The 72,089-nt window shown below is 36.4% G+C and overlaps 2 protein-coding genes across 2 annotated transcripts; both read right to left on the bottom strand.

Annotated features, from left to right (window-relative positions):
• Positions 1-55,006: 55,006 nt before the first annotated feature.
• On the bottom strand, positions 55,007-55,904 carry LOC128864672 (uncharacterized). The gene is made up of 2 exons (XM_054104426.1): positions 55,802-55,904; positions 55,007-55,698 (listed from the first exon to the last, which is right to left on the bottom strand). The coding sequence occupies exons 1-2, from the start codon at positions 55,902-55,904 to the stop codon at positions 55,007-55,009; spliced, it is 795 nt and encodes a 264-aa protein (XP_053960401.1).
• Positions 55,905-60,418: 4,514 nt separating this feature from the next.
• On the bottom strand, positions 60,419-61,103 carry LOC128863235 (uncharacterized). The gene is made up of 2 exons (XM_054102286.1): positions 60,975-61,103; positions 60,419-60,870 (listed from the first exon to the last, which is right to left on the bottom strand). The coding sequence occupies exons 1-2, from the start codon at positions 61,091-61,093 to the stop codon at positions 60,621-60,623; spliced, it is 369 nt and encodes a 122-aa protein (XP_053958261.1). The 5' UTR covers positions 61,094-61,103; the 3' UTR covers positions 60,419-60,620.
• Positions 61,104-72,089: the final 10,986 nt, after the last annotated feature.

Genomic DNA, 72,089 nt, shown 5'->3' with positions numbered 1-72,089 from the left:
GTTTGGAATTGGGTGATGTTCCCGATAATAATGTAGCTCATGGTTCGGGCGGATATTGTATGTCTGGTAAACGAACTTTTCCTGCAGCGCAACACATGCCTGGTGTTTCAGTTTTGAATTTCAATGCTTGACAAAATCCGCAAATTTTATCCATTCTTCCAATGACAACGTATTTGTGAGATGAATAATCAAGTTGTGGATTATATTGAAATGCTGCACCATTCAAATTTACAGAATTGATGTTTATTGGCCGATTTTGAGAACGTGGCCTAGTACGATCTCTTTGTTGACTTAATCTATCAGCATGATTTTCCTCACTTTCATTTTGTCTGTGATTTTGCACATTTCTATTGTGACGTGTATTACGTCCGATGTTAGCATATCTTCTACCTCTCGGCATTTCTTTTACCGAATCAAAGTGGTCTTCTTTATGCCACTCTGGGCTCTTGATTGGTACTTTTCTTGTTTTTAAACTGGAATTCAAATTAACATACTGTTAGCGCCATCTTTTGAAAATATAATTGAACTGTGAGCACGCGTTGAAATGAAAATTACACAGAACAGAAATGGGAAATGATCAGCAAAAATAATATTATATATATTTTTGAAATTTTTCTTGAAAATATCTACTAGTGTGAAAACAATCTCTTTTCTTAAATATCTTAAGTAAAAACTTCGAAAATATTAATTATTTTTGCCGATTTCTGTTGCGTGTATTTTTCACACCATTTATTCACTGTTTCACTTGTTATCAATCATTTGCAAAATTAATATATAAGTTAAGTTGTTATATTAAAACACCTTTTTATAATATATTTTTTACATAACTTTATTTAGACCAGTTAAGTTCTTATATTAAAACACTTCTTTATAATATATTTTTTACATAACTTTATTTAGACCAGTTAAGTTGTTATATTAAAACACCTTTTTATAATATATTTTTTACATAACTTTATTTAGACCAGTTAAGTTCTTATATTAAAACACTTCTTTATAATATATTTTTTAAATAACTTTATTTAGTCCAGTTAAGTTCTTATATTAAAACACTTCTTTATAATATATTTTTTACATAACTTTATTTAGTCCAGTTAAGTTTTAAAACACCTTTTTTTATAATATATTTTTTACATAACTTTATTTAGTCTAGTTAAGTTTTAAAACACCTTTTTTAGGACTTTATTTACTCCCGTCCACGACTTGTCGTCGTCAACCCATAAATCAAATAACTGCCTTCCTACCCTACGCTGCCCTTTGTCTGTCTATGTTGTTGTTAGCGAACGCCACTGTTAAGTTGCTGTTAAGCAATGCTCTTAGTCTGGGTACCTGGGTACCGTAAAGGGATTTGCTGTTTTTCATTGTTGCACTTGTTTGTGAAAAACAAGATCACACCGCTAAGCTATTGTTAAGCAATGCTCTTAGTCTGGGTACCTGGGTACCGTAAAGGGATTTGCTGTTTTTCATTGTTGCACTTGTTTGTGAAAAACAAGATCACACCGCTAAGCTATTGTTAAGTAATGCTCTTAGTCTGGGTACCTGGGTACCGTAAAGGGATTTGCTGTTTTTCATTGTTGCACTTGTTTATGAAAAACAAGATCAAAGCAATGCTAACTGCTGGGTCAAATATTAGGGCAGGCATGATATGATAACTTATATTTTGTAAATTTTTTGTGAAAATATCGTTGGAAAATGTGAAAACAATCTCTTCTCTTAAATATTTCTGACGCACTTTTTTATCTCTTTGGTTAATGCCGGGAAACTGCTTCACTTAAACACTTTACCAAATAAAACACTTTCTTGTTAGTTTTAACACTTACTTTCACTATGCACTATTACTGATAACCTTTGGTAATCTTCTAAGAAAACGGCCTTGCTTAAGTACTTTTTTAGCGACGATCTGTTCAGGTTCGTTGAGCTAATGGTTTTGCTTCGGTTATCCCGAAGTGTGGGTGTAAAGAAGAAGTATTAAAGCAAAGTGTTAAGTTAGTCACAGCAGCATTGTGTTACGATTAATTATTGCAGGCGGTCAGCTACAGCAGCATTGTGTTACGATTAATTATTGCAGACGGTCAGCTACAGATGTGCCTGCTAATTTGTATGTTTCTATTCTATGCGAATGCAGGCGTGCAGCCCTTGCTGTATGAATATATGTATGTATATGTATGTATGTTTGCATTCCATTGAAATGTATGTAATGAAATGAAAATTTAGGCATAAATACTGTTGCGTTAACTTGTACATATGTGAGTAAAATGTACGCTCCATGCAACCGTTTATAATAACAACCACACGCGTAAAAAGAACGCTGCCTCGTGTATACTGTGTGTTCACGAAGAAGTAAAGGAGATTTTAATCAAACATAGTTACAAACCTTCTCCACATGTGTCTCTTCATTGTGGTAAAGTTTGGTTAAAATCGGTTGAGCCATTCTCCGTAAAGTTCATCACAACGCGAAAAACGGCTGAATTTTTATATATATAGATATATATTATATATATTTTTATTTTTTTATTTTTTTTATTTTTTATTTTTTTTTGTAGTTAGCAGTTTATAGTTTTTACTTTCTCACTATATCAAATGTAACAACACCAAAGTGCAAATGTAAATCTACTGAGAGTGTAAGCTAAACAATGATTTTGTTGTTACTAAGCATTGCATTCGGCACAACACGTATTTTCGTTTCTTACGCTCTTAGTTGTACAAAATTTTTTCTTTTAGTAACTGCGGCCAAGATCAATTGAAAGTCACTCGAAGTCAACTAAATTTACACCAACCAAAGTAAACTCAAGTACCAAATGTTGTTTTTTTTTTTTGTTTTTTTTGTAACTTTTGTTATCAATGTATCACTACTTACTGCTCTTTCTAACTAATTGCTTATTGATGAAGTTACTCTTGAATCTCACTTTTTACTTTTACACACGTCGCTCTTCTAAGCATCCATTCAGAATCAGAACTTTTCTCGTCACTATTTGTTGAAGTGGAGAAATGCGCGAAACGTCAATTCAAAGTCACACCAAAGCCTATTATCTAAAGCAAATGTGCATTGAAGGTTAAATGAAGGCCGATTCCGATGCGATCGTAAGTTTTCCTAATTAAGTCTTTTTTTTTTGTTTGGTTTGTTTTGGTATTTCAATTTTTAAACATTATATGAATGCACCATGTACCTTTTTCATTCGTTTTTCCTTTTAGCTTTTCAATATTCAATATTTGGTTTTGATTCTTAAGGCCGGCGGACCAATTAGATGTCCTAAATTCAGTAGTTTTCGCGAAGCGTTGTAGGATGAGAAAAAAAACAATTAGCCAAATGAAGTTTTGGGGATAGTTAATATATATTTGAACTAAAAAAAAAAATTTGTACAATCTCCAACAATATATTGTAAGCCGAGTTATCAATAGATTCCCAGAGCGCCTTGCCACTGAATTATCCTTCTGCACAAGATACAACTTGCAATTTTCATCTGAAAACAAAAAAAAAAAGATTATTAATTTTGATGTAATTATCTTCGATGTGAACTAAGAAAATTGGGAGAAACACGTAAAACGCACGCATTTTATTGAACACACATTTTTTTTTTTTTTGTTGCCTGTTTGTTAGCGTGTTTGCTTTCAATTTTCTTCAGAACGGATATTTAAAAATAAAAATAATAATTTACACTTCTTCGCAAGGAATATGTATTTACGTAGAATCGTTTTTTATTAGGATCTTTTTCACAGATCCTACCGACTGCGCCAGAAAGATTTAAACAAAAGTTTTGGTTTAAATATTGACTTTATTTCACTTTGACTGTTTAATCAATAATAATAACTTAATACTATTTTTCTAACTTCATTACCCACACTTCGGGCTCCTATCTCTGAGTATGAGAGACGAAATGTGAGAGACTTTTGGGAGTGGAGTCATGTATGTAGTCGACATATATGTATAAAGTATATATGTCACTTATATGTATATATGATTATATATTATATGATTGGTTTGACTTACTTATGTATGTACTTGTATTTGAATTAGTTATTTCTTGGTATGAAATTCTTTGAAACAGTTCTTTGTGGATGAATTATATAATGGAATATCGCATTTTTCACAATAAGATTGCGTATGCGATATACAAGGTTTATTTTTACAATGCAATTTTGCAGACCGATCTCGAAATTGACACCAGTGACCAACGTTATCAAAACGTACATCTGATATTGGCATATAACCTTTTTTTTTACCGACAACAAAACTTTCCACTTTGCTTGAGTTTGTTGGCCTTCCTCTGCTTTTGACTGAATCCTGGCCTATTTTAGTGAGAGCTTCTGCCACTTCACATCGAAATTCAGCCAGAGTCAAGCGTTCGTGTTGCAATGAATTAATACGATTGTAAAGAATATACGCATTAACTAATGTCATGTCTAACAAATGATAAAAAACACGGGTCGTCCACTTCTGGGTCTTTATGCGTATCTTATATCGGCCAATCAGGCTATCCATCAGGTGGACACCGCCCATGTGTTTATTATAGTCTTGGACAATTTGTGGGCAATGAATGTATTCGTAAGATTTTTGTCGTCGATTCCATCGACGAGAGTTTTGCAAACATGTATCTGTACTGGATCCGTGTGGTTGTATACCCACGTAAGTTGAAGTAAAACGGACGCTTCTGTTATCATTCCACAATACCGTTGATATATCGATTCCATAAGCTCGCCCAACAAATTCTTCAGAATAACCACGCTCGCGCTTATTTTGCTTCAAATCAGAGTCAGGAGCCAGTTTACAATTCATGATACGATTGGCGCGAATTGTTCCTAAGCTATGGATAACCCTGCTTTCCAGATAAAGCAAGTCAAAATAAAGTATGTGGTTTGCAAATTCGGGGATGTTTTTTGATAACCTTACAACCACATTCGATGAGGCGCCTACATCTGGAACTTCTTCCTCCATTTTATTATCGCCAGCGCCGGAATATAATTCAAACTGATATGAAAACCCACTAATATCACATAAAACAAATAGTTTAAACCCCCCATTTATGTGGATTATTAGGCATATATTGCCTAATGCTTGTTTTCGTCATTCTGGTTGCGCACATTTGTTCGTCAACGCATAATCTTTGAGGCATTGGAATAGAAGAACACTTTATATTGAAGTGATCAACGATCCTTCTCACGTTATAATCCTCGGAGCTTTTTTTCGGTCGTTGTGCATTATCAGCGAAGTGTATGAATCTATTTATCTCCTCGAAACGGTTTACAGGCATTGTTGTACGTATAGCCTCAAAACCATGTCGGCCCCAATACGACGAACACTTGCATATTTTTAAACTGACATAAAAATAGGTATTCCCATATAGCGCCGAATATCATTAGCCGTACATACAATAGATGTATCTATCTGTTTCTGCCTCGCGTATAAGTTCGTTTCATTTCATGTTCATCAGCAAAGTAGCAAAAACACTTATATGGAGTAGTTAATTGTACGAAACCAGACATATCCGGGATAACCAAAGTTAAATTTAGATCTGATACACTTATGCCCAGTTCGCCACAGCCAAAACCGAATTTGTCAACCAAGTTGATAACGTCATCTATATCTTCATCATCCGTTGAGACCACGTCATCACTGCCTTCCTCATCTATAACATCAATAGTGTTCAGAAACTCCTCAATTTCTTTTTCAGTCAAACTTGAAACCTTCTTTTGCATTTTTTCTTTCCAACCATTCATTTTAACTTTAAAATTTTCAAATTTCACTGCAAAGCATCATAAAATTTATGAGTATCGGCAACACGCTGTAGCGTATTATCATGTGCCCGTAACACTATGTCTCGTGGAGAGCACGGGTCGCCAGTGACCAAAAAAGCAGCTTCATTGACCATCGGCGCATTATAACGCCTCTCATGTTCACCACGTGGAGTTCGATCAGCATGAATGACAACTTTATAATTATCTGAAGGCCAGTTGTCTATCGCACTTTTGAAGATCTTCACGAAATTATTGTGACTGTGTAACATTTGTTGAATTTTCAATACCGTTTCTCTTCCTACTCCTTCAATATATTGGCAACGACGGTTGACTCTTCTGGTTCACCAAGTACTGGAAGTGAAACTTTACCACTGGAACAACACATTCCAGCAGTTTCATCTTTCCACTTGAAAGCATCGCAATACTGACATTTTTTATCCATTGTATTGTGAAATCCAGTACCTTTAAATACAGACCAATCCTTACTTATAAAATTTCTACGGCGCGTGCTCTGCATTTCTGCATTATGAATTCTTCTCACCTGCGATTGCTCTGGGGTTTCTATTGCTCTTCTAGCTTCCTGCAGCTCAGCTTGTCTTTCTGAGCGAACTTGTGTTTGAAAAGGCGTTTCAGTTGCTCTCAAAATCCTTTGTTCCTGTGCTTGTTGTTGTTTTCTCAGCTCTGTGTGAATCGAAGACTCTTGATTTCGTGCAACTTTTGCCGCACGGAGCCGCGACGAATTTTTTGATAGTACAGATTTCCGTTTCCGAGGCATTTTTAAAGAAGAACAGAGTAAGAATTAAAATCAGTGGTAAGATTTAAAATAATCAAGTGACATCTAACCACAATAATGACACCAAACCTCAAAAATCAAAATTTTTATATATTTTATATAAAAATATATGTATATTAAAAATGACAGAAGAATACCAAATATCAGATCAATCTGTCATCAAAAAAAGGGTAAAATTAAAAAAAGCAATAAATATAAATAGAAAAATTTCAAACTGCTGAATTTTGAGATTTTTTGACAAACAATTTTTTTATCATTAAAAAAAAAAAAGTGAGAGAAAATCATCTATCGAATCAGATCTCATCCATTCAAGCCTTCCGTGACCAGCCATTACCATGGCCAATGGGTCACCAACAAATACACCATCCGACACGTATTCTGCTATTCGTGCGGGATCTGGCGCTGCAATACAAGTCTCATTCACACCTTCCGGACTGTTGCGAACTATGCTTGTAAAATAATTGCCAGCCGTCAATCTGCCAAATCTCAACGCTTGTGTTTTCTTCGGTACAAACACTTGGCCGTCATGCTCAAAGTAGCCGATTTGCTCTAAATACACATTCAACATTTTGGGGAGCACACCAAAGCGCTTCTCTACCCTGTTGGTATATTCGACTTCTTGCGTATCAACTAACTTTCCGTTATTCCGGCGAGCAAGATGGATCTTCGTAATCGCCTGTGCTTGAACAACTTTGCGGAGATTTCCAACATCAACATTACGATTTTCCGTTGATGGAGTGACCTTACCAACGACATATAGGTAGTCGACAGTTTCTTCACACAATTCAGTGAGTGAGGGAGTATCGATGTTTACAGTGAACTCCCGGACTGGCTGCTGTACAGTACTACGCCGACAACTTTCTAGTACTGCGGCTAGGTCTTCATCCGTTATGTAACGCTTGGCATCAAGTTGCTTCTTAAGACGTCCGTCTACCGTCTTTTTATTTAAGAAGCTTTGATGGGCTTCTTTCTTCTGCTTCCTTACCGCTTTGCTTAGAAGCTTGGCTTTAGACGAGGGGGCCAGTGGAGCTTTTGCTCCTGGAACTTCTGTTTTCTCAACATCATCTAGCATTGCTTCGATTGGATTCATAAACATGTTTGAGATATTAAATTGAAAAGAAAATTTATGTTAAATTTAATCGAGTTTGAGAGGGGTACAGTGATTTTTTTTAATAAGTTAATATGTTACTTCTAACACCTCCAAAAACATGTGTACAAAGTTTCATAATAATCGGTTAGGTAGTTTTGGCGTGAAAGCGTAACAAACAAACTTACATTCACATTTATAATATTAGTAGGGATTATAGTCTTACAATAATCTCAGCTGCGTTCGGGTGCCGGCAAGTGTGCTTGATCCTGTTTTCCGTGGGTACTGAGGGGCTCTAGGCTTGCTCCTTGCTGATGATGAAGTTGTTGTCCGGGCTGGCTTTGTCTGGCTTGTCGTTGGGGCGTCAGGGAAGTTCCACGTTCCCTTTCACGCCTCTTTATGTTGATTTTTCTTTCTTTGACAGTTCTTTGTGACTTAGTGCTTCAAAGTTTTCGTGGCACTTTTATTTGTGACTTAGAGCTTCAAAGCTTTCGTGGCACTTTTATTTCTTAGCTTTTTACTTCACTTTATTTTTGTAGCTTAGTACTTCAAAGTTTTTTGTGGCACTTTATTTTTGTAGCTTAGTACTTCAAAGTTTTTTGTAGCACTTTATTTCTTATCTTAGTACTTCACTTTATTTTTGTGGCACTTTGTTACTAACGACTTTCGCGAGACGCTGCCAAGCTTATTTGACTCGGGCGCCAATTATCGTTCGAAAAATTGGACGATGGAAAAAAATGAATTTTTATTGGTCGAAAGACCTTTATTCGATAAATTCCAACTTACAACTCAATGCTTAGTTACTAAATCTCTCCTTAATATAACTTATTTCTACCTGTGTCAGTATTTTTGACTACTGATTTACATCGGCGCATGCCGGATGTTTATTGCTTAAACTAATTTTGCTGATCGAGGTGTCAGCAGATTTGGCTATTGGTTTAAATCGGCGCATGCCGGATGTTATTCCCAATATTATTGGGTTTGCTTATTCAGCGTCTGGGTCATGTCTCAATTGCATTATTGGTTATAGCTTAATTGGTGCTAACTGACATACAAACTTTAGTACAATACTTAAAATGAAATTCAGAAAAAACAAAAAGTTAATGATAAATAATTTATGATAACGATCAGTTAATGATAACTTGCAATTATTGTTTAGTTATTGGTCAGTTTTATTTGCGTTGCTATCATCGAGAACTTCTTGAAGTTTTTTGAGGACCATCTTCTTCTTTCTTTCCAGCCGCCCACCATCCCAATCACCGCATTGCTTTAGTACTGATGAAACACTTTCATCAATTAAATTGTTCGTCATTAGATTTTGAAAATTGTTTTAGAAGTATTCCTGTAATAGAAAAATAATTATTAATTTAATTAATTTAAATGTAAATCGTCCATTAATTTCATTACGGCAATCTTCAAAATACCTTTTATAACTTTATAAAACTGAGTATCGATAAAATTTTTTTTTTTTCTTTATGTTTTTTTAACCCTATAACACACACCCGGACCATTGGTTCAGGAGCTACAGCCTTCCAAACACATTATATACGTAAACACACACCCGGGATACGTTTGTACCCCAATAGTAAAAATCCTCATAATAATAAAAAAAAAACATTTTTTATATTGTATTATTTTTTTATTTGAAAAATTAAAAATATTCATTTCACACATTATATTATTGACTTTTATTATAAAAATTATAAAAATGCATCTTATATATAAGGAAAATCATGGCAAATAGAGCAATTTGTTGATGTGACCGAATGTTCAAGACACATTGGCTTCTTACATTTGGCGCACAGCTTTCTGGTTTTTCTACGGCGTTTTTCCTCTTGTGTGTAACATAAATAGCAAGATCCGGACACAGGTTTTGGCGTGCGCACTGCGGCAGATGTTGATGCTGCTGTTGACACCATTGATTCCAGCGGTCGGTTGAAATATGCTTCAATAGCAATTTTAGTCGAAAAATTTCGCGTCACTTGACGATTTATGGCTCTGGCTTCAATAATGGGCATACACAATGCTTCAGCCAAGCTGCGCAGGATCTGCTTACGCTTGTTGTTTGTTCTCCAAGGCAACATAGGGTTATTCAAATCGTAGACAATGTAGGCTGCAAGAGCTGTAATGTCCAACATGTTGAAGAACATCGCTAGTGGCCATCGTTTTGTTTGTATTTGTGTTGGATATTCCGCAAACATTTGGTCCATTCGATCAACACCACCTTTGGTACGATTATAATATTCAATTATTTAAGGTTTCCCACTGTCAGCTATTTCAGCATCATTATGCATGGTCGAAAGCAAAATTACTACTTTATTTTTTTTGGGAACATAAGATCACATTGTCACATTATTTTTGAAGCCAAATGTTTTTGTTCTGCTTCATTTCTTGAGGAATATATGATTTGTTTTTGCGCAAAGTTCCAACGATCGTGAGTTTCCAGGTGAGAAGCAGTTTTGCAACTGGTAAGGTCGTAAAAAAATTGTCCATTGTAATGTTTCGGCCACTACCTTGGTATTTGGCAGACAAATCCTTCACCACTCGTTCGCCTTGGTTCGTTTCCCTACCAGTTTCTGCTTGGCCAGTAAATATTTGTCTATGCAGTGGATATGCATTTGTGGCATCGCAAATCCACCAAACCTTGACACCATATTTAGCAGGTTTTGACGGTATGTACTTGTTCATCAATCGTCAAGCATGAGCTGGGCTTGTAATGTGCAGCAAGATTATTATTCATCATCGTCCACAACTCACTGATCGGTGCTGCTTTATCAGTTAGTAAGCGTGTTGCACGAGTGTTTTTATCGTCAAATCTTAGGAACCGCAATATCGAACAGAAACGGTTGACTCCCATTGTGGCGCGATATAAAGGATAGTTTTTGACGCTCCATAAATCTCGAACATGTTCTCCATTGCTATGGTTCGCGCCAGTCATAATAAGTATGCCAAAAAATGCATACAGCTCTGTTATTGACACAGGCGTCCATGACTTAGGAGTTGTGTTTTGATGCGCATTGTTGTAAGCATTATAAGTTTCTTTTGCTAACTTATTTGTGTGGCGCATAATTATATCAGCAATTTCAACGTTCATGAAACATTTGAATGTTTGCTCTATTGACAACATTTCAGTGCATCTAGCTGGTCCAGAACGTTCTCTTATAATATTTTGTCTGAGTACCTGACGACTTACATTTGGTTCTTTCATCCACTCAGTACCATCACGTGCAACAAATTTTTCGCCACTAGCAGGTAATTCATTATTTTCTTCTACTTCTTCTTCATCATCCTCATAGTCCGCATAATCAGGTAATACTTCTGCGGCACTTTGCGAAACTTCAGCATCGTCATCAGCAATTTCAATGTCATTGAATTGAATTTCTTCTTCATCTTCTGAGTCAAAGTCATAGGGAGCGTCATCGACACAAATTTCATCAAATAAAAATTGTATATATGATTCTCGCTGTTCCTCAGTTAGCCTGCATAATAAAAAAAATTAGTATATGTTTACATTGTTGCTTATTTTACATTTTTTACCTTCTATATGCTGCACTTGATAAATATTCGTTTCTTCTTGAAGTCATTTCGTATCCAGTTATTTATAGTTTCAGTTATATTTATTTTCACTTATATTTTCACTTCTTACACTTTTGAGCACCAAAACAATAATGAAAATATCAACAGGCAGCATTTATAACAACACCTCGTGTGAAAACAACCCTTGCAGCTGCATATAAAATACAAAAACCAGTTATACCAGTGTATTTGCTACCTACGTACCCATACCTTGCGCGACCTTTTTGCACATATCTTTTGAACCAGGTAGAATATTTCAATGAAATAAAAACCAAAATGTGTATTCGTTGTTACTCTACAAGTATATTATTATAAATTATATTATTTTGTTTTGCATTTATCAGGACAACAACAAAAACAAAAATCCACTGTTGCATGCCCTGACTTTATTTGCCCATATCGCTGGAACCAGTAGGAATATTCGAATGAAACAAAAGACAAAATACTTGTTATATATTAAAATATACATTTCAAAAAAAAAAAATCATAGAAATCGGTTGAATAAGCATTAAAAAAACCGCAAAATAAGGTCCCGGGTACAAACGTATCCCGGGTGTGTGTTTACGTGGTATTTTCTGGGTGTGTGTTCTAGGGTTAAATTGTACAGAAGAGCCACGTCACGTGACATTGCCAAACGCATCATTGATACAGTACTTTTAATCATAGCTTGACTAATGACGTAAGTTTGCGCACCTGCAAAAACGGGATTATAAGTTGAATTCGCAATGATAAATAATCAGGAAATAAAAAATATTTACAATTTTGTTTTGATAATTTTCATTCGACTTTAACTGTTCATTAAAGTTATCGAAATCAGTAATTTCTGAGCACGGCAGTACAATTGTTTCATCTTCTGAATCAATGTTAATGGTTGAACATGTCGAAGCAGTATTTAATTTATCGGCGTTTTTTATTTCAATTGTATTGCCTTTAATGTCATTTAAAGTTTTACTGATAGAATGAAAAGTAGTCTTCAAACTCGCTACGTCCTTGAAAAGCGGATCCAATACTTTTTGTATAACTTTTGCTAGGAGCGCTGCAATAAAATTTAAATATTAGAAATTAATATAAAGTTGCTATCTAATATTAAAATTGGTTAAAGATTATAAATATTAAAAAGTATGATTTAAAAATTTTTTGTATATAATAATCAAAATTATATCATTTATATGTTAATGAAAAAAATGCATTATATATTACTATGCTAAAATAATCACTATTTATTGCATTACCAGCATCAACGGAAAATTTTGGATTTAGCAAATTATCGTCAGAAGTAGAGAGACTTTTCTCAGTTATATTGTTATGAAATGATTCCTTTAATGCATCATTGCTATTTGAGTTGTTTTTCCTGTTTGGTTTCTTCAATTTTCTCGAGGTTACAGTTTCTTCATTCTTTGAATTTAAGTGAGAGCTTTCACTTTCTTTTGCAGCAGATCGTATTCTTGATCTTTTACGTACTATCCGGTCCGATAAATTTGATTCTGTTGATTCGATATGAAATATAAAAAATTTATTTATTTAAAATTAAAGTAATGTATAATCAGCATTTTAAAGCGGTTTACTTTTTTTTTTAGTTTGGATATTAAATTTTATTGATTAGTAAATTCTTTATTTTTTTTTACTGTAAACTAGATTTGACTTATTATTTGAATTCTCAATCATTAATCATTTTACTTTAGTAATAAAATAGTTGATCATTTTATAAGTAATAAAAAATTGTAATAGTAAAAAAATTATATAAAATTTCCTGAATTTTTATAAAACTTTTTTTTTTTAATTTCATGAAAAAATTTTTTTCCCAGTCTTACCAAACTGATTTTCTTGATCAGAATCTAAACTGATAGCCGCAGAACATAGCATATTGTTGGCATCAGTAATCGACAATTTTGTTGTCTTGTAGGCTGCTTCATCGTTTTCGGCTTTTTTTTTGCGGCGTTTTTTTTTTTTTTTCTACAAAACAATTGATTAAGAATATTCTACACACAAATCTTTAAAATCGAAATATTGAATTATTAATTGAATATTTGCTTGTTTTAATATTATTTGAATAATAAAACTTACTTGCTCGTCCACGAATTTGTACTGTGTAAGATGGCCAATCAGTACAAGGCTCAGTACAACGCCTAACCATGTCGGTAAACATTTTCAAATTCTTGGAATTATACATCGTTTCAGGCAACAATTTAGATTTTAGTTCATCACATTTTTCATCGTAATAAATCGACGCGCTGGGTACAAAGTCGATCGCTTCTTTTTCATCTTCTTTACCAGAGTTTGAAAAAACCACTAACCGATATTTTTGATCGCCTTTTCCTAATTGCCACATTTTTTAGAAGAATCACAAATTTATTTAGAATAATAATATCAATACAATTTATTTATGTCGTAGACAATGTAATTAAATTATAAGTTGCAATGTTCGCTGAATAAATGAAAAGAGTAATAATTATATTAATGACAAAAATAAATAGTTAAAATTTAAGTTGCACACGTCAAAAATTTAAAAACTTTAACACGTTAATTTTGCATTTTTTCAATTTCAGCAATAATTTGTCTTTAAAAAAATAAACCAAACCAATTTTAAAATAATTTTCACTTCAATATCACACATATAATTTTTGTTGTATCATTTATATCAAATAGTAAAAACAAAACTTTCAAATTTTTATTAGCTCTGTTTTAAGCCAAAATTAATTGTTACCTAAAATAAATTAAGCAAAAATACTGAGCACTATTCAGATATGTAACAATGGCATTAAATATATTTTTTCAAAATTATCATCGCTCAAGTCCATGCATACCATATTTTCGCAATTTGAGCAATTCCATACGTGCCAATTGTTTGGTTTTTTGGACTCGCATGCCACATTTCCATTTTCTCTGAGTCACAGGGATACGTGAAGAGTGGCTTTATTTTTTTCAATAATTTTCCATGAATCAGTTAGGGATTCCAATTTATGCCTAAGTGAGTCACTGCCACAGATTTTTGTGATCACACGCAAATATGGTATTGGTCTGGCATGCCAGTCTTTGCCTTGCCTAACGTGGGCCTGGTAAGGTAATAGTGAGGCGTGCCTCACTAAGGCCTGTCTAATTCGGGCCTAATTGATTCTTCTTGTCTCACTGTAATTCTAGTCGGGAGCTCGGCCTTTCCTGACATTTCGTCCTGCATGGACGAATTATCGTCGTCGTCGATACCATCAAGTTCAGGAATAATGCACACCACGGTTTTATGTGAGTTGTGCTTTGAGTCTGGTAGATCTTCGATAATGTATCTGTTTTAGTTAAGTACTTTCGTAACAATATATGGTCCTTTTAATGCGGGATCCAGCTTATGAGGGAGATCTGTTGCATGATCAATGATCTTTAAGTCGCCAACATCATACTTCTTTGGAGTTTGATGTCTTTTGTCATAACGCTCTTTCCACTTATTTCTCGCTGCCATGATATTGTTTGCTGCTTCATCACGTTTCACCTCGATATCTGGATTACCTTTATCATCATCGCCTAAGCTTGTATCATTCGGTAGTTTGTTACATCTCTAGGATTGAAATAGAACACAAGTTCATTAGGCGTGTATTTTGTTACCTCATAACGTTGGGAATTAATCGTCCATTGGATGTTTGGAAGCATTTTATCCCACGTTTTGGCCATTTCGCTCATACATTTGTCAGGAACTTACCGAGTGAGATGCCTTGGATTATCAATCGAAACAGTTAAGAATTATATTTAAAGTTTTAATTAATATTAATCAGATAAATGTTCACACAAAATTACAGGTCAATATATATTTAATTCAGTAATTGTATTTTGTATGATATACTGCACGCGTCGATAGTTCGACTCGACTGACTGATGTTTTCGTTAACTCTCTCTCATCTACTCTTCATATCTCTCTATGCCAATTAGCCACCAGATTTTTAGGGTTGCATTTTTATGTATGTGAGATTCATTTTCCGTTCAAATAAAAAGCGGTTTAAACGTTTATAATATTTATTTAACTTAATGTTACAAAATGCGTCCGACCAGTCCGGTGCTCTATTCGGAAAGAAAGTTCGTTTTCGTAACGCTTTAGTTCCGAGCCCTTCTCGTTCAGTCAGTGATGCCCATTACAATTAAATTCGTCCAGTATGCAGAGATGAATTTACTTATAAAAGTCATGTTCACTTATGTAGTCCTTTGTTCGTCTGTCAATCCCATGCAGAGATGTATTTACCTATATTGTAATCTAAAAGTCATGTTCACTTATGTCATTTGTTCGTCTGTCAATCCCACATTCGGCCATCCTGATGTTTCATTCGCCTCGAATGAAGGGTTCCACGGCTTCATTTACTCTGCCACTGTATGCGTTACTCTCGGCCCTTCGATATCGCCGATCTTTTCCACGGTGTACCGACCATGATTTCTTTTCTCTTTCACCTTTTACGGAGCTTGAGCTTAAGTCCGGTTCCATATTGAGTGCGCTTAACGGCGACTAATTCTCCAACCACATACTCGGTTTCTATTTTGCGGTTTTTATTAAAATTCCGAATATTCTCTTCTTGCATATGGCTTATATTAGCTCGCGCTTCTTCTCGTACCTTACTCCTCTCTTCCTCCAACTCTTCTATAGCTGATTCTTCCAACAACTTGCGAATGTCATGATTTTCGTTAACACGTATTTCAACACCTGTTAAAAGTTTGAACGGTGAATACTTCGTGCTTCGCGTCGGTGTAGAGTTTATTACTTGCTGCACTCTATCCACATGCTTATACCATAGCTTCGGATTCTCTACGTATAACTTCGTCAACATTGGTATGACAATCTTATGGACTCTCTCTACCTGCCCGTTTCCACGCGGAACTCCGGTTGTTATAACTAGATGTTGTATGTTTTCCTTTTTGCAATAATCCTCGAACGCATTCGAAGTAAAACCAGTCCCTCTATCCGTGATGATCCTAAGTGGATGTCCAAACGTTGCTGCCTGCCTTTCTAAACGCTCTAAAACTTCATCGCTTCCGGTACTTCTAGTGGGATACAGCCAAACAAATTTAGAAAATGCATCGACGACTACTAGAATATAGTTATATCGCTTTTTCGTTTCTTCCATAGGTCCTACGTAGTCTAAATGGTACGTTACCAGAGGTCTGTCCTCTTTTCTAATTGGATGTAGCATCCCTTCCTTCTTCCCAGCTTTCGCCTCTGAAACCAAACATTCTACGCAACTCCTGACTACTCGCACTACCTTCGGTGCCAAATCGTAAATAAAAAAGTCTCTCTCGACCAAATCTTGCGTCTTTTTCGCCGCATAATGTCCTTGTCTATGAGCCATCTGGATAACCTCTCGCTCCATCGATGTCGGTACTACCATAAGCTCTTTAGCGAGATCTTTATGAAGAACCCCATGCTTTAAATAGAAATCGTGATACTCCTCGTGCTCTAAAACCTTTCGTACGCCTGCCAACTTATCGTCTTTCAGTTGTTCTTCTCGTATCCTATGTCGCAAGGTGTCCGTCATCATCAAGCAATGTATGCGACTTAACGCATCCACGTGTCTCATCTGACTTCCTGAACGGTGCTCAATCTCGTACTGATAGTCTTGAAGAAACATCGCCCAACGCGATACTCTTAACGCGCCCTCTTTTTTTCATAGTTAGAGCAAAATCGTTACAGTCGGTTACTATTTTAAATTTTATACCCATAACGTATACTCTCCATTTCTTTAGCGCAGCTATAATTGCTAATACCTCCAGCTCGTATGAGTGATATTTCTGTTCTACAACCGTAGTTTTTCTACTCATATATTCAATAGGATGTAAACATCTATCTTCCGAATCCTTCTGTAACAGAACTCCGTCATATCCAAACATGGATGCATCGGTATGCACTTCTGTCTGTAGTGTTGGGTCGAATAGTCTAAGCAACGGTGGATTCGCTAAAGCAGTCTTCAACTGTTGAAACGCTGCTATTTGTTCATCCCCTATTTGAAACTACGTATTGCCCCATGAGTTCAGTCAATGGTTTAGCGACCAGAGAATATCCCGGGCGAGCCCCCAAATTGTGGGATTCATTTTCCGTTCAAATAAAAAGCGGTTTAAACGTTTATAATATTTATTTAACTTAATGTTACAAAACGCGTCCGACCAGTCCGGTGCTCTATTCGGAAAGAAAGTTCGTTTTCGTAACGCTTTAGTTCCGAGCCCTTCTCGTTCAGTCAGTGATGCCCATTACAATTAAATTCGTCCAGTATGCAGATATGCATTTACTTATAAAAGTCATGTTCACTTATGTAGACCTTTGTTCGTCTGTCAATCCCATGCAGAAATGCATTTACCTATATTGTAATCTAAAAGTCATGTTCACTTATGCCCTTTGTTCGTCTGTCAATCCCACATGTATGTGACACATTTCAAAGCGTTGATATTGTTATTCTGGTTTTTAAATGTATTCTTGTTTTGAGGTCGATTTTACCTAAGTATCCTTTCGTCATTAGTCTTAAATTTCCTATACTCTGGCCTAATGCATGTAGTTTCGAATCTCCTTTTGGTCAATATTTTTAAGATATCATTAATATTCCGTTCTTCGTAAATTTTGTCTAATAGAGTCCCTTGTGTAATTTCTTTAATTGTGTTTACTAGTAAACTATCTATGTTCGACAAATCAATATAATGATCATTGTGATAATATACCATTAGTTCATCTGACTTATATTTAATGTTTTGCACTTCAATTACTAATTCACTCACCGAATTCACCTTTAAATTGGCTATCATTCTGTATAGTTGATGTGGTTCTACGCTTGGCCTATACCTCAGTTTTAACGTCTCCTTGATCTGTTGCCAGTTGTCCGGGTTGGGAATGTTTGTGATGGTATCCTTCGCCTGCCCCAGGATGATTTTGTAAAATATTGTTCTTGTGGTTTCCTGCTTAATATTGTCATCTTGTATAACATAGTTGATAGCAAATACTCAATACTGCTGAAGAAACTGTTTACCGTTACTTCTCCTGTACCGGTAAAAGTTGGCAAGTGATTTATTGTTTTCAAAATGTTGTCTCTTGTACTGTTGTCTTGTATGGTGTTGTTCCAGGTTTTGCTGTAACTGTTGTGTTTGTTGTTGTAGGTCTAAGTATGCTTGGCGTAAGCGTTCTAATTGTTGATCCTTTCTGGCCGGTTCTTCGGCCACGCTTACGGATGCAATGTGAACCTGTTCTTCCATTCTTCTCCGTTTGTCAAAGGATTGTTGCCTCTTGGAATACACTTTGAGAAAAAAAAATATAGTGGTGTCTATTTGTTGTAAATATTTACTGCACTATAGACATTTTTTATTTCTATTTTATTTTAGTGGTGTTCAAGTAGCATAAATGTTCACTGCACTATTTTTTTCTATTTTAGTGGTGTTCAAGTATCATAAATGTTCACTACAATATTTTTTCTATTTTAGTGGTGTTCAAGTATCATAAATGTTCACTACACTCTTTTTTCTATTTTAGTGGTGTTCAAGTAGCATAAATGTTCACTGCACTATTTTTTATTTTAATTAACGTATTGTTCGTATCACTGGATCCTTTTAACTCGTAGGGATGCTACCGACTGCGCCATTTACGTTTTTGCCGTTAACTCGAGTTATAAAAAAAAACTAAATTTGTTTCCTTTTTTATTTTGTTTATTTATTAAACTCAGCAACTACTTCGATGAACGGGAGGGACAAAATTTTAATTTTACAATTCTTTTTATCAATTAACCATATGTTTTTCATAAGTGTGAATATTTAGTATTGCATTTACGATATGGGAGCGGAAGTGCAACATATACACATTTTGACCAAGTTAGATTGGAACGGTTGCAATTCTCAGAATTGCGATCGAAAAGTAATAAATTAATTTTAATATTGCACTTTCCTTTCCGTGTGGGAACGGAAATACAAAAAATGCAGATTTTGACAAAGTTTTGTTAAATTTTATTATTATTAATATATTTTTTATGTTAAATTGGAACGAAAAATAATGGATTTTAATATTTTCTTTATATTTGTAATGAACTCATCAATTGGGTAATTTTTAATGTATGTGTGTGTGTTTGTATATGTAACTCGCGTGTAAACTAAATATTAGGAAACAGATATGAATATGAACTGAACTGATAGTTAAAATATATAATAATATGTGTGTAAGACACCAAAAAGACGACAGTTAGGCTTTTGTTTTTTTTTGCACCGTTTAATTACAGCAGACGGATTGTTGTTTCACTAATTACCGCTCAGCGTCCTTAGCGCAGTTATGTATATAAGCCAACCAATAGCCAGTTGTTGTTTGAGCTTTTTTTTGATTTCAATATTAAGCTCTATTTGTGGACATCGATTCGAATCGCATATATGTATGTAAAGTGCATATAATGGCAAATTTTCAGGTTATACAAATAAACATTTAATTGTGTCTCGACGGGCGCTTTATACCTAAATCCGGCTCACCAGAAAATGTCTCCAATATTTAAGTGGTAGTTGGTTAATTAAAGTTTAGTGGACTTAATTACGCCGAGATGTAATAAAAACATCACTTCACTGTTCGGTTGATAATGTGAAAGTAAATTATTGGAACATAAAGGAAAGAGAGATGCTCGCAAATATTTCATATTGACAGTGGTGTTATCATATAATATTAAAATGGGGATAAACTATACTTACTATACAATGTTTGAAGAGGTTGTAAAGCCCCGGAACAGTACCTTTTTCATTGCCTGGTGGTCACTACCAAGTGGTCCTTCTTCTGACCTGTTGGTTGATGATCTGGGTAGCGTTTTTCTTAAACATGCTACCTTTGTTGCCTGTAATCGGACGATATGTCTCCGGATAGGCTCCTTGATGGCGGTAACTGTCGTCATTACCATTTAAGGTGCTAGTGGTAGTCAGAGGCCAGAAAAAATGATGATTTTCAATAATTTCAATAATGCTAGTCAATTGCTTTATTTTACAAAAATAAATACATAGCATTAATACATCATGTTGCGATGTGACTTTAGCAAAATTTCAAAAAAAAAAATAATAATTGTAAAAGTTATCGCCGTTTGTGTGGATCCCATTTCTCCAGACGTTCCTTGCGGTGGTCATCGCAAGTCTTTGGAGATTCATCTAGAATTAATCGGACAAGAAAAATTAGTTTTATTAAGGATTTTTCAGTAATTATAATAAACAAATTGTATAATATTTTCACTCGCACGATACTCCGATATTATTGCAAATATCCTCCCTTACAAATAGAGAACAGCTTGTGTAAGTTAAGCTACCCGGTCGTGCGGGTTTATAAAAAAAATTGTTCCGGGCGAGACCGGTCTTTATTGGGTGATAATTTCTTTACAACTGAACTTAAAAATATTTTTTAATTCTAATACTAAGACTAAAAGCTAAGCCCGTGTGCTTGCAACGTGACCAGTACTTTGCTGAGTAGGCGTTTCGCACAGGAACGCCAATCGCTGCTCTGTTATTTCCTCAAAGCGTTGCGCGTGTGGAGTGTTGGCTTACAATGACTTTTTGGTTGAGGTGTGTGAAGTATTGCGTTAGCTAAAACGTTGCGCGTGTGGAGTGTTGGGTTACCATGATATTTTGGTTGAGGTGTGTGAAGTATTGCGTTAGCTTGTATATTAAGTTACATTTTTTCTTTATTTAAAATCCAACTTTCCTTAATGCGCAACCGTATCCTTCCACTCTTCAATCGCTACTGTTTCATTGTTATAGTTAAGTTCCTTAATATAATATAAAACCAAACTTCCATTTCTATAATACACACTTAACATACATATGAGAATAGATTTATTTACAATTAAAATTATAAAATGTAGGAATTTGAATTTAAAGCAAATAATATGGTACAGTGAGTAATTTAAAGAAAGTTCAAGTAACTAATGTTCTGATCCACGGCAAATTATCGTTCTCCACGTTTATACCACGTCTGTTCTGCACGACGGTCTTCTAACGACTACCACATACATACATAATTTAACTAAACTTGCATTTCCGCCAAGTGCCGTCTGGAATTAAGCAATTCCAAAGAACTGCATTTTATTAAAAGTGCAATAATACAACTTATATTTTTATTGAACACTTATTCACCTTTTTGCCGAATTTGCATTTCCGTCACTTGCCAAATAAACGGTAAACAATTCCACAGAATTATTCACCGTGCTAATATGCAACACACAATTTAAACAATAAATAACACTATAACAGTAATTTTAAGGCAATAAATGAAAGTTTGATTTTAATTGAACATAAATTTGTTTGATTATATTCTTAGAGGAAAATTTTCTTTACGAGGTGTTAAACCCTTTATGTGAAGCGGGAATTATCACTGGTGAATCGTAATAATATTGAAACATCCGCTTGTAAATTTACGATGTTCTTTATTTGATGTCTGACAATAGCATAATCTTCATACTAAAAAATATACAAATTATTTTTAGATTCACGTTTGTGCTTTATTATGCCTCAATTACGTAGAATTAACTTTTCTTCCTAACTTATTTGTAAGCCTTAGCCTAAGCCGTTGACGTCGTTGTTGTCGCTAGCTGATCTTCTAAGTCAGTGGTCGCCAACCTTTTCAATGTGTTGAGCTACTTTCAAGATTTTGAAATAAACAGCGAGCTAACATAATTTAAATAATACACAGTTATATTCGATATACAATACATGTATTTATTTTACTAATATACGTTCTATATATAATAAACTTATGACTTATAGTGCTTATACTTATGCATAACTACATCCATGTTCACACCTATCAATCGTAACAAAATTTTTTGCAGTCATAATGACAAATCACAAGCGACTTAAAAAAAACAACAAAACAGTAATAGTACATTATTATATAAATAAAATATGGGCAGATAAAAAGAGCATATTTAATGAGAATAATTTTTTTAATATTTGCAGTATAATTTGATACAGTCATTCGAATACAGTTATCCAAATGTATATCTGTAAGCCGATTGCGGTATTTATTTTTAATAAATTTCATATTGGGAAAAGAAGATTCACACAAACAAGTTGAACTGAATAACGCTTTCACTTTCAACGCAACACGACATAAAACTGAATACTTATCTTTACTTACTAAAGTCCATATACATTTTGTATTTGAACCTAAAGATTTTAAAGTCAAGTCACTTTGAAAAGCAATCAGTTGTTCATAACACAAGTTGCAAACTGTTGTATATCAATGTCCATGAAGGGTGAAACAACAAATTGCGTCACTAAAGCAATTTTGCTGAAATCCTTGAAACGATTTTTGAAGTTTTCCTTCAAGTTAGAAACAATTTCCATATAATATTTACTGTCATAGGGCTCTAATAGGTTTTTGGATATCTTTTCGGAAAGGATAGGAAAATGCTTAGTATCGCGGTTTTTTAGGTTTTGTTCCCAAAATTCAAGTTTTGTAATAAATGCATTTATATCAGAAATCATTTCCGCTAATTCTTTATCCCTGCCTTGAAGCTGCAAGTTAAGCTCATTTAATTTCTCTGTAATGTCCACAAGAAAACCAAAATCTCTGAGCCAAGTCGAATTTTCCAGTTCAGGAATGGGTTCATCGCGTTCTTTGAAAAATTGGAGTATAGCAGGCAGGACATCATTGAAACGTTTGAGCACTCGTCCTCTGCTTAACCATCGCAGTTCAGAGTGAAGAAGTAGCTCTTCGTATTGACAGTCAATTTCATCAGCCAAGGTTTTAAATAATCTTCTTTGTAACGCTTGAGCTCTAATCTTGTTCACAATTTTCACCACCAGTTTCATAACGTTGTTCAAGTTTAGAAAATTTCCACATAATGCTTGCTGATGTATAATACAGTGGTAACTAAGAAATTGTGGAAAACTTTCATCCTTATGACATAGCGCCACGTGTAAAGAAAGTATATTTATTGTTGTTAAATATATTTATTTATTTATCGTTCCAAGCTAGGCATCCAGCTTGTGAAACGATTATTTTCTTTCTTGTCTCTTACATACTAAGGACAAGCGTTTTTATAGTAATTTTTATCAATGCAAACCAATAACAATTTTTCGGTGTTTACTTGTGTAATATGATTCTAGCATTCACGCGCCGCGCATAAAATAATTACGTTAGCTATGTTTGCGTTTACTTTCAAGTGTAATGAACCTTTTAAGAAATATGATACTCTATTTAAACGGCACAGCACAGTGAATGCATAAGTGGACAATAAAATAAAAGCTAAAAACAAAATGTTTATGAATATTAATGTAAAGGCATATCCGACTTATAATCATACTACCCCTTATCACAACCCACCATAGCTGGAGCACCGTCAGTTGTCAGGCCTACCATTTTTGATATTGGAATTTTCTTAGAAGAGATGAGATTTTTTAAATGAGAAAGCAGCTCCAGCCCTGTAGTATGCCCTTTGAGTGGAATAAACTTGAAAATATCTTCTTTAATTGTAAAATCACTAAAAGCCATCCTGCCAAATATGGCCATCTGTGAGGTGTCAACTACATCTGCTGATTCATCCAGGTGCAGTGAAAAATAAATACAGTTATCTAAGTCACTTCTTAAATGTTCAGACCGCTGATGGCATTTGCCAGCAGTGGGAATCTGATCCTCCGTGAGTTGTTCTTTGCTTGCTGTATCCTGGATAACTTCTTTATCTACCGGTATCAGGTGGAACAGCTTTTGTTGTTTACTAGCTGTTTGGTTCATGTGTCCCGTGGAACCTGCACCCCTATTTGCGCCGTCATATGGGGAAAATCTAGTGTTTCGCGACTGGGAAGATGGCTCGTAATTTGTTTTTACCAACGCCGACGGAGTGCTCCGCCAATTTTGCGGTCTTGTTTGCCCCGAACCTGAGTAAGACGGTATTGGTACTTCTCGGTTGCCGTGTTGCCACGTTCGTTTGTTGTTCGGCTGGCGTGGATGATACTGGTCTGAATAGTCTTGGCCTGAGCCATTGTAATCCCGCCTGTTACGGGAGAAGGATGGGGTATCAATAATATTCCCGTCACCTCTATTTGCTAGGGATGGACGGTGAAATGCATTTCTGCGGTCCGCATTCCAGATCTCCAGGCAAGCAGAGTATGCCTCTGGCAAGGATTTGATATTTTGAACGAGGAGCAGGGCTGGTAGATCCCCGTTGAGACCTCTAATGAACACATCTAGTGCTCTTCGACGGTGCGCTTCTGTCAGCGCTTCAATTGTTTCCTTATGTGCGTATTTTTCTGGTTTGATCGTGTTTATCATCAGGGATAACTGCTTTTGAATTTGTGAATAGAAGTCGGATAACCTCTGCCGCCCTTGCGACATTAACGTCAGTTGCTGCTCCAACGTTTGTATGTCTCTAGTGTCTGCGTAGTGCAGCGAAAGGGTTTCTTTAATTTTTGCCCAGTCTGAATCGTGGATGTTGTGCGCAAGTAGCGCAGAATCGGCCGCCCCCTAATATGTCTTAGGATGGCGGTATATATCGGCTTGTGCCGCACTATTTCGTAGTCCTTTATCACCAACTCTACACTATGCACCCAGGAACAATAGTGTTCCCGTGAACTATCGAATACTTGCAGCTCCTTGACACAGTCCGGAAGCTTGGCCACTTGAGTTAGTTCATTTTCCGTTCGAGGCATAACTAGCGGCTCGACTGGTTCTGGCCTGGGGTCCGTGGACTGTCTCCATACCACCTGTACTTCTCTCTCTATTCGTTCCAGGTCCTGTGTAAGGCCTTGCAAGGAGTAATCTCTGTTCGTTGCTTCCACCCTATTGAGACGCTCCTCAAACTTCTTTAACTTAGCAAGAATGGCATTCAGAGCGCCATTCATCTCTGTGAGGGACCTCGAAATCTCGTCGGAGTTCATTTTCTTATTAATAGAAGATTTTGATTAAGAAATTCGTAGACTTACACAAGCCAATATTTCATTGGCTTCTCGAAAAAAATGGCGATACCAAAACCAAATATTTCCAAATTCAAAGTTCAATCAAGTTTTTCTCTTTTTTTTTTTAATTGCTTTGTCACATGTAGACATTTTTTTATTATTGTTTATTGCTTTTTAAGTCACTTCACACCGACTGCTCGGGCGCCACTTAAGCCCTGACCGACAGGGGCTTCAAAAAAATTAAAGATGTGGTGAACCCACTGTTCACCGATAACATTACAACACGATTTGAAGTAGTCACTTATTAATTTATTCCGCATTCATTGCGGTTCCGATTCTAACTGAGTCTTACAAATCATTCCTCTTACCAACTAACTTCTTAACCTAAGCTAATTTGCCAATGTTGCAGTTCCCACCACTTGCCGGTATTTCGCAATCGTTGGGTTGCGCGTGTTGGCCAATATGCTGGCCTTGCAATTCCCAGACATTGGATACTGTTATTGATCGCTTGCGCGTGTGTCGCGTCAGCGAAAGTTCTTCTGTGAACTTTAATTGGAGCAATGAAGTCAAATGTAGTGCAATGTGATCACAGGGTGCGACATTGGGAAGTATAATGGTATATGGCAACATAACTTATATATATATATATATGTATATATATTATTGAGCCAAAAAACTACATTGTTTTGATTTATTTCTGATATTATATTCGTGTAAGTGTACTGGATATAGGTAGATTGTCTTATCTGTGAAGCTGCGTGGTTATATGCTGATGGAGAAGGTTCATAAGTTTGGTTACAATGATACACAACGTTTTCTGAAATATTATTAACCACGCCATTGTGAATAGAAATGTTGTGTTAGTTGCAGCAACGTTAACAATTTGGCACACCTTCCAGGGTACATAATGAAGCTCACGAGCACCCAGAAGACACCTAAATCGATTTTTATATACACCTATAGTCCGTTCTATGATGTTTCTCGCTTTTGCATGAGCTTTATTATAGTTACTCTCGGGGCGTCCTGTTGCAGGTGAACGAAAAGGTGTCATTAACCAAGGCCCAGCATATCCAGCATCTCCTATGTCATACATAAAACCATTAAGATTTTAACTAAAGTTAATTTAAATAGCGCTTATATGTGTGTATAATACCCAAAAGCCAGGTGTTTCGTTCTCCGTCTAGATATTTCTTTCGAAAAAAAATATCGCGCGTTACTAACATTCCAAATATGGGAATCATGATTGTTGCCGGGATACTGTGTATGCACGTAGCGTATTTTCATTTTATCGTCACATGTCTGTGAAGCCAAAAAAAATAATTGTAAAGGGTATCGCTGTTTGTGTGGATCCTTTCTTCAGAAGTCCCTTGCGGGGATCATCACAAGTCTTTGGAGATTCATCTAAAATCAATCGGAAAAGAGAAATTAGTTTTATTAAGAATTTTTTTAGTAATAATAATTAATGCACAATCCTGTACTCTCTCTGTACCAAAACTACGGACTCCAGTGCGTGATAGCGGCGGACTATCCAAATTCTTGTTTGCGTGTCCCAGTTATCCATTTTAATAAATTTTAAAGATCAATCTGCTTGTGCTTGCAACGTGACCAGTACTTTGCTGAGTAGGCGTTTCCCACAGGAACGCCAATCGCTGCTCTGTTATTTCCTCAAAAGCGTTGCGCGTGTGGAGTGTTGGGTTACAATGACTTTTTGGTTGAGGTGTGTGAAGTATTGCGTTAGCTTGTATGTATATTAAGTTACATTTTTTCTTTATTTAAAATCAAACTCTCCTTAAGGGGGAAGTCTACTGTGACAAGGGAAAAAACAGGCTTATTTTCCGGATTTTATTTCTAACAAAATATTGCTCGTACATAAAATCTATTTAAACTCGTATCTTTATTATATATTTAAGTTTTTGAAAAAAAAATTTTAAGTCAAAATATTCAAAATGGCCGCTGTGGCACTTCTGCAAGCGCAGGTCCGCTTTTCTTAGGTGCCTAAACGGTGTACATGAAATCTTACGTTTCGGTGATCTAAAACAAAAAAACAAAATATTGTTATCATATACATAGTATTGACTCTCGTCTGACGTAGGATTATGTCGATAAAAAATTTTGGCGTTGAAAAAAAAAATTCTTGAAATTTTTTTCTTTTTTTTTTGCCTAAATTGATGTTACTATTGTTTATAACAATTTAACAAATAACGATATCAAAAAAATCCTATGTCAGACGAGAGACACTATTACAGAGAATATATAATTAAATTTTTAAGCTGATTCATTTATCAGAACTCGAGATATCGTGTACACCGTATACAAAAACTTAGTTTCGAGAAAAATGCGTTTGAAGTTTCAGTATAGCAGGTACGCGCTTTGGAGCGCTTCGGGAAAAGGTCGAAATTTCAACGAAGAAAAATTTAGCCAGCTGTAACACATATTGTACCTTATTTAAGAGGGTTCAAAGTATTTTTTAAGCTAATAAAAAAAAAATCGATTTTTTGAAAAATTCACAGTAGACTTCCCCCTTAATGCACAATCCTGTACTCTCTCTGTACCAAAACTACGGACTCCAGTGCGTGATAGCGGCGGACTATCCAAATTCTTGTTTGCGTGTCCCAGTTATCAATTTTAATAAATTTTAAAGATCAATCTGCTTGTGCTTGCAACGTGACCAGTACTTTGCTGAGTAGGCGTTTCCCACAGGAACGCCAATCGCTGCTCTGTTATTTCCTCAAAAGCGTTGTGGGTGTGGAGTGTTGGGTTACAATGACTTTTTGGTTGAGGTGTGTGAAGTATTGCGTTAGCTTGTATGTATATTAAGTTACATTTTTTCTTTATTTAAAATCAAACTCTCCTTAATGCACAATCCTGTACTCTCTCTGTACCAAAACTACGGACTCCAGTGCGTGATAGCGGCGGACTATCCAAATTCTTGTTTGCGTGTCCCAGTTATCCATTTTAATAAATTTTAAAGATCAATCTGCTTGTGCTTGCAACGTGACCAGTACTTTGCTGAGTAGGCGTTTCCCACAGGAACGCCAATCGCTGCTCTGTTATTTCCTCAAAAGCGTTGCGCGTGTGGAGTGTTGGGTTACAATGACTTTTTGGTTGAGGTGTGTGAAGTATTGCGTTAGCTTGTATGTATATTAAGTTACATTTTTTCTTTATTTAAAATCAAACTCTCCTTAATGCACAACCGTATCCTTCCACTCTTCAATCGCTACTTATTCATTGTTATAGTTAAGTTCCTTAATACAGGGTGGCGCACGAATCGTGCTACAAAAACAAAACGTAATAACTTTTTTTCTAATCAATGTATTTAACTTTTTGTTTTTTTATTTTATAGATAATTCAATTTTATTTTATGTAACTAATTAGTTTTGAAAATAATGGAACTTAAATGACCTCCATGCTCATTCACGCATATGCGACACCTGATGAGAAAATTGTTCATTGCGCACTGAAGGGTTGAAGTCGGAATCGCCTCAATTATTGTTGTGATGGACTGCTTCAATTCAGTCAAATTACTTGGTTTTGTTTTACACACCTCTTGTTTGAGATAACCCCATAAAAAAAAATCTGGTGCAGTGAGGTCAGGTGAACTTGGGGGCCAGCGGAAAGTGGAATTTCTGGATATCAATTTATTTCTAAATTTTCGTTGGAGCTCCTCCATAACCGGTCTGGCTATATGTGCAGTTGCTCCATCTTGCTGGAACCAAATGCTGTTAAAAGGGATACGTCTTCGCCGCAGTTCTGGATAAAAAAACTCCTTCAACATGTTTAAATAACGGTCCCCATTTACAGTCGCTGTTACACCGTTTTCTTCGAAGAAGTATGGCCCACAATGCACCTTGATGAAACTGCGCACCACACTGTGACTCGTTCTGGGTGCAGTTCCATCTCATGGAGTATTTGCGGATTTGATTGACTCCATATACGGCAATTTTGCTTGTTTACATTGCCGTTTAGATCAAAATGGGCCTCATCAGTCATAAACAAGCAATTTATGAAGTTGTTGTCTTCTTCGGCCATTTCAATAATTTTTTGGCAAAATTCCAGGCGAATAGGCAAATCCAGAGGGTTTAATTTGCTTGTGATTTGAACTTTGTACGGAAACAAGTTTAAGTCATCATGAACTATCCGCTGCAATGACCGTCTGCTAACTCCAATTTGCGCCGACAAGTTACGAGTCGAAACTCTTGGATTTGCCTGAATTGACGATGCTACAGCCGCGATTGTGGCTTCGACTCGAACATGGGGAGGCTTCCAGATTCAGCAAACATGTTCACCAGCCTCATAATGGTCCATCTGCTCCGGGGAGCGCCGCCAAACTCCCGCCTAAATTCCCTTTGGACGGAAATGATGGACTGCAAAGCATGGTACCGCTGCACTATCCAAATCCTCTTTTCGGTATCCCAAGCCTCCATTTTTTGTAAATCTAAATACTAATCTGCAAAATAAAAAAAAAAAAGCCGATTACTCACACAGAAAAAAAGTTATTACGTTTTGTTTTTGTAGCACGATTCGTGCGCCACCCTGTATAATAAAAAACCAAACTTCCATTTCTATAATACACACTTAACATACATACATAATTTAACTAAACTTGCATTTCCGCCAAGTGCCGTCTGGAATTAAGCAATTCCAAAGAACTGCATTTTATTAAAAGTGCAATAATGCAACTTATATTTTTATTGAACACTTATTGCATTTCCGTCACTTGCCAAATAAACGGTAAACAATGCCACAGAATTATTCACCGTGCTAATATGCAACACGCAATTTAAACAATAAATAACACTATAACAGTAATTTTAAGGCAATAAAGGAAAGTTTGATTTTAATTGAACATAAATTTGTTTTTTTTTTTACTAATTCTTCGTCTAAGAGTTTGATTATATTCTTAAAGGAAATTTTTCTTTGCGAGGTGTTAAACCCTTTATGTGAAGCGGGAATTATTACTGGTGAATCGTAATAATATTGAAACAGCCGCTTGTGAATTTACGATGTTCTTTATTTGATGTCTGCATAGATAGCATAATCTTCATACTAAAAAATATACAAATTATTTTTAGATTCACGTCTGTGCTTTATTATGCCTCAATTACGTAGAATTAACTTTTCTTCCTAACTTATTTGTAAGCCTTAGCACAAGCCGTTGACGTCGTTGTTGTCGCTAGCTGATCTTCTAAGTTATCAGACTTAGATTAAAAGACAAAGATTATTTTTTAAATATTTTATTAAATGAAATCAACCGTTTTGATTGATGCGAATTTAAGACCAACTTAAAATAATTTTCTTCATTCTGGTGACACCTGTTTTTCCCTGCATGCAGTACGAAAAACGTGTCGGAGCAATCTTGCATGCTAAGCAATTTTTGTGGAATTTTAGTATCTTCGAATTTTATTATTTTCGATTAAGCTTTCAATTTTATTAAATGTAAGATAAGATTTTCGGAATGCAGAAAAGAGAAATAGGAACCCATGTGTCTTCTTACGCTGGTATTTGACTGCGAGTATGTTTCTTAGGGAATCACACGGTTTGACGTGTTTGTGACTTGTCAATTGTAGTCAACTATATATAATAACAGATATATATAGCTGCAAGCGGAAATTATGTAGACAATATAGCCGAAGGAATTCGCTGATCATCTCTTCCGGTTAACTTGCATAAGCTAAGATACTTATGATTTAATGGAAATATCCTGTTATTTCAAGAATGATAGAGAAAGAGATTGCCCTTCCCAATTCGTCGTGTCATAAGAGCGGATGAATAAGCAAGCAAAAGGAAGGGGAATTCCTTGTTTATGCAGAACAAGAGTGGAAACAACCAAACCAAGGCGTATCTATTCAAGGTGGTATCATTAGAATATCTAATTAATTCGCCTTGGGCGTATTGGCACTTCTGTCAAAAATGTCTGCCAAGGCGGATTCGATTTGTTTACATATTTCTTTGTTTCTACATTGTTATTCAAAATATTTGTAGCAGTTATATTGAAACGCAAAAAATAAAGACTAACCGTAAATAATATATGTATATCTATATTTGTCTTGGCAGGCAATGGCAAACCTCCGAGTGCATTTCTGCCATGAAAAAGATCCTTACAAAAAAAATATCTGCCGTTCGGAGTCAGCTTAAAACTGTAGGTCCCTCCATTTGTGGGACAACAACAAGACGCAAACACCCAAAAATGGTGTAAGCGTCAATTATATATATATATATAAATATATATATAATATATTATTACATTGTTATTTTGAATAAAAATATGGTGAAATGTGTATTGCGCTCAAAAACGATGGTAAGCAAAATGGGTTCCTTTTCCCTTTCCTTTCTTTTTGTCTTATGAGTTTCAATTTATGTTTCGGATCTTGGTATGGTAGATACATATGCTGCGGAAGCCGATGTGCTAGTTTTCTTATACAGAAATATTGAAGTCAACCCTCAATGGTCTGAACTCTTACTTGCTTACTTGCATTTGCATGCACATCACCACAACGTAGACCCACAAATGCTGATGATGCATAATTTGTGTCTGCAAGATATTAATAAAATTCAAAATGTACTTTTATACCTACGTATGTCTCCGCAAATTTCATTTAACCTGCTCTCCATTTTCATTTAATATCAAAATTGAACTCTTTGTTATTATGAATGCTGTAACTTCTTGCTCAGGAGTAAATAATAATCCTAGTTGTTAATTATTTTTGCTATTAATAACACAAATGTACTTCGAACAATTTAACTCGGAAAAACTTTGCTTGCATTTGTTGAGCTAGCTAAGCCTTTTTAGTAGCATCATATGAAAAAAAACGATTCCTTTGCCTTTTATAATCGACCTTTTATTTCCAAATGTTTGTAAGACTGACTAAGTTGAACTTACTTGCTGTGTGAAATATTTGAGCAGAACAGAACGAAGAACGGATTCCATAGAATAACAGAAATTTGGGTAGGGTTAATTCCACTAAAAATATGCACTTATTTATGAATTTTTTTTGGAAAGATGATTCATGTAAATTTATTTATCCAATTAGTATACTGTAAACTCATATTTCAAAAATATTTTCAAAAATTTTCACAAGAAAATATACAAAATTGAGCCGTTGACAGCAGATCTACGCAGACGTCTCGAAAAAAAGGCAATTTGCCGTGGACAGTTTTTCTCAGCATTGGATCATCTGAAATCAAAAAATCAAAGAGTTTTCATTAGGTAATCAATTGTCCGAGGTAACCCTGTCGAGTTTTTATTAAAAAAAATTTTTTTCAATTTTTTTTAACATTTGAAGTAGAAGTGCGTGTTTTAGACGATAAATCGCATAATATTGTTTATTGTAAAATAAATAAAAACGTCGTTTTCCAGAAAATGTGTCAATGGTGTTCGACCATAGCAGGTAGCCGAGTCGGAGCGGCCAACGGTTATAATGCTCTAACTTTGTGAGTTTTGCACCGATTGACTTAAAATTTGGACACAACATTCTTGAGATTATGTACATTCATTTTCTCAAATAAACCAAAATCGATTTTTTTTATGAATTTTATTTATGAATTCTTAGATTTGCAGTTTATATGCATCAATATACTTACAAATATTAAATGTAAATTTATGCAGTTAAAAATATTTGGAAATATTTTCATTCTTCAGTTAGCTCTTTTATTATTGCAGAATTCAGGTACAATATATACATATGTACAATATAAATGTAAGGTTATATTACCTTTATATATCCGGGTTGCTACGGTTGCTTTATTTCAACATAGGAAAGCCAAGAAGTTCCAGACGCGGAACCTACATAAATTAATGTACGTTGCTGAATAAACCCAGAAATAAGAGAGAATAATTTTCTCTGTCCTACATCTTCAAATAATCTATTCGCTGAGGAATATTCTTCAGCGACCGTATCATCACCAATCCAATAATCACGAGTTTTTTGTTCTCCATTAAATGAAATATAAGTACCATCATCATATAATCCGACCATTTCTGAAGCTTGAAAATATACTCTTTTATCCAATAAACATTCTAATTCTGGTCCACACCAGAGAACTGCAAGCGGTGGTATTTTTCTGACTTGCGATCCACTCACAAAAAAAGCGGTATCAATATGTACGACCAACGCAAACTAAGCGATGTTTGCGCTGAGCAGAACCGCAACAGAGCAGTAAATGTTCTATGTATATCGTTTGTACATCCGAGTCTTTCTTTGTTCAGTCTTTGCTTCGTTTATAACTACCGCTTGTGTGATCACTTCGGCTATGCGGTGCTGCATATGACCGCTACCGAATGACAAAAATACTGAAAACACCGCCTGCACAAATAGATCATAACACACAAGCAAAAGAGTACCGCTAAAAAATATCTATGCCATCGCGCGTTCACCCAATACATAAATGATTAGCACTCGAAAGAGTCCACTTTCTTATTTATGTTTTTTTATCTTTGTTTTCGTCGGCAGTGCATTATCACTCTACTTGCAGATATGTATATATAAATGTGCATTTGATTATATGTTTACTTTTAAAAGATTTATAATGGCGGAGAATTCAAATTTTATTGCTGAGAAAATTTCTTTATATCTTTATATATAAGTATCTTTAGAAGTAAGTTAAAAGAAAAATTATTATTTGTTTTTGTACGATAAGTAATTTGTAAAAGAATGAATTTGGTTTTCAATTTTTATTTTAAAGTTCATTTTATTTTCTGTCATAATTAATAGTAATATACAATAATATAATAAAATAATATCACTGCTTCAATAAAGAAAATACTTTTCATTTAAAAATACTGCTACATATGTACATATGTATTTATAAAAATCCTTTTTTCCGTGCGCTGCTATGAATTATACTGCAGACAATCTCACTATTTGCAAGGGATGACGAAGCGGTGTTTGCGGTGTTTTCCTCATTTGACAGAGTTCACACGTCACACCGCTTAGCCGAAGTTGAATATACGATTGCTTTCAAATCTAACACCCGAGTATACGAGATATTCATACACTCAGCAATCGCGGTAATAGCGGTATTGATCAGCACACACACCGCTCTTTTGCTTTCCGCTCAAATGCGTGAAGTTTTTCTGAAAATGTACTGTGAAGATCGAACAAAAAGAGAGCAGTTTTTGCATTTGACCGTCATGGAAATGAATGCTTCAGCTCAAATCACTTGCCGTTTGAGTATGAGTAGTGGTCTTGAAATTTTATTTGTGGAATTTTTGCGTTTCAGTTATAGAAAAACAGAGTATTGAAGCGGTGTGCAAGCAGTAGCAGTACACCGCTGCAGTTCTCTGGTTCACACACGCGATATTTCTTAATTAATGAACACACACTATCACGAAGCTCATTACAAGCGAGTATTACTTCAGAGCGAGAATATTGTAGATTCCTCGCCAATTCAATTATATTAGTTGATATGGAAATGTCAGTTAAATCGCATAATATTCCACTTTGAATAAACTCTTTTGGTACAAATTTACCAGTACAAACAATAAAAACAATTTTGTCAAAACTTAATTTAAAGATAAAATCTTCTAACTCTTTTGAAAATTCTTTCTTCATAGAAGGATTAAATTTCAGTAGAACCGATGAGACATTACGATCTTCACGAATCCAAATTTTATAATGTGATTCGAGGACCACAAAGCCCCCATACAAGCCAGCCATCTGTCGCAATTTGCTTAAGAAAAAATGGGTGTATGGGTGTGCAACTAAGTTTTAAAGGTTCTTTTTTCGATTTCAAAAATTTGTTGTTAAAAATTGGTACAACCTATTTTATCCAAAATACTGTCCATCACTAGCTATAACTTTTTCCCACTTCTCTGGTAATGCATGGATTCCGTCCCAATAAAACTGCTCGCTTTTGGAGGCGAGGAACTCATCAAGCCAATTTTGGATACCTTCAACCGAAGTGAAAGGCACTCCCGTAATGGCATTCTGCATCGACCGGAACAAATGGTAATCTGATGGTGCAAGATCTGGGCTACAAGGCGGGTGGGGTAGAACTTCCCATCCGCTACCATCGAGATAGGTTTTGACCACTTGTTCGACATGCGGCCGAGCATTGTCATGATGAAAGATCAATGTCTCATGTCTGGTTTCCCATTCCGGACGTTTTTCCGCAATTGCTCGCTTCAATCGCATAAGTTGTTGTCTGTAGAGTGCTCCGTTTATCGTCTGACCACTTTTCAGTAGTTCGTGGTAAACGATTCCCTTCTGGTCCCACCAAACGCAGAGCATTACCTTGCTGCCATGGATATTTGGCTTTGGCGTCGATGGTCCGGGCTCGCCACGCTTAACATACGCTGCCTTGCGCTTCGGATTGTTGTAGTGAATCCATTTCTCATCGCCAGTAATAATGCGATGCAAAAACGACTTCGCTTTGTATCGTTGAAGCAGCATTTCGGAAGCAGCGACACGTCGTTCGATATCCCTTGGTTTGAGTTCGTAAGGCACCCAGTTTCCGACTTTCTGGACCATTCCAATGGCTTTCAGCCGCTTTGAAACGGCTTGATGAGTCACGCCTAACGTTGTCGCAAGTTCTTCTTGGGTTTGACACGGGTCTTCGTCCAAAATTGTCTCCAATTCGGCGTCTTCAAAAGTTGGTGGCCTTCCTTCGCGCTCCTTGTCGGCTGTGTCAAAGTCACCATTTTTGAATCGTCGGAACCAGTACTCGCAGGTTGAAATTGATGAAGCATTCTCACCGTAAGTCTCACACAGCATCCGATAACTTTCCGCTGCACTTTTCTTCAGATGGAAGCAAAATAGCAATGCTTCCCGCGAATGAAGTTTTGTAGGCACAAAAGCTGACATGGTCTTTGTATAAAAAAATTTTTTGTTTACACTTCGACGAAATGACACAAACTAAGAAACGACACTTAATGATGACGCTTTCACATGAAACTCGTTACACAAATACTCAGTACAATTTGACACTAGTATTACTATATGTTTTAAATCCTTTAAAACTTAGTTGCACACCCAACGCATATGTACAAAGTATACATATTCCAAATTCAGGTGATGTATATACCGTAGCGAAAAGTGCGCTGGGATCGATTCTAATTTACTGCGGCGTTGTTTGTGTAGTTGTGTACTCAACTTCACAGCGGGAATGTACAAGCAAAAAGAACGGAATAAGAAAAAATTGAAAAATTCCCAACAACGCGCTTTTAGATGGTTTAGCTTGAAAATACCGCGCGCCCTTGTATTGTCTGTTTGCGGACAGACGGAGTCGTTGACCCTTTTTTTTTTTTTTTTAATTAGATTATTTCCACCAAAAAAACAAGTGTTCAATAAATCCACGTACCTGGTTTTGCTGGAACGGATTGTTTGCTGGTGCTTAGTGCTTTTTGGTGCCTGCTGATGGCTTGTACTTAGTTAATTTCAGCTTTGCTTGGTGCTTTTTGGTGCTTGCTGATGGCTTGCAGTGTTCGGACTTTTTTTTCGTTTAGTGGTAGAATTTAAAAAAAATAGTGGTAGATTTATGAAAAAAGTGGTAGATTTAGGGTAAAACTTAAATATGCTTTATTTATTTAATAACAAACATAAATATAATATTTCACATAAGATTTCATCAACGTAAATGGCAGAGAATGTTGCACACTGTACATAACCATCGCAAGTTCCTTAGATTGGTGTGTAGTTTCTGAATTTTTTTCAACACTTTCCAAAATGGTGATTTGCTTCAGCCGGGCCTGGTCTTTTGTGTTCACTGCGTTCATATGCTTTTTAGTATTAGCATGCCGGTCTAATAATGTTACATCATTTGCAAGAAACGTTTTGCAATATTTACAGAATGCTTTAAAGTCTGCATTTTCTAGCCATTCCCGACCATCTTCCCATTCCTGCTTGTATTTTTGATTGTACTTAGATTTCTTTTTTTTCGGCTTATTATTATTTGACGACTCAGTCGTTGCAGGCACGTTTTCTGCAGTATATATTCTAAAGAAGTTTGTATTTTATATTTCTGTACACAAATCTCAATATTAAAAAAGTTTACCTTTTTAGGAATTTCTCCATCTTCAACAAATACGAAAACGCAACAATATTAAATGAGTGGCGCAAAATTATGTGTCAAACGTCACTGTTGCCAACATCATTCATTGCGCAAAGTATTTGACGATAGTGCTGCCAGCCTGTTTCTTTTTTTAGTAGAATAAAAGTTCTAATATAATATTGCAATTCATAACATATAATAATATTTTGGAAAATAGTGTGTGAAAAAGATTGACTTCTTCAAAAGTTGAAAAAAAGTGGTAGATTTTTAAGCTTGCGTGGTAGAAGTGGTAGAAATTCAAATTTTCGGAAAAAAGTGGTATATCTACCACTTTAGTGGTAGAAGTCCGAACACTGATGGCTTGTACTTAGTTAATTTCAGCTTTGCTTGGTGCTTGCTGATGCTCTGTTTAAATCGATCTTTATTATTGTTGATATCCGGCTCGAAGGACCATGTTATCATCGGAGTGCGACGCAATGGGTGGTTTAAAAATGTGGGGCCTCCACGGTGGCTCCGATGATATATTTTAGAAAAATAAAAAGCACAAAGGCGTGTCAGTATATAGTCATTAGTATTTTATTTGCAGTATATACATAGATATTTGCATAGAATAGATATATATGTACATAGAAATATAAATGCAATAGAAATACGTTGCTTACGTATTATTATGTATGTATTATTATATTAAGTATAATTTATAATTAATAATAAATTACCTTTTAGCTGGCTGACACGTCCTGATGCTTGGAATTCGAAAATCGCAGTGAAAGTTACAATTAAAATTGAAGTGAAAGTAACCTCGCCGAACAACGTTTAACACGGTAAACGTTTTAACTGTTCGGCGGGGAAATGCCATGGTTAACGGCCTTCACGTTGCACCGACTGGAAACGGTGGTTAGCAACAGTCGGAACGGTAGGCGCAGTTACCATTAGGGTGGCTAAAAATGTATATTAAATATTAGGGTGTGGCCTAAACACCTTTCTTACTAAATACCAATACTTCTATTAAAAACAAATATTATATGTTATAAAATTCAAAATTCAAAGATTCTTAAAACTAAACTTAAAAAAATTCAATAAAAGATAAAAATAAAAAAATTCAACGAATTTTAGAACTAAATTTAAAATAATTCAATCGAATATAAAAACTACGGACCCTCATTCCGGCACCTGCTCTATTTTAAACGTCACCTCCAGTATTCTCTGCATGGCCCGGACTTGTTTAGCTGCACTCAGTTTAGCAACCATTGAGTCCGCTGAGTTGCTTGATTTATTTTCTTTTTCAATACATCCCTTTTTTAAGAGATTGATTGATAGCTTTCAAAACATCATTTTCAACCTCAGCACTTCTGTCGCGTTTATTTCCACTTGGTTGCTGTGACTGGGATGGAGCAAGTGACAGAGATGACGCTTGAGTTACTGATGTTGATGGCAACGGTGAGTCAACATCATCAATACACTCTTCTGGTGGCACTATTGGTGGCAACGGTGAGGGCATAGAAATGGCAATTGAAATCCTAAGCGAGACCACCTCTGGGCACACATTTTGTGAGCTCCTAATTCTTTAAGAAAACATTATTAGTTATCACTTTATAAAAATATTCCAACTATACTTACGGTCGAAGAATAACATGCGGCCTTAAAAATGACATGCTTTCAAGTATATACCACGGTTTCTGGTATTCTGCTCCACTGCCTGATGGTGTCTCAGATTTCCTGGCTTCTCTGCCATACCGATCGCGGAGAGTTAACCACCTCCGTCTGCATAGCTCACCTTTAAAATAACTGTGTTATGAAATTTAAAATACTAATAAATATAGCACCCACTCGCCACTTGTGCACAGCTCCTTTCCGATTTGTTCCCATAGCAACTTTTTCCTTCCCTGGAACTTATCGTATTGTTCTTTATTGTCTTACTACTTACTGTTGTACTAGCGATACCAAATGCTCGTCGTTCAGCGCCATTTCCGTGTTTAATATGTTTGTAAACAAATTTGCGAAATTAAATGCATATGTAAGTTTACCGATGTTACTTAAATGAAACACTTTTTATACAGTTTCATACGTTTCCATATACGCTCACTTAATGCAGTACTTTATGCTTATTGAGAGCATAACTGCATTGAACGAAAAACGTGTCGGTGTAATATTGCATACTAAGCAAATCTTTTGGTGGGATCCTTTACTTGTGAAATCTTAGTATCTAAGCATTTAAATAGTTTGGTGTATGATTCCAATTTCATTAAATGAAAAACAATACTCTCACAACTCAAAAAAGACAAATAAAGAGATAGGGTGGTGTAGTGATGGTACGTAACTCCTCCCCCTTTGTCAAAGGATTCTCCTGGATCCTATGGTTTGTTATATTTTAAGCCGTATTTCTCTTTAATGGCTTCCAGTTCCACATCCTCAGATTTTTTTCAATTTTATTGATAATCTTAATTTTATTATTATTTTTTCTTAAATACAATATCACAATAATTATTACAATGCTTACAAAAAAGAAAGTGCTTATTGCATAAGAAACATTTCTATGATATTTTAATATTTTCAAAATTTTCCAATACAATTTTTTTGAAGTTAATTTCTTTTTCAAACGTGTTATTTTCGTTATTTATTGGAATGTAATATTTCTTGTCTGCGGATGACCTCCAGTAGTTCTTCTACGTCGTTCTGGTTCGCCATTATTAAATTTCTGTTTCGGTCGAAATTTTCAGTTCGTTGCATAGAAATTTCACTTCGTTGTTCTTTAAATATTCCTTCGGGAATATCTCCAATGACTGCGCCACTAATGAGTTTTAAGTCTTTGGACTTAAATTAAAACCAGCAAAGTTATTTTTTTCACTATTTTTGTTTAGACAAAATCAACCTTCTTGGTTGATGTGAATCTACTTATAAGTTTTAAGTCTTTGGACTTAAATTAAATCACCAAAGTTAATTTTTCACAGTTTTTATTTTAAACAAAATCAACCTTCTTGGTTGTTGTGAATCTACAGACTGACTTAAAATAATTTCCTTAATTCTAATAACACTTGTTTTGCGCTCACTTTATGCAGTACTTTATGCTTATTGAGAGCATAACTGCATTGAGCGAAAAACGTGTCGGTGTAATATTGCATACTAAGCAAATCTTTTGGTGGGATCCTTTACTTGTGAAATCTTAGTATCTAAGCATTTAAATAGTTTGGTGTATGATTCCAATTTCATTAAATGAAAAACAATACTCTCACAACTCAAAAAAGACAAATAAAGAGATAGGGTGGTGTAGTGATGGTACGTAACTCCTCCCCCTTTGTCAAAGGATTCTCCTGGATCCTATGGTTTGTTATATTTTAAGCCGTATTTCTCTTTAATGGCTTCCAGTTCCACATCCTCAGATTTTTTTCAATTTTATTGATAATCTTAATTTTATTATTATTTTTTCTTAAATACAATATCACAATAATTATTACAATGCTTACAAAAAAGAAAGTGCTTATTGCATAAGAAACATTTCTATGATATTTTAATATTTTCAAAATTTTCCAATACAATTTTTTTGAAGTTAATTTCTTTTTCAAACGTGTTATTTTCGTTATTTATTGGAATGTAATATTTCTCTTTTACGATTTCTATCTTATTTTGAAGAACCTACTCTTTTATTGTTATTTTACAGTTGTATACAGATGTTAAGTAATTTTTGTTAAGTGTGATTTTTCAATCGTCACAATTTTGTAAAACAGTTTCATTTATTGCATTCTTAACAATTAAAGTTTCATCGTCCATAGCTAGGATCTCGAATTTGTTGTTGTTACTGCTGCTGTATTAAGCGTTGCTGCTGCAGTTGTAATTTTTGTAACTCCGCTTCTTGTCTGCGGATGACCTCTAGTAGTTCTTCTACGTCGTTCTGGCTCGCCATTATTAAATTTCTGTTTCGGTCGAAATTTTCAGTTCGTTGCATAGAAATTACACTTCGTTGTTCTTTAAATATTCCTTCGGGAATATCTCCAATGACTGCGCCACTAATGAGTTTTAAGTATTTGGACTTAAATTAAAACCACCAAAGTTATTTTTTTCACTATTTTTGTTTAGACAAAATCAACCTTCTTGGTTGATATGAATCTACTTATAAGTTTTAAGTCTTTGGACTTAAATTAAATCACCAAAGTTAATTTTTCACAGTTTTTATTTTAAACAAAATCAACCTTCTTGGTTGTTGTGAATCTACAGACTGACTTAAAATAATTTCCTTAATTCTAATAACACTTGTTTTGCGCTCACTTTATGCAGTACTTTAAGCTTATTGAGAGCATAACTGCATTGAGCGAAAAACGTGTCGGTGTAATATTACATACTAAGCAAATCTTTTGGTGGGAACCTTTACTTGTGAAATCTTAGTATCTAAGCATTTAAATAGTTTGGTGTATGATTCCAATTTCATTAAATGAAAAACAATACTCTCACAACTCAAAAAAGACAAATAAAGAGATAGGGTGGTGTAGTGATGGTACGTAACTCCTCCCCCTTTGTCAAAGGATTCTCCTGGATCCTATGGTTTGTTATATTTTAAGCCGTATTTCTCTTTAATGGCTTCCAGTTCCACATCCTCAGATTTTTTTCAATTTTATTGATAATCTTAATTTTATTATTATTTTTTCTTAAATACAATATCACAATAATTATTACAATGCTTAAAAAAAAGAAAGTGCTTATTGCATAAGAAACATTTCTATGATATTTTAATTCTTTTATTTCTTTAATATTTTCAAAATTTTCCAATACAATTTTTTTGAAGTTAATTTCTTTTTCAAACGTGTTATTTTCGTTGTTTACTGGAATGTACTATTATATTTCTCTTTTACGATTTCTATCTTATTTTGAAGAACCTACTCTTTTATTGTTATTTTACAGTTGTATACAGATGTTAAGTAATTTTTGTTAAGTGTGATTTTTCGATTGTCACAATTTTGTAAAACAGTTTCATTTATTGCATTCTTAACAATTAAAGTTTCATCGACCATAGCTAGGATCTCGAATTTGTTGTTGTTACTGCTGCTGTATTAAGCGTTGCTGCTGCAGTTGTAATTTTTGTAACTCCGCTTCTTGTCTGCGGATGACCTCTAGTAGTTCTTCTACGTCGTGCTGGTTCGCAATTATTAAATTTCTGTTTCGGTCGAAAATTTCACTTCGTTGTTTAGAAATTTCACTTCCTTGTTCTTTAAATATTTCTTCGGGAATATCTCCAATGACTGCGCCACTAATGAGTTTTAAGTATTTGGACTTAAATTAAAACCACCAAAAATATTTTTTTTTTACTATTTTTGTTTAGACAAAATCAACCTTCTTGGTTGATGTGAATCTACTTATAAGTTTTAAGTTTTTGGACTTCAATTAAATCACCAAAGTTAATTTTTTTCACAATTTATGTAACAAATAAAAGAGTTCGGTTCTTTATAGTACAACTGCTTCGCGTAAGCGATAATTTATTTAATTATTTGTTATAGTAAGGTAGGTGGGTTAGGTATGCAAAAGTTAAGAAGTTTAGATAACTTATTGAAATATGTGTGTAACAAATAAAAGAGTTCGGTTCTCCACTGTACGACTGCTTCGCGGCGCGACGTCTTACTGACTGGCACTTCACTACGCGGTTATTTTACCCGTTGCCTCTCTGCTGTGCTGTGCTCAGTCAACCACTGTTACCACTGTTACATTCGGCCGTTCTGATCATCGTCATCCGCCTCGGATGACAGGAGCTCTTCGTTGCATTCGGCGTACTTCCAGAGCCTCATGTTGTCACAGCTGGTAGACGTGTTGTTGGGTCCCTCTACGTTGGCTGCTTTGCGTACGTCGTATCGACCATTGCGTTTAACTTTGACGATTTTATATGGACCCAGATATTCCCTAGTTTCACGCCGCAACTACTGTTATTTTTATGTGGACAACTTCAAGGGCACGATTCACACTTATTTCGTACCTGGGGTATTCTTATGACCTTCAGTTGCCACACACACACAACACTTTATTTATGCACTTTTGCTAATTTACCGCACATAGATTCGTTCAGATTATGCACTTTTATTAATTTATCGCAACGTATTTTGTTCAATCAAATTTTAAATCACCCGAATTTATAGATATATAATGGAAATCACACGCGTTTATTTGCGTTGTTTGGGACGAGCCCCCATATGTAACAAATAAAAGAGTTCGGTTCTTTATAGTACAACTGCTTCGCGTAAGCGATAATTTATTTAATTATTTGTTATAGTAAGGTAGGTGGGTTAGGTATGCAAAAGTTAAGAAGTTTAGATAACTTATTGAAATATGTGTGTAACAAATAAAAGAGTTCGGTTCTCCACTGTACGACTGCTTCGCGGCGCGACGACTTACTGACTGGCACTTCACTACGCGGTTATTTTACCCGTTGCATCTCTGCTGTGCTGTGCTCAGTCAACCACTGTTGCCACTGTTACATTTATATTTTAAACAAAATCAACCTTCTTGGTTGTTGTGAATCTACAGACTGACTTAAAATAATTTCCTTAATTCTAATAACACTTGTTTTGCGCTCACTTTATGCAGTCCTTTATGCTTATTGAGTGCATAACTGCATTGAGCAAAAAACGTGTCGGTGTAATATTACATACTAAGCAAATCTTTTGGTGGGATCCTTTACTTGTGAAATCTTAGTATCTAAACATTTAAATAGTTTGTTGTATGATTCCAATTTCATTAAATGTAAGACAATACTCTCACGACAATACTCTCACACCTCAAAAAAGAGAAATAAATAGATAGGGTGGTGGAGTGATGGTACGTAACTCGGGCATATCATATGTTTGAATGTCTGCTCCAAGAGTGGATTGCATAGCGACAAACGAATTTTTTGTAGCAAATCAAGGTTTTCAAAAATTAATTCTAAGCAATAGTCACCGTGAGAAATCAAATTTAAATTGTTATCTGTCGATGAGTTTTCAATTTCGAAAGGCGGCTCCCAACTGGGGCTTGCCTTTACTATGAGAAGAGTTGATTGTGTGATATACTTGGTCTAACGCGGCGCTTGCCACTTTTGCATCCTGAAACTTGATGATACATTGGTCTGGTGCATTACGGCTCTTGCCACACTTTATCTGAACATCTTTAATAACGCCAAATCTGGAAAGATGGCGTTTGAGGCCATCCGGCATCTGTGAAACAGTCAGGTTATAGACTGGCAGATATTAACGTGTGCCAATAAAGTAGCTAGACAAATTTTGATTAAAAATAAAAAACCATACTACTGTTCAAAATTGTTTAATTTTTTTTATTTATAAAACATATGATTGTTACACAAAAAAAGCATTACTTGTATAGTTCTAAAGGACCATGGTCTTTTATTTTCCGAAGCTTTGATTTGATACCTCCAATCATCTTTTGGACGACGTTCATGTCCACTTTCCTTGCACATAATTTGATCCTGTTCTTCAGCTGTTGATTTGATTTAGCTTCCAAGCCATCTTCGTACACTTTCTGGCAAAGTAGAGTCCAAAAATTTTCAATTGGTCTGGCCTTTGGGATGTTTGGTGGGTTAGCACATTTCGGAACAAATTTTATATTATTTTCTGACATCCACTCTAAGGTCTTTTTAGCATAATGACTACTTGCTAAGTCAGGCCAAAAGATGTAATTACCATCAGAATGCTCGGATTTGATAAATTTTTTAAGTTCTGTAAGGCATTTTTGAATGTAAATGTCACTTCTTATGGCAGGAGCTGTGGAATCTTGAAGATAAAGTTGAGAGAGTCCTTTGGAAGATATGGCAGCCCAAACTAAAACTTTCGGTTCAAATTTAGCTTTAGGAGCAAACTTAATATTATCAGGAGTATTCTCTATGTTGTTTGTATAAAATCCACAGTTTTGGTCTCCGTTATTCCAAGCAAACGTAAAATATTTCTCATCATCGAGAATCACCTCAACATCGCCAACAAAATAGCTACGGCGGAGCAATCTACATTTCTTTGGTATTTCTTCTAGTTGTTTATCACTATATTTTGGAACCGTTACCCTTTTGTGATAATTAATACCACTTTTCAACAAATTTTGACGTACAGTCTCTTTAGAAATACCAAACTTTCGACCTAACTTGCGGTTTGATGCACCTGTTTTGTCAATAGCAGCTTTTTGCAGTTTTTTTAATTGTTTTGCGTTCAGAACTTTTGGGCGACCTGATTTTTTCGCTCCTGAGGGAGCTATCCCACTATCAAAACGTTTAAAAATTGAATAAATTGTTGAACGTGCAATATGTTCCAGAAGAAAGTGTTGCAAAACCTCTTTTTTTGAATGCTGTCCAAGCATGTCATAAATGCGTTGACGTAAATGGTCTTGGTTTGCGACCTTCATGATAAAAAATTAATTTAAATAATTTTTTAATTAAAGGCCATAAACTAATAAATAATTTAAGGATTAAATGAAAAAGATATTATTCACCACTCTTAGGTTCTAATAAAAAGGAATTTGTCCAGCTACTTTATTGGCACACGTTATATGGATCGTACGGCTGAATAATTGGTTTGAGGTCACTCTTACGCGAATCTTTTGGATTCATAGATGAATCTTAAAAGGTCCGGAAGTGGAAGAGTATGAACTTTATCCATTCTCAGTACATCGCACCCAAAGTCTGATTCTAGAAAACGCCGGACAGCTATAGAGATAATGCTCTGCAGTGTCCTCTTTCTCACGGCAGGATAAGAATATTGGGTCGTCAATGATTCCCATGGTAGCCATATGCTGATCACAGCGCTGTGATTGCACCCACTAATACTCATTACATATACTAATTTGCTAAATCAAAAGTCAAACCATAAGCAAATTCGAGCAGCTTTTTAAAGTACTCTGTCAGTTCTCCTTCCTCAAATTTTGATAGAACTTGCCCTATAGAATATTTAGTGCTAGGCTTGCCTTGTAACTCGTTAGGCACCCGGTTTCCAGAGAGAAGCTTGAGTCGATAAATAATGGTTGTTCTGTTTACATTATATTTTCGGGCGGCACTCGTTGGTGTTTCAGTTTTGTTTTTTATGTCGAGTAGCGCTTGTTGAAGACCTTCTTCGTTAAGAACGCTCTCGGGATGTTTCGTTTTGTATATATTACGGATATTACTCTAAATAATTTGACAATAAAAGCACATTGGGATAATAAGAGGAGAAATTTGATAAATACTCCTATTATGCAGATGTCAAATCCTCCTTTAACCAATAACAAATATTTATTATTAAACTTGCCGAAAATGCTAAATAATATGACACATCTGATATTTTAGTTAACTTTTCAAGAAAATTTATATTTCAAATCAGAGATTTAAATAACAACATGCCGCAATAACGCTGTACGCAATGAAACATTCCTGGCATATTTCGATTTCCTTATGGCTTCTCACCTGAGTGTAGTGCGATTGTGATATACATATTTCGTTTGAGTGACATTGTGAGTATTTCACAGGGTACAGTTTATCAAAAATAACGAAATTAATTAAATTTCATCAAAACTCATTGTCGGTTCGTTGTCACGGTTTACTATTGATACATTAGATCTGAGTAAGAATTCAAGAAGGCACTCACCCTTGCATTGATGTTTGCAGTTCTCCAGGCAGTACTTGACTAGGACTATAAGTTCGCTTGTTGAAGCCACTTCTTCATCTCCTGGAAGGTAAGCAGAGCCAATTTACCTCATGCTCGCCTTTGTCTGTTAAAATCTTGGTCCAGATCACCACGAGATCGGTGTTAATAAACTGCGAAATGGGAATGACAGTCATTTTATTGCTTATTAACACTGCTGTGCTAGGTCGATCATTGTTGGCATAAATAAACTTGCCATTAGCATCTTCGAGTCCTTCAATGACTCTGTCACGTACCCACGGTTCTTGGATTAGAGCTACATCCAAGAATTATTTGTTGAACCTCCTTGCTAGTTCACCCGATGCGGTCACGAAGCCGAAGTGCAGGGTTGTCCCTCTGGGTGATGCAATGCGAAAGGCTTGGATGCCTCTAGATAATCCATTTAATAACCATAATTACAGTATTAAGTTTTGGTCTGAACATAATGTAAATGTAGTCTATATACTATACTACTAAGAGTAAACATTTTTCATCCCATTGATATGCTTCAATGGCACTGTTTACCCTATCAACGAATTGATCTACTGTTGAAGAATTTTCACTTGTTGGGTCATATTCAGGAATTGTCTCGGCAATTTCCTTTACATTTACACTTCGGCCCACTGTCACACTCGAACTTTGTAGTGAGTTTATTCTTCTATCTTACACTCGCATTATTATTGTTTGTTTGATTTTGATCAGCTAAATCTTTAACAGCTGCCATCATACTTTCTAACATCACACGCAATTTGTTCACTTGTGCTTGCAGCACACTTTCGATACTTTGAACTTCTATTTCATCGGCATTCATATATTCGGATAACCGAAGCATCAATTCATTTTTTGTACCCGCAGTTGAGAGTTCGCGAGCGCGCAATTGCTCTTTAAGTTCAACCACTCTCAAAATATTTATCTTCCTCAGCGACATATTGTGAGTGAGTTTAATGCTGTCTCTGTGGATCTACCTTTAGAGTATGCATGTTGTGATCTCGCGAGTAGCGACGGTGTTTATCGTAGTTTAGTCGTAATGTTGCTCTGAATATGGTTATCAGCCATTTCATAATGTTGCCCAATGTCTGTTGTAGTTGTGCAGGGATTATTCCATCTGCCGTTGGTAGGCCTGGATGGCATGCACTTATTATTTGCATGATTTTCTGTGGGTCGGAGGCTGTAGGGACCCAAATTCGTGCTCTCGGTCGAGGCGGGATATCTTTCTTGTGTACTACCATCAGCTTCGCTCCAGGGTAGACTTCCCCGATCTTCGCTATTGCTGCTTTGTATAGCTCTACCGATCTTTCGTCGTCTCAGGCTATAATTTTAATTTGGCCTTGATACCAGCCAGCGCCCGTACATGATGGTGGCGGGCCTGGATTGCTTAGTCGCACGTCCAGCGTCACATTGATGACACCGCTATGCCTCGATTTTTCGGTCTTTTAGCTGACGGTTTGACCTCTTCAGTAGACCTCTGTCTATTGGTGGCAGCTGACGATATGGTTCGTCATTAGAGGGCGAAGTTAGGTAGTACCTTCTTCGCCCACTCTATCGACTCGCTTACCTCCTTCGTCAGCTCCTCCGTTGTTGGTGGTGCTCCATGCAGCCTTTTGAATATCTTGACGGCATTACGCCTCTCCAAGTATCCTGCTTTGGTTGGATCAGTGATCCTTATTGTCGGCCATGTCGTCGGTGCTACCTGCGGCAGTATCTTCCACAGTTCTCCGCATAGCCACAGGATGTCGACGTCAGTCGTCGTGGTGGCAGATTGAGAGCTCGTTTTAAACGCTGCTCGCTTCTCGGAGCTGGCTGCCCCTTCTGGTTTGTTTATTTGTTTTGATTTTTGTTTTTTGTTGTTGTTTGATGATGCGTTCTTAGTTGGTCCCGCGAGTGTCGGATAAGAGATGTCCACCTGTCCATATCCATAGCTCGGAACTACACAGGCAAGGCTAATTATTTCGGAGGTCGCCAGGTATCCGTAAGCTCACGTTAACGACTGGGCTATATTTGAAAAGGCTGATCCTCGGCACGGATCGCATGACACCTTGATCCGGCCATTTACCTCACACCATATTAAGACTCCATTAACAAATGCTGTACTATTAAGGAGTAACGAACACTTGTCCGTGAAGTCTTACCTTACGCAGTTTGCTTTTTATTCTTTTTTCCCCCTCTAAATTGCTTAGCTCGCTTTATACATCATTATATGCAAATAAACGTATTTAATAAGGTTTTGTGATTCAAACACGTCTCTCCAGTGTCTTTATCAAAACTAAAACTTCTTTATTTCTTAAAATAGTAACAAAGGTAAATTAACGGGAATACACATATTTATTAAACTTATGCTAGGTTCTCTTAAACATATTTGTAAATTAGTACTCAACAACAATTAGTACTCAACAACTTTAACACAACTTCAATCTTTCTCTCTCTCTTTTCAATGCGTAATTAGGTTTATATACTTATGTACATATATATATAATATATGTGGCTATATATATACATATGTATTCATGTAGTTAGTATACGTATGTTACTATATTCATACGCAAATTTACAACAACCACAATACACTTGCCCTTCTTCGCATACGTTTGCTTCTTTCACGCTTGCTTGAATAGAATAGAGTAAAGAAATATCCTGCACAGTCACGTGCTTTCTTTATTAATAGAAATTCAATACTGCTCTACATTTTGTATACTTAGGGCTATTTATAATACTAGGATACGGCGGCAGATTTGCAGTGGAAAATTGTTTATCAGTCCTTATCCATTTCTTGTGTTATTTACAAATCTTTATCTATTGTTAAGGTTGTTTATCAGTCCCTATGCATTGCTTATGTTATTTACTAATACTTATCTATTGCTTGTTTGTGGAAAATTCCGTTTCGATTGCTGCCTGATACGATTTGTATCGATAATGCATTCGCTGCATGTTATAACGTGTTATGTGGCGACGTCAGCAGTGGCGTAGTAAACATTCCTTAACTCGCTCGACCATTCGTACGCGAGTTAAATAGGTAAGGGAGAATGGGGAGTTGTGAGACGGGTTTTGTTTTTGGACCCGTATTACTCAAAATCTTAATATTCTGCATATGTCAATGATGGAATCTTTAGTCAATGAATACTGGAAGCTATTGGTATGGCCTATTTAACAAAACTACAATTTTCCTTAAAATTAAAATTGTATATAATAATATAAAATATAATACAAAATACAAAAATGTGGGGAGTTGTGAGACACCATGGTTTAAATCAATAAAAATGACTTATTTTAGTTGTTAGTTCTTTATTGAGATGAAAATTGATTTATCTACATCGTATGCCCGACCAACAGATCGTATTGCCTTTTTCTCAACCAAAATTTCCTTGATTGCACCAATAATATATTTGCATCGATCGTTGTTTTACTTGACTCACTCACATACCTATAACATACCTCACATACCATAACCGCGTCGGCATGATAAATGAGAAATCTACGAAAAAGCGGAGAAACAATAAAAACTCAAATTTAACCAAAAATTTCATGATATATATACAAACAATGCATGAATATTGCGAGGTACTTATGAAAGATGCGTTAAAACGTCGAAAAAAACGGTGTCTCACAACTCCCCACATTTGTTGTCTTACAACTCCCCAAATCGTTTTTTTTATAAATGGCTGCGTAGTCATAAACACATCGAACGTTCATGCCCAAGTGAATGTGTAAATTCAAAGCTAATAGGACAATTAATAATTTGTATATATTAACATTTGCAATTTGCTTCAACAACTGATCGAATGTATCGCAAAACAAATGACGAAAAAAACTTACCGAGAAATTCCAAAACACAGTAACTGGAGAGACGCGTCGAATGCGTGTAAATATGACCAATGCTAGCTGAAAAGTGAGATCGCATCGAGAACACTTGTTGTCACTTAAAATCGAATGTAACCAAATGAATAATACCGAAAGGTAACAATGTCTCACAACTCCCTGTGTCTCACAACTCCCCATTTTCCCCTACTTTTGCTGTATTAATATAATAAAAAAATATATTTTATTCGTATCAAGATGTACTTAGATCAATTCTAAACTGAAGTTCATATGCTTCAGTATAATAGAAGACTAACTTATTTCTATGCTTAATCGTCTATTTATAGGCTCTGGTTTCTTTTGTTTATTGGTTGCTGATAATGTTCAAAAGGAATCTTTTATTTGCTATTTGCTGATAATGTTAAAATAGAAATATACTATTTGTTGATAATATTTAAATAGGAATATTTTGTTTACTATTTGCTGATAATATTTAAATAGGAATGTTTTGTTTGCTATTTGCTGATAATATTTAAATAGGAATATTTTGTTTGGTATTTGCTGATAATGTTAAAATAGAAATATTTTTATGTAAACTACTGATTCTGTATCATACATTGGATGATGTCATCGGTACAGTAGTGTGCTTTCTGTTACACTAACTCTCCTCCCTCTTAAAATTAAATGTCCTCATTTACAATTTGGACTCTAGTAATTTTTGTGTCTGAACTAATTCTGTTTATGCACAGCAAGATTATTATTATTATGAGATTCATTTCTAGTTCGTACGGATGTTATCTTTGTGTATTATTCTATTATCAGTAGTTGTGACTGTTTTACCGTTATCCTGTTCAATTATTTTTTTCATGAATCTATCGTGTTTTTTATTTCTTCGGCTTCTCTTAACGTAAATAATATCTCCTTTCTTGTAAGTAATTTGTTTGTTCGGTGCCTTCTGTTGAGTGATATCTCTTTCTTGATTATAACGAATTCTATTTCCGATGACTTTATAGTCGTATCCTCCTCTGTTGAAAAACACGTCCTCGGGTTTATGTCCTGTGACCGAGTGAATGGTTTTATTGTACTGTCGTACTGCTTCGAATATCACCTCTTCGTGCTTACCTTTGGTTTCCTTTACTAGTAAGTTAGTTAGCTCCACTATTGTGCTGTGCGTCCGCTCTACTTGACCGTTCGTTGTCGAATGTTGTGGTGACACTGCTGCGTGCTGTATATGTAGTCGATCGTATAGGGATTTTGCTATTACATTAACGTATGACGGGTCGTTATCGGTTGTTAGGTTCGTTGCGTATGGGAATATTTGTGATAGTATTTCATTCAAATATATGTATGAGTTTTTCCTATCTGGTATTTTTCTTATATAGCAGAATTTTGAGTATCTGTCTACTGTAGTTATATATGTTTGGTTGTCCATAAAAAATGTATCCATGTGCAAATGTGTACCTACTTCATTTGGTATTGGTGTTTTTCCGTAAAGTAATTTATTCGGTCGTCTGTCGTATTTACATTTTTTACATATCTCACATATTTGTGCTGCCTTCTTTGCCATATCTTGCATGTTAGGCCAGTAATAGCTCTCAGAGAGTTATTTTATATTATTTCTATAATTTCTATGTGCTCTTCTGCGTATTTGTTCAACTATCTCATTCTGTTCATTTTCGTCAGTGATGTCTCTGACTAATGCATTTGCTATTACAAAAATAGTGGTTGGGAAAGTTTGTACTAGTGTGGTTTTTATTTGATATAGAATTTCTTCGGTAGTGATTATGGCGTTAATATTGTTTGGGTGTAGTACGCCTTTAATATCACTTACACTATGTAACAAAAATAAAAAATTTCTCAGTCGTTGGGATGTAATTGTTATTTCCTAGTCTGTTATGTCTTAAAAGTATGGAAACCACCTAATATTCCTCGGAAACTTTGCTTTTGTCACCAGGACAATGAGATTCATTAAAATATGCTAAAATTATGAGAAAAACGTGTTTGAGTCTTTTACTACAGAGAAAATCATACAGAACAGCTCATAGTGATTGCCTAGGAACCCCTGTACCACTGACACAAAACTCATCCAAGCAGCTTTCTCAACACGAGTGAGCTTCTTGGGGAATTCCTCACGCTCGAAGATTTTCTTTATTTGTGGTCCAACGAAGATACCGGCTGTAACTTTCGCCTCAAAGAGCTTAGGGAACAAGTCTTGTAGGTACTTGAACGCTGAAGAATTTTTGTCGAGAGCTTTGACGAATTGCTTTATAAGACCCAGTTTGATGTGTAGTGGTGGCATCAGTACCTTCTGAGGGTCCACCAAGGGCTCCCACTTGACGTTGTTCCTCCCCACAGTGAATTCAGTTCGTTGTGGCCATTCACGCTTACTGTAGTGTGCACTGTCGTTCCTGCTGTCCCACAGGCAAAGAAAGCAAGGACACTTAGTGTAACCGCCTTGCAGGCCCATTAACACTTTGCTGACCGGCAATTTTACACAGAAACTATGCCATGTCACCGCCTATTTTTTAGTAATTGAATATGAAAGTAAAACATTCTAAATAAACTCCAATAAATTTTATTTATACTGAATGAAATGAAATTAAACTTTGGATATACTTTTTATATAAATTTTAGTATTTTTTTTTTGGTATGATAAACTGTATGGCAATCACCTGCGTGTAATGGTACACAACAGGTTTTGCAGATATATCTCGTTTCGCTGCGCTTTCCTTTTGAAGAGCATACTCTACACCTTCTAGTTGGATTTGTTTTTACGCCAGTGACTATTTGTTCTAAAACGTGCTCGCTTAGTTTTCCTGAAAGCCTGGAAGGTGGATCTTTGTAAGGAGCCCTTTTAGAAGTACGAGAAGAACTGCCAGGTGGTGTGCTGCATTCATTTGAATCTACAGAAATCCATTTTCTAGCTACTTCTACTAGAAATTTGTTGTATCTTACTTTATTTTGCGACTTTTTAGAGTAAATTATGAATGCATTAAACAAAATACAATTGATTAAAAAGAATGCTGCCTTTTTGTACCACTTTATACTTTTTCGATAAATACTGCTGTTCGCCAAATACTGGTCTGCACGGTCAACTCCTTTCATGTGTTTATTGTATTGTATTATGCACGAAGGTTTCACTTTATCATTTGTATAATTTTTATTCCGCTTTTCAGTTGATATCATAGACGCATCATGAATAGTTGATATCATGCGCACCAACCTTTTATCTTTCCATGTGATAAGAAGAATGGGTCCTTTCCGTACAAAAGTCATTTGCCCTCTCTGAAGATTCTTGGACTTTTCTATTAGTATCTTTGGCAAGCCACGGTTCTCTCGTATGGTGCCACATACAAGTATTTTCTTTTCTAATAATATAGCAGCTGTAGAAACGTTGTTGTAGTAGTTGTCTTGATATACATGATGCCAAAAACCAAAATACGGCTGCAAGAGTGATAATATAGTTTCCTGTAGTTTTTGTCCTCCACCCGAATAAATTTGAAAGTTGCAAATGTACCCAGACTCACTTTCACAAACCATTCTCAGTAAAATACCGTATTTTGTAATCTTTGCCGGATTATATGTTTTGAAGCTGAGACGTCCTCTCCATGGTATCATTGCTTCGTCAAGTGATAATTGCTGTTTCGGTGTATACATAGATTGAATTTTTGGAACAAGGTAATCCAGTAGAGGTCTAATTTTACAAAGTCTATCTTTACTAGGTGCATTTTGTACATTATCACTGAGATGGAAAAATGTAAGGATTTGTTCGAACCTCATCCTGCTCATAGTTTTAGGGAATATTGGTGCTTCAACCAAAGGGTCCGTTGACCAGTAATCTCTCCAATAAGCTTTTTTAGTTTGCCCCATCAATATCAATAACCCAAGAAACTTCTTCATATCGTTTGTTGTAACTTCTGTCCATGGTAAAGTTTTAACAGAATTTTTATGCAATTCTTTCGTTTGGAAGTGATATAAATTGGTTTGAGAAACAACTAAATGAAAAAAGTCGTTATCAAAAAATAAATCCGTTACTTCACTAATGCTCGGTGTGTCACTTAATTCAACGGTTACACCCGAAATGTTTGAATAATCCTCCAAAGAAGGTGTAAAGTCATTTTCATTCCAATCTTCAAATTCACTTTCACTATCGGATTCTATAGCATTTCTTTTTTGTCGTTTTGGTGGTATAATGTCAGATTCATCACTTTCGGAATCACTACAATTTATTTCGAAATCACTCGGACAATCAGATAAACTATCCGCGTATAATTCATTAAAAAGTTCTTCGCCGATACGTTCCGTCATGGTTGAAATTCTTGAAATTTTACTCAAATTGTAATAGAAATCGAAATACTAAGAAAAGTAATTTTTTTGTTATAGAGCGGACACGACTAAACCCGATACGCCAAGTGTTTGCAATATTCTATATTATATCGCCCTGGGTGTCAAAAAGTGAAATAGATAATGCAAGTGCAATGACGAGTTAACTCGTCACCGGTCACCAAAGTGTTAAGAATGTCACTATTTTGAAATCTCCGATCACTTCCCAGCCATATTGCTCATACTTCAATGCGTTCAGCAATTTCTTGACATTGTTGTAGTTCTCTTTGAGAGATACTGAATGCGCCAGAGGAAGAGACGGATACTTGTTGCCATTGTGGAGCAACACGGCTTTGAGACTATGCAAGAGCTGTCAATGAAGAGGCGCCACTCTTTTGGGTCTAAATCAATTCCGATTTTCTCGATCAGACCGGTCACGTCGTGGCAGAAGCAGAGCCCATCTTCGCTGATGAAGAAGTTGGAAAATAGTGAGTGACGCTTCCTCTGACATGAGACTTTAACACTAGGATCCAGCAAATTCCACTGCATCAGTCTAGACGTCAAAAGTTCAGCATTGGACTTGGTGAGACCAAGATCTCTGATCAAATCATTCATGTCCTTTTGGTTGGGATAGTATGGGTTTCTGTTATCAGCTAGTAAATTAAATCCTTCACCTTCATTGTCTTCCTCACTCTTGGAATCAGGGCTCTCACAGGAAGACACCTGCTCTTTCTCTGGAGGAGTAGGAACGGGGAGGCCAGAGCTGTGCGGAACTGGAGCCATGGATGAAGGAATGTCAGGATACATGATTGGACTTGCTTTTTTGCCAGTCCGACGTTTGGAAGGGTCCACCATGCAGAAAAAGCAGTTGCTTGAATGGTCAGTGGGTTCTCTCCAAACTCTTGGCACAGCAAACTTCATAGCTCTCTTTTCCCCTCTGTACCATCCTGCAAAAAAAAAATTAGAAAAGAAAAGTACCGTCTAATAAAAAAGTTAATAGAAACATTTATTTTACCCATAACAAAGCAATATAGTTTTAAAATGTCTTACCTTCCAAAGTCCTTTTGCAGTTTTCACAGGCGAAATGAGGTGCCCAGGATTTGTCTTGATCACCCACAGGCATGCCGAAATAAGCATTGTAAGCTTCGCACATTTTAAAACATGTTTTCCAGGAGTACTTTTTCGCTCTTGTTTTGATAAAATATCCGCAGACATAACAAAATGCATCTGCAGGATACTTGCAGCCTCGTGAAGCCATGTTTGAACGAAATTATCTGTAATAAAATAAGAAACAACTGTCAATAAACCACAACAAATCTCTAATGTAGTGTTTACTGCATCTAGGGTTAAACCAATGTTTGTAAAATAGTTTTCAAATGCATTCTTTAATTGGTATGCTTTATGAACATGTACATACAATATATAAGTATAGGCGATAACGTATTTTTCAAAAAAGCGCTGCCATGGTCACAAAAGCAAAGTTATCTTGGGACAATAGCTGTTTTCTATACTTTTGGGACCTAACTGACTAGGAAATAACAATTACAACCCATGGACAAAAATCTTGTTACATAGTGTAATCGCGCCAGCGCCTCTGTTGTTGTCTCGGTTGTGGTTGGTTTGGTGCGGGTATTCCACGCTGCTGATTGTTTTGATACGCCATTACGGTATTTATTAAAACTTTTTGATTAATTCGATATTCCAAATTCGAGATTCCAAATCTATAGTAGAAAATAATTTTGCTTTCCCTAAATTTTGAATAGTCATATTTACGTCTGGAATAGAGTATCTGTCTGTTATTGTTTGTGTCTTAATCTTCTGATAATCTACAACCATCCTTTTTTTGGGTTTCCCGTTTTCATCGGTGCCCTTTTTTGGGACTGTTCAAATCGGAGAGTTGTATGGACTTTTACTTGGTTGAATTATCTGATTATCGAGAAGTTTCTGGATTTCTGTATTCACAAAATCATTATCTGACATGGCATAAGGGTACTGCTTAGTGTAATAGGATCTTCATTATTCGTTCTAATAGTTGCTTGGATAGTTGTGGTAAACGGTAAGTTTTCACAAACTTCGTCATTTTTTCTCATTATTTTCCTAATGTCATCCTCATATGCTGTATTATTTATTGTGTAATTTATTTTTTGTTCATTTTCTACCTTCACAACTTTCTTTTGGTACTTTAAACTGTAGTCGAATAAATTTATTTCTGCTCTTATAGTTCTAAGTCCTTGTTCACCTAGTATCATATCAAATTCTTGTAGCTCATCAATGTCAAAAAAATGGCAAGTGATGACTATACAAAGTTATAATTTTTTTAGATTTTTATAATGAATATCCGTGAATAGTTTTTGTTTTTATAGGTTGAATAGGCACTGACTTACCAATATTACAGTTGATACTTATATAATTATTTGTTGATCCTGTGTCGACTAAGATTGTAACGGGTGTGTCTGTAAGGCCGCTCTTTGTTTGAATGCTGGGCAGCCCGTTTATTCGCCTAAAAAGGTACTGCCGCTTTCGTACTGTTCTCCGAGGTGAGATATAGTAGATTCTGCCTCTGTTTGATGCGTTTGACTGATCCTCTGCTGCTTATGTTGATTGAAGTTTTGTGAGGATGGATTTCTTTCCCTTTTGAAAGGATTCTGATATCCCTGTTAGTGTTGAGTAGGACGTATAAAATGCCTAGAGTTGTATATTTCCATAGGTATTGGTTTATTTATACGGTCGTGGTGCGGAGTGAAATTGTTGCGTTGCACTTGTACAAGGTGGTTGTACAAGGTTCCACTTGTGTATCTGCTATTCAGGCCCATAATGAATGTTCGAACGGCTTCTTGGTTAGCATATGTCTTCATGGCTTCGCTGTTTTGTTCATGGGACATTTCAATTTTTGAAAGCGCAAGATTAAGTGCCTTATTAAATTCGCTGTGATATTCGGATAAATTCTTTCTTCCTTGATTAACCTTTTTTATCTCGTCTAATAACACATACAAAGGTCTTTGGTCCGCAAATGTATAGTCCAATCGATTTATAATCGAACAGAAGTTTAATTTCGTGTTATGATTGCTTAGTATGTCGGCTGCTGTTCCTATAATTTTCGTGCGGATGATGCCTACTGCGTTATAATACCTAGGATGTCCTGTGAACGCTTTGACGTCATCCATAAACTTCCAGGCCTGCGATCTCCATTAGCAATACAAGTTTTTATCCCCATCTAACTTGGGTAAAGCTTTGAACAGCTCCAAACCGATATCTTTGGCGTCTGTTATTGGAAGAGGGATTTATTCGTGTTGTGTAATGGTGGTGATATTGTGGAAGGCTGTTCGGTTCTCCTTTACAGTATTAAGCTCCTGTTGTAGGGTAGTTACTTGTAAGATTTGTTGTTGGAACGGTTTTTTTTATTTAGTGTTTCTCTTTTTCAGAAACTGGTTTTTTGTCGTTCTCCAAGACCGTGGATTTTTTATTTTCCTAAATTTCGGGGATTTTGGCATTTAGGTGACAAAACGTATTGTCATCCCGGTTGAGCCCCCAGTTATTCTATTTGAATAGAATAGAGTAAAGAAATATGCTGCACAGTCACGTGCTTTCTTTATTAATAGAAATTCAATACTGCTCTACATTTTGTATACTTAGGGCTATTTATAATACTAGGATACGGCGGCAGATTTGCAGTGGAAAATTGTTTATCAGTCCTTATCCATTTCTTGTGTTATTTACTAATACTTATCTATTGCTTGTTTGTGGAAAATTCCGTTTCGGTTGCTGCCTGATACGGTTTGTATCGATAATGCATTCGCTGCATGTTATAACGTGTTATGTGGCGACGTCAGCAGTGGCGTAGTAAACATTCCTTCGGATGATTCTAGAATTGGGCTCTTTAAGTGAATAAAGCCATTTCAAAGGCTGATGATCACTTTGAACTAGAAACTTTCGACCAAAAAGGTATGGACGATAATATTTCACTGACCATACAATGGCTAATAATTCTTGTTCTAGCGTTGAGTAGTTTTTTTCATGTCCATTTAAAGTCCTACTGGCGTAACTTACTGGTTTGCCATCTTGGCTTAACACCGCGCCAATAGCAGCATTGCTTGCATCCGTGGTCAATACAAATTTTTAATTAAAGTCTGGATAGCATAATATTGATGGTGGATGATGACTGGCCAACCCAGTTAACTTAAATTTTCTCCGCAAATTGAAACACGAAATTAGATCGAAAAAACAATTCTTTATTTTATAAAAACGTACAATATTTAGACCCGAAGCAAAAAAAAGGGCGATGAAGATTTGTGCTTAATTAATTACCGATACCGGGGGAGCTGTGATGGCAAACGAAAACGAAAAACTGTCTGGCCAACGGAAACGAAAACTGTATCAAAAGGTGCGTAGGCTGATCCTTTTATAATGGTTTTGGGTACCGCTATCCCTTTATCGATGCTAGGTGAAGGGGAGATCATGCGAAGACGATGCGACGTGGGCTTTATGTATTTTTTCGGCATACATATGTATCGATGTGCATGTATGTTGTTGGCAATGCAGATGTACTAAATTCTGCACAACGAAATGATGAGTTAGTGATAACAACAAAGTGTAAAGCAGCGAAGAGCGAAGTGAACGATGAAATGATGAGTTAGTGATAACAACAAAGTGTAAAGCAGCGAAGAGCGAAATGAACGATGAAATGAAATGTGAGCGATAGAGAAGTGAAAGGAATAGGGTGAGCCCAAATTGTGGGTGATGCTAAAATAAAGTTAGGGTGAGCCCAAATTGTGGGTGATGCGAAAATAAAGTTAGGGTGAGCCCAAATTGTGGGTGATGCGAAAATAAACCTTAAACCCTTAACAGATGGATTTGTTAAAATTTTCTTCAATTTTTCGAAAGCGTCAATATAAGATTTGTCATTAATATCAATTTTATTATTTTTTTTTAATATTTTATTATAGGGCTAGCAACAAAGGAATAGTTCCTAATGAATTTCCGGTAATATCCGGTTAAACCTAAAAAAGATTTAATTTCTTTTACTGACTTTCGTAGCTCCAAGTTTTGTATTATATTAATTTTCTCGGGGTTGGGCTTTATCCCATTATTTGTTATAATATGACCAAGAAAGTTTGTTTCTTTCGATAAGAATCTACACTTCTAAATGTTCGGTTAGCGAGGTTGACAAAACTAGTATATCATCCATATAAATTATTCAAATTTTATTAATATAACACTGTGGAACAAATTCAGGTTAGAAAAAATTTGGTCCATTCTGAGAGTGGCGAGTGAAAATAGAGGCGAAATTAAAGGACCCGTATCGCGCCGTTTGTTTATGTTAGTTCGAATTTTTTTTTAATCGGCCTTCGAAGTTTGCAGTCAAATGCCGATTTTCAGTATATTGTTTATATGGGTTTTCGGCTATAACTCGTCGACTAATTGATATTTTTTCAATCTGTAAAAGCCAAATTATTGCTAGAGACCTGTGCAACAATTACAATTTTTGAAAAAATTGATTTCGAAAATTTTTGTGGTACTTATGAAACAAAATGTTGGAAAAATTATTTTTTTTTTCATGTTTTTTGAAAATATTTTCCACAAAACTAAGTGTTTTTTACTTACTGGTCTATAATATGCTTCTCAGTTTCTTTATTGAATTTTATTTGAAAAAAAATTGTCTTAGTCGATAATTTGCGCTTTAGGCATACAGTCATAATACAAAACTTGCGTTTTTTGAGCTTAATATTAATTTATTTCTCATTTTTTATTTACCAATTTTGTTCAGTGTTGATTTTGAAGAAACATAGAAAAAGAAAATATAAAAATATGGAAAAAAATATAATTTTGAAATGTTAATAATGAAAAGTTTTAAGTAGAAAAATAAAATTAATTAAATTAATAATTTGGCCAGCTGCCGTTTAGCAGGCGGCTGTGGATCAACATCACTGCTCTCTCTAATGTCTTGGTCATCGTCATCATCATCAGAGAGATCGATTATTTCGTCCAACAGATATTCTGGATTTTCATCTGTGTCTTCCCCTTCTTCCTCTGTTTCCTCGTCTTCCTCTTCTTCAAAGGTGTTTTTATACCACCAACAAATTTCAGCGAGTACCGCATCTGGAGATTTCTTTCCTCTGTACCTGAAACGAAAATAGTTTTCAATCGTTAACATGTTTAAATTGTGCACTCTGACCAAGATATTAGAAAAATCTAGGAATTCAAAATATGCACACTCTATAGTTACCTTATTTCAAATGGAAGCGCAGTTTGGTGATGACGTTCGCCTTGCTCATCAGATTCAGTTGGCAACTGTTGAGCGAGTTTTTCAAGATGCTGATGCAAGAGATGAATTTTGTATGACATATTAACCCCAATTTCAGCGAAAACTGCCAACATGTTTGCAACAGATTGCCTGTAGTTCTCTTCGCGTTCTTTACCCAAAAGTCCTTTGATGACTGCTTTCAATGCGAGCCATGCATTTAATTCTCGGTCTGTCAGAACTTGCTCAAAATCTTGACGACTCATTAGTTTCCGTATGTCGGGACCATTAACAACCCCTTCCTGAATTTTGGCCTTACTTAGTCTTGGGAAAATGTCTTTCAAGCGGTTGAATACTGCTGGTCTTTTTGCGATACATTTCAAAAAATTTTTAGCAATGCCAAGTTTAATGTGGAGCAACGGCAACAAAATTTTCATTTCAGGAACAAGACTTTCGTGTAGCCTATTGTCATTAGGTCATTTTCGCCCAATTCGACTACTCCAGTTATGTTGTTTGTACTGGTTTCTTCCTTTAATACCTTCTCCGTATCGTGAATCCCAATCGCACAAAAAACACGGATATTTTGGACGGCCAGATGCTGTTAAGCCTGTAATCAAGGAAACTACTTTGAGGTCGCAACAAATGCGCCATTGGTGTTCGTTATATTTGACTACTTCCAGAATGTCTTTCAATTTATCGAAAGTTTCACTAGTGTCAGTGCTATACGCAATCGGAACAGAATTCTTGAAACTTCCCTTTTTAATTACTTCTACCGAAATCGATATTTATTTAATGGTTTTGGGGATTTTTAATTACTATGTGTTTACCAGGAATTTTGGGTTTTTTTACATTAGTTTTATGTAATGAATGTGGGTATATCGCACAAATTTTCGACTGATACTATATTTTTTTGCATGATATTTATGTGATGGATTGAAAACTATATTTTAGATAAGAAAAAAAGCGAAAAACAATGAGTTGCTTGCCAGATATTAAAAAATAATAAGGAAAACGGTAATTTTTTGAACATTTTGTGACTTTCGTCTAAGTAGCTGCCAAAGTATTTAATCCCGTAATTTTCTTTTCAAATTACATTTATTTAAGAAACTGAGAAGCATATTATAGACCACACAAAATGCAAAAAAGACTTAGTTTTGTTGAAAATATTTTCAAAAAACATAAAAAAAAAATAATTTTTCCAACATTTTGTTTCATAAGTACCACAAAAATTTTCGAAATCAATTTTTTCAAAAATTGTAATTGTTGCACAGGTCTCTAGCAATAATTTGGCTTTTACAGATTGAAAAAATATCAATTAGTCGACGAGTTATAGCCAAAAAACCATATAAACAATATACTGAAAATCGGCATTTGACTGCAAACTTCGAAGGCCGATTAAAAAAAAATTCGAACTAACATAAACAAACGGCGCGATACGGGTCTTCTAATTTCGCCTCTATTTTCACCCGCCACTCTCAGAATGGACCTAATTTTTGCTAGCCTGAATTTGTTCCACAGTGTAATTCTTCTCCGCATCTGTAGTGCATCTACTCATGTAAAATACAGGGTGCATTGTATTACTTTCACTGCTTCGTTGGAAAAGAACAGCACCGTAACCTATTTTACTTGCGTCCGTGTGCAATTCAGTCGGCACACCGTATCGAAATATCTGTAGCACCGGGTTAGTCGTGAGTGCCCCTTTTAAATCTGTCAGTGCCGCTAACTCCGGTTTTCCAAAAACGATATACCCGCCTTTTTTAATTAGCTCCGTGAGCGTTCGAGCACGTACTGCGAAGTTCGGAATAAATTTCCGAAAATAGCCTGCAAGGCCGGGGAAACTTTGTAACTGCTTCACTGTACTTGGAATCGGAAAATTGATTACTGCCTTAGTTTTAGTGCTAAACGGCATAACAACTCCTTTGGAAATTCGATGTCCCAAATATTCAATTTCTTCACGCAAAAAACAACATTTGCTCCATTTAAAATTTAGTCCATTGGCAGCCGCTACATTTAATGTTCTCTTCAAATAGTTTAAACCTTCCGTAATGGTACGTGAAGGAACCACAATATCGTCTATGTAAATTATTACAATATTTTCTCTTATAAGGTCTCTAAAAATATAATTAATATATTTTTGGAAAACGCTCGGTGAATTACAAAACCCGAATGGTGATTTTAAAAATTCATATTGTCCACCTTATGTAACAAATGAGGTAAATTTTCGACTATTCTCGTCGACGGTAACATGGAAAAAGCCATTTTCCAAATCAAGTGTGCTAAAAAATGCAGCATCACCCAAGCGGCCAATCTGATCTTCAATAACAGGCAATGGATACCGATCTTTATGCACCTTCTTATTAATTGCTCGGTAGTCGATGCATAGCCGATAACTATCATCTTTTTTCTTCACTAGTACTACTTGACTTGCATAATCGGATACACTTTCCCGTATAATGCCCGCTTTAAGCCAAATTTCAACTTGGTCGTCGATTATTTTACGTTCGGTTGGTGGGAATCTTCTCGGAGGACGGTAAATTGGTTCATTATCCATTAAACAAATTTTCAATGTAATTGGTGATTCTTCTGGAATTTGCTGTTTGTAGTTACAAACCAACTGCTGAAGTTCATTGCGTACATCGGGATTTTGCACGGAAACGTCTACATTAATTTGACTATCTTCGAATATTTCATCCTCGATATGAGCAAGAAAACAACCAGCCAAAGTATCAGTATTGTCCACCTGCGCACGTAAATTTTCCGCCATTTTACTTATGGTTACTTTACCGTTGCTAATATTGACAACTGCTTCCTTTAAAAGATTCATGCCTATAATTAAATCAGGATTAACAAAACTGTTATCTACAATGCAAAATTCAATATCATTAAATGAAACACCGTTGATGCAAACGTCGGCTCTGCAAAGGCCATCGGTGACAATGTTTGCTCCAATTCCAGTCAGTGAGCAGCGTGAAGACTTAGAGATTGTATGCGGGCGAACCTTGTGAACGCAGCTCTTCTTAATAACACAGACATCGCTTCCAGTGTCGATCAAGCCAATGACTGTTACTCCATTAATCATAACTGGACAGCGTCCAGTGTTTTTTACGTGAGTGCCTGCTGGCGACAGCTCCAACCCACGGTACCCAAAGGCACACGGATCAAAACAATGCGTTGATCAGCGCCCCAAAAATGCAAAAAGCACTTAAGGTACCAATTGGTAGTGTGGAATGGACACACTAACCACCTTGGTAAGGTTCGAGGTCTATCTAACCCTCTGCCGTTCTATGGGTCCCGGAACCCGGTTGCAATGCAACTCAACATCGAGCCAAAAGCTCTACCCGCATTTAGGTGTTAACCACAGCCACCACTATACTCCCCGAAGGCCCTACCTCAAGAACAGGTCGGAGCAAGCTCCGAGGGCCCCTGTTCCCCGTGGTCCAGATTTAGGTCTCCGGTCAGAACTCGTAGTCTAGACTACTACCAGTTGAGCTTCCATACAGCTCTGGACTGGTAGCCATTCCCCATGTTTAATCCCCAATCACGTAGCAGAATAACCAGACAAGGATTACTAGAACCTAATCAACTGAACGTCTAATATTTCTTCGCCGCTTAAAAGCCTCTCGCGCATATTGACCTAACTTTTCGACATACCCACGGTTGGCAAGCACACCGCTCACATCATACCGTCCGTCAGTGCAGCTAATCCCTACACCCACAAGATCTCTAATGTCTGAGTACATCGGGCATTCACAGAGGACGTGCACCCAGCCCTCTCTTGCCGACCCACATACACATTCCTCACTTGTAGACAAGTGCCTCTCATGCAGATACGCATTAAGAGACCCATGTCCAGTAAGGAGGAATTCTAGGCTGAGGGAAAATCCAAAATCAGGATTTTCCCCGACAAATGAAACATCCCGAATGTACTCTTATGTCTCGCGACCTTTGGAACTATTGTCCCAACGGTTTTGCCACCCACGAAGCATACACTCATTCAACAACCTTTTACATTCTAAAAACCCCCTTCCTACATCACGGTCGGATAACCATCCCTCTACCAGCGGCATACCTAGCCTCCTTCGCAACCTAAAGGCAACAGCACGCTGTATAACCAACAGGTCAAGAGGAGGTGCACCCATCAGTACCTGCAGTGCATCCGTACTTACTGTACGGCATACAGGCATGCAGGCAAGCAGCATAATGCGCTGGCACGCCATCAAATGACGTTGTCCACCATTCGTTAACGCTGATTCGTACCATACAGCGGCCCCGTAAGTGGCACAGGCCACAAACAAGCCCCGATATATGGTGCGAACCGCGCGACGGCTAAGGCCCCAGTCACATCTGACCACGCGACGAACTTGCCCGACAATTGACTGCAGCCGCTCCTTCAATAGCACTAAGTGTGGAGTAAAACACATCCTTTCACTCATGGTTAACCCCAGGTATTTGATTTGCGTCACATACCTAATCAATACCCCATTCAAACGTACAATCGGTGGACGACTCGGAGACAATCTGCCCTTAAGCAGCATTGTCACCGTTTTGTCCATCGATATGTCTACTCCCACATCTACCCCCCAATTGTGGGTTAATGTAAGGAGCTGCCCCCCTACTCGCTCCAGTTCATCACGCGAACGACCCTCCACCAAAATGAGAAGGTCGTCCGCATACGCACAGCATTTACAGATTGGCTCTAACTGCCGAAGCAGAGAGTCCATCATGAGGTTCCAAATGAAGGGACCACAGATGGATCGAGCCACCCCAATCTCCACACTTCCGCCCACACCTACCATAGTTGCTTTTCTGTCCGAAAAATAACTCCACCATAGAGTAATTTCCGGACAGCCAAGTTCCTCTAGCCGTTGTAAGACACGGTCCCAGCGCAAGTTGTCAAATGCCCCCTTGAAATCAATGCGGGGCATTGCCGCAACCTGTACTCCTGTGCCTCCTGCCCGCACCTTCGGCAGACATCTTTCTTCGCCCTGCACTCCGCCACCCTATGGTCGAACCCCATGCAGCGGAAACAGCCGGGCGTCAGTTGGTCCGGCCGCACCCGGAACGAGAACCACTTTATGTAGCAACGCCCGGCCTCCAGGAGGGCGGACATTAGTATGTCCGTGCCCTCAAGGACTACGTTTGTTGCCCCATCAGGGCTAACCTTCCAAGGACGGCTGACCATCCTGAGGTCCTTCTGCAGACACCCAGGGCTGAACTCCTTCAGGTTCAGCCGGAAAAGCTCCCCCATGAACTCATCAGGGGAGATCTCCGTGTGGACCCCCTGGACCACAACCCTAGGCCCCAGCTTGCGACGTACGCTCACATCGAGCCCCACCTCGGAAAACTTGGCATTTTTCGCCAAGTTGTCCCTCTCAGCAACGGATGGGGTGCGAATAATCGCATCTCCATCCTTCAAAGGGCGCACCTCGTGCACCCTAACCCCCATAGAAGGCCCTACCTCTTTTACTACCTTCTTAATCACCTCTTTTGATGTTGTGGGGGTCTTACCCCTCACTACGACCGACCAGGTCTCAACTGGCTTGGGCACCGGCAACGCAGGCAACACAGACGCAGGCGCCTGAGGTGCCGGCATCATCGCTGCACCAGCCAGCGCAGCTCCAGCAGTCCTCCGAGGTGTTTCCTCCCTTGTAATCTTCGTGGCTTCTAACTGCCCACGAAGATGGGCTATCTCCGCCACCATCTCAACGAAGAGCTCCTCAAACTCCAAGGAGTATCCAAGGAGGTCCTTCGCTACACTCTTCGGGACGCCGTCCATGTCTATGACGGCTCCGCTGAAAGCAGCCACCACGGACTTAAATCGCCCCATATATTCCCCCCCAACTTTCTTGTGTTTGGCACCCCCACCGAACGCTCCCGAATTCTCCAGGGAAGCACCCAAATTCCTGCGGAATTTCTCCATGTGCTTCCCGGCTGGACCCAATTTGGTCCCTGCCTTCCGCCCCTTTTTTTCACCACCCTTTTTATCACCCTCGGAAGCGCCCTCACTTCCACTAATCCCCGACTTACCCTTTTCGGGTGCTTTTGCGGCGACCTTTTCTGCTGGGGCCGCTGCTCCTCCAGCGGTCTTCTTTTTCATACGGGGAGGGGATCTCAAGAGGACCTCCTCCTACCCCGATGTTGACTCGTCCATCGCCGATGACGCCAACCTGGAACTGCCCTGGAGAGGGGTGCTCGCCCTCTTCATTGCCACGCCTAATTTGGGCATAGCCCACTGCCACCACTGTAACTCGCGTCGCAACACTCGCACAGTGAACAATTGTTTTCTACCGAACAATAGTTTTCTACCGAACAATTGTTTTCTACCGAACAATTGCTTCACACGCAATTATAGCGCACAACGATAATTCTTTTCCCACACGTGTTACACCGACACAGGTGCACGCAATTATAGCGGCGCCCACTTGACGGGAAGAGCCCGCCGACAATTACACCCACAGTTTCACAATAGTCTTTCGCACAATAGATACCGGTCAGGTACGCGCAATTTAAGCGTCTCTCACTAACGGCGAAAAACCCACCGACGGTCACACGACAGCCGAACAGTTTCCCGCACAACACAACCACGCAGATTAGGTACGCACAATATACGACACTAGCCGACGGTAAAAAGCAGTATTTTCTCGCGAAAAACAGCGCTCAAGAAATATTCAATAGTTCGCAAAGTAAAACAAGCGCTCACGCGTCCGCTCACTTCAACGGTCAAACTTCGAATGATCATAACTGGACAGTAAGAAGTACCGGCATTTCGCACCCAGTTTGTCGACGCTTTGACCATTGGACAATTTGGCCGTTTGTGACCGAAACCGTTACAGCCGAAACATTTCGGTCCTTTTGCCCTGTCTGGACAGTTATGAAATTCGTGATCAGAAGATCCACAGTTAAAGCAGTGTCGTGACTTGCTATCTCTTTTCTCAACTTTTTTATAACGGCCATCATTACTCATACCCCGCAACGAAACGCTGTCCTTTTTCATTTGTTCGTAGGTGCTCAATTTTTCCTTAAATTCCGCAGTAGTCTTCGCTCCATATAAAATAGCTTTATTGAAGGTTGTGTCCTTTATGCCATCTATAACGTATCGAAATATTGATTCAGAGTCTACTTGTGCTTGGCTTCCAATATCAATCATGCGGTATAAATATTCGCGATAAGTTTCAATATTTCTCTTAATTTCTTCACGAAGTTTCTTATGTACATCACAGCTAGATAGCTTATCTTGGAATTCTGCCGTTAATGCCGCTTTGAGTTGTTGGTACTGGAACTGGAAACTGGTTTAACCTCGCACTCAACAAAAAGTTTTGCTGCACCCGAAAGGGATTTTTTCATAAAAACATATTTTTGGAGTTCACTCCATTGAAATGCTTTTGCATAGGATTCGAATTCGCTTATCCACGTATGCACATTAATTGCGTTAGCACCGGAAAATTTTTTTATAATGCTCTCAACATCGGTGTCATTAAATTTGGAGCCACTATTCTCGTCAACATCTACCGACACTTGCCTTCTATCTTCCACGTCTACGGATAGTTCGCTTCTTTGCAAATGTCTTTTTTGTTTAGAACTCATATTTAATACCGGTGTATTTTTTTTTATATGACTAAAATATATTTATAAAATTTTCAGGCAATCACTTCTTTTTGACACTCGTTGAACAACAAAACAATGCTCTTAACAGCGCGCAACTCGTCGGTTTATAAATTCTTTTCGTTTTCTTTCCTTATGTTCCGCCTGCTGATCACCAGTGAGTGTTCGTTGCTATTTGATTCGTTTGACTTTTTGATTTATTTGCTTAAGTTGTGTTCAAATCCCGGTTGAGCCCCCATATGAGAATAGATTTATTTACAATTAAAATTATAAAATGTAGGAATTTGAATTTAAAGCAAATAATATAGTACAGTGAGTAATTTAAAGAAAGTTCAAGTAACTAATGTTCTGATCCACGGCAAATTATCGTTCTCCACGTTTATACCACGTCTGTTCTGCACGACGGTCTTCTAACGACTACCACATACATACATAATTTAACTAAACTTGCATTTCCGCCAAGTGCTGTCTGGAAATAAGCAATTCCAAAGAACTGCATTTTATTAAAAGTGCAATAATGCAACTTATATTTTTATTGAACACTTATTCACCTTTTTGCCGAATTTGCATTTCCGGCACTTGCCAAATAAACGGTAAACAATTCCACAGAATTATTCACCGTGCTAATATGCAACACACAATTTAAACAATAAATAACACTATAACAGTAATTTTAAGGCAATAAAGGAAAGTTTGATTTTAATTGAACATAAATTTGTTTGATTATATTCTTAGAGGAAAATTTTCTTTACGAGGTGTTAAACCCTTTTTGTGAAGCGGGAATTATTACTGGTGAATCGTAATAATATTGAAACATCCGCTTGTAAATTTACGATGTTCTTTATTTGATGTCTGACAATAGCATAATCTTCATACTAAAAAATATACAAATTATTTGTAGATTCACGTCTGTGCTTTATTATGCCTCAAATATGTAGAATTAACTTTTCTTCCTAACTTATTTGTAAGCCTTAGCACAAGCCGTTGACGTCGTTGTTGTCGCTAGCTGATCTTCTAAGTTATCAGACTTAGATTAAAAGACAAAGATTATTTTTCAAATATTTTATTAAATGAAATCAACCGTTTTGATTGATGCGAATCTTAACACTATCTTAAAATAATTTTCTTCCTTCTGGTGGCACCTGTTTTGTTTAAGATAAGATTTTCGGAACGCAGAAAAGGGAAATAGGAAACCAATGTCTTCTTACGCTGGTATTTGGCTGCGAGTATGTTACTTAGGAAATCACACGGTTTGACGTGTTTGTGACTTGACAATTGTAGAACTATATATAATAACAGATATAGCTGCAAGCGGAAATTATGTAGACAATATCGCCGAAGGAATTCGCTGATCATCTCTTCCGGTTAACTTGCTAAGATACTTATGATTTAGTGGAAATATCATGCTATTTCAAGAATGATAGAGAAAGAGATTACCCTTCCCAATTCGTCGTGTCATAAGAGCGGATGAATAAACAAGCAAAAAGAAGGGCAATTTCTTGTTTATGAAGAACAAGAGTGGAAACAACCAAACCAAGGCGTATCTATTCAAGGTGGTATCATTAGAATATCTAATTAACCGTTTGAGTGCTAAGCGATTTTCTTTAATACATACGAAAATTGCGAAGCAAAATTTGGTCTAAGAAAACTGAAATATGATGGCTTTACAAATATAAGCATAGAGAACACAAAAAATTACATATTTCAATAATTTTATTTTTATTTTGTAGACTAAACTATTAGTTATGATTATAAGAAAAACTTATTTGCATTTTTTTAATATCATTTTTTTTTTTTTTTTACAACAAGTTCCGGCATTATTATTCAAATTTTGGCACATTTGTGGTTCCCCACACATGTACCATGCACACCTTTTTTGCAAATGTTGCGTATTAGCCGGGAACGCTTTGGATTTTTAGATCCTTTTACACTACATACTACACATTTGCGCAATTTATTTTCAAAATATCGATATTGAACGAAAAATAAAAATTGTTTTTAACGGTCTCAACTAATTTATACTTTTATATGACATAAATTTTTTATAAATATCGCAAAATAATATTCAACACGTTCCTAGCCGAACGCCAAATGCACAGTGATGCAATCGCATCTCGGAAAAACTTTGTTTGCATTTGTTGAGCTAGCTAAGCCTTTTTAGTAGCATCATATGAAAAAAAAACGATTCCTTTGCCTTTTATAATCGACCTTTTATTTCCAAATGTTTGTAAGACTGACTAAGTTGAACTTACTTGCTGTGTGAAATATTTGAGCAGAACAGAACGAAGAACGGATTCCATAGAATAACAGAAATAAAAAATAGATTATTTCCACCAAAACAAAAAGTGTGCAATAAATCCACGTACCTGGTTTTGCTGGAACGGATTGTTTGCTGGTGCTTAGTGCTTTTTGATGCCTGCTGATGGCTTGTACTTAGTTAATTTCAGCTTTGCTTGGTGCTTTTTGGTGCTTGCTGATGCTCTGTTTAAATGGATCTTTATTATTGTTGATATCCGGCTCGAAGGACCATGTTATCATCGGAGTGCGACGCAATGGGTGGTTTAAAAATGTGGGGCCTCCACGGTCGCTCCGATGATATATTTTAGAAAAATAAAAAGCACAAAGGCGTGTCAGTATATAGTCATTAGTATTTTATTTGCAGTATATACATAGATATATGCATAGAATAGATATATATGTACATAGAAATATATATGCAATAGAAATACGTTGCTTACGTATTATTATGTATGTATTATTATATTAAGTATAATTTATAATTAATAATAAATTACCTTTTAGCTGGCTGACACGTCCTGATGCTTGGAATTCGAAAATCGCAGGGAAAGTTACAATTAAAATTGAAGTGAAAGTAACCTCGCCGAACAACGTTTAACACGGTAAACGTTTTAACTGTTCGGCGGGGAAATGCCAGGGTTAGCGGCCTTCACGTTGCAACGACTGGAAACGGTGGTTAGCAACAGTCGGAACGGTAGGCGCAGTTACCATTAGGGTGGCTAAAAATGTATATTAAATATTAGGGTGTGGCCTAAACACCTTTCTTACTAAATACCAATACTTCTATTAAAAACAAATATTATATGTTATAAAACTCAAAATTCAAAGATTCTTAAAACTAAACTTAAAAAAATTCATTAAAAGATAAAAATAAAAAAAAATTCAAAGAATTTTAAAACTAAATTTAAAATAATTCAATCGAATATAAAAAAACTACGGACCCTCATTCCGGCACCTGCTCTATTTTAAACGTCACCTCCAGTATTCTCTGCATGGCCCGGACTTGTTTAGCTGCACTCAGTTTAGCAACCATTGAGTCCGCTGAGTTGCTTGATTTATTTTCTTTTTCAATACATCCCTTTTTTAAGAGATTGATTGATAGATTTCAAAACATCATTTTCAACCTCAGCACTTCTGTCGCGTTTATTTCCACTTGGTTGCTGTGACTGGGGTGGAGCAAGTGACGGAGATGACGCTTGA

This window comes from Anastrepha ludens, chromosome 5 (assembly GCF_028408465.1).
Source record: "Anastrepha ludens isolate Willacy chromosome 5, idAnaLude1.1, whole genome shotgun sequence".
In the NCBI taxonomy this organism is placed as follows: Eukaryota; Metazoa; Arthropoda; class Insecta; order Diptera; family Tephritidae; genus Anastrepha; species Anastrepha ludens.
Note: the sequence above shows the minus strand (reverse complement) of the source record. Positions and strands in the feature narration are given on the sequence as shown.

What these genes read in the sequence shown, in the direction of transcription:
- LOC128864672 (XM_054104426.1), bottom strand. Translation starts at nt 55,904, where the DNA reads ATGTGCGAAGCTTACAATGCTTATTTCGGCATGCCTGTGGGTGATCAA. An exon ending in CTGCAAAAGGACTTTGGAAG is followed by an intron (nt 55,699 to 55,801) that starts GTAAGACATTTT and finishes TTTTTTTTGCAG; the next exon opens with GATGGTACAGAGGGGAAAAG.
- LOC128863235 (XM_054102286.1), bottom strand. Translation starts at nt 61,093, where the DNA reads ATGTCATACAAAATTCATCTCTTGCATCAGCATCTTGAAAAACTCGCT. An exon ending in GCGCTTCCATTTGAAATAAG is followed by an intron (nt 60,871 to 60,974) that starts GTAACTATAGAG and finishes TTTTCGTTTCAG; the next exon opens with GTACAGAGGAAAGAAATCTC.